General features: G+C 31.3%; 2 protein-coding genes and 2 pseudogenes across 3 annotated transcripts; all 4 read left to right on the top strand.

The window, feature by feature from the left end:
* The first annotated feature begins 14,532 nt into the window (after positions 1-14,532).
* Positions 14,533-23,772, top strand: LOC107635297 (receptor-like protein 49). Of its 2 annotated transcripts, XM_088483885.1 has the most exons (3): positions 14,533-16,453; positions 16,529-16,655; positions 22,398-23,772. In XM_088483885.1, exons 1-3 carry the CDS (start codon positions 14,942-14,944, stop codon positions 23,543-23,545), a joined length of 2,787 nt encoding a protein of 928 aa, XP_088340011.1. In that variant the 5' UTR covers positions 14,533-14,941; the 3' UTR covers positions 23,546-23,772. The 2 variants fall into 2 exon arrangements, with proteins under 2 accessions (XP_088340011.1, XP_088340010.1); XM_088483884.1 differs by having other exon boundaries at positions 14,536-16,655.
* A 4,172-nt stretch (positions 23,773-27,944) lies between these two features.
* Positions 27,945-30,697, top strand: LOC107635304 (receptor-like protein 6). Its single transcript, XM_021122630.2, has one exon. The coding sequence runs from the start codon at positions 27,954-27,956 to the stop codon at positions 30,660-30,662; it is 2,709 nt and encodes a 902-aa protein (XP_020978289.1). The 5' UTR covers positions 27,945-27,953; the 3' UTR covers positions 30,663-30,697.
* A 17,332-nt stretch (positions 30,698-48,029) lies between these two features.
* Positions 48,030-50,952, top strand: LOC148569478 (receptor like protein 27-like; annotated as a pseudogene).
* Positions 50,953-63,574: 12,622 nt separating this feature from the next.
* LOC107637262 (receptor like protein 27-like) lies at positions 63,575-66,452 on the top strand (annotated as a pseudogene).
* Positions 66,453-72,089: the final 5,637 nt, after the last annotated feature.

The following is a 72,089-nucleotide window of genomic DNA, read 5'->3' as shown; positions in this document are numbered from 1 at the left end:
CTGCACTTAGCAGCTGAACCAGGATATATCTGGGTGTACTTTTCTCTCTTTTCTACTCCATTTCTGTATCTATTGCACAGGAGCAAAAACCAAAAATATCTCGTGTCAAGTGATGAGACAAAAAGAAAAGTCTCGTGGCTGGGGACGAGACAAAAGAAAAAGTCTCGTGGCTAGTGACGAGATAAAAGGACAAGAAGTTTTCAAAATTGGTTTCAAAGGTCAGGAAGTACTATCAAGCAAAAAGGGGGCTAAGATTCAACCCCCCTTCTCTTAGCCACTGATAACCATCATACATCAATTCACAAACTGAAGAATTCACAGACTTTTGGGTATTTCATAATTAATAAGTCTCTAAAAAATCAATTCATTTATTTAATTATTTAATTTAACAAATATAAAAAAATTTTAAATAGGACTGATCAACATGAAGAAGTAATGGAGATACCAAGCCAAGACAATGTCAACACAAATCTGAATGATTAGAAATTAATAACTATCAAAGATCTAATGGCCATACAATGGGAATCTGATGATCAGTTATGACAAAAAAAACTCACAACTAATGTAACACCCTACTACACAGAGTTTTACGCTTAAGTCGTAGAACAGAGGTAGTGTGGTGTTACGGACCTCTGAACAGTAAATTAAATACATAATATAGAGAAAAGATAATATACTAGGAGCGTTGAAACAAAACGGGTAAATAAAATCGCAAAATGAAAAGTGCAACGCTCAAAAGAAAGGATTACTTTCGTGCTAAGAAACCTAATAGAAAGAGATAAAGGTAAATCAGAGAGTAAAGGAAAGCCAAGGAAACAGCATGACTAGCCTCTGACTCAGCCTGCGAAGCTAAGGCTGGCTGGAGGATATATATATATAAACATACATAAGTATCCCCAAAATACACCAAAATACCAAAATAAACTCCTATCTCTCCCTCAACCTCTAAGAGGAGCAACATACACAAGTTACTTGGAGAGTAAGCTAAATACATATATACATATATACAAATAGAAATCAAAATACACCCAAGAACTACTTCGCTTCAGGGATCCATACGCCTAGCGAGGAGCCTCTCGACTTGCATCTGAAAACAACAACACAGTATGGAATGAGAACCGTAGGTTTTCAGCATGGTAAAAGTGCCACGTGTATAATAAATAAGGTCCTGAGAATGTCATAGGCAATCATAGAACTCCGTTATTCAGTTATCCAACTTAATTACTAAACAGAAGCCATAAACAGGGAGTAGGTATTCTAAATCTGCCTAACTTACTCAATTTCAAACTTAAGATAACATCAAACCATTTCTCCTTTTCCTCCATCCCTCCATCATCCATAATGCAACAGAAACAAGCAACCAAACAAGTTCACGTACAAGTAATGAGCAGATAGTGCAAGTAGCAAGTATAACAGGTAGCAGGTGGTATATATCAATTAGGCAAACCAAGGAAATGCATAGCAATCAAAACAAATAAATGCATACGATGCATGCCTGTCCTATGGCTGATGGGGCCCATCTGTCAGTTATCCAGCCAACCCGACAAATCCGAAAACCTTAGACTGTCCCCCGTCGCGCATCCCCAAGAGTCTATGCATAGAGTTCACATTCATTCATCATATAATTACTCAATGGGATTATCCATACCCTGGAATTTATACGTGCCTGGTCACCCTTATGATGCAGGGTCAACAGAGTATCGAGATTCAACCTGGAACACGTGGTGGCGAGCCACGGTTCTGTTACCCAGGAAAATTCGTATCTCAGATATCATTCATAAGCCATTCCATATTTATAATCAATATATCATCATTTGTCAAGCCTTGGCATTAAACTTCTTTAATATTCTTATCTTCTTCATATAAGCCATCATTTACCTCTTACTTCACCCTCAAGTTACCATATTTTCCTACCTTCTTTTATCCACTGGACCTAGAACCATACTTTAAGCCTTAAAGAGGAGGAAATGGAGGTTTAGAAGTGGAAAAATTGGTTTAAAACAGTCAAAACCGATTTTTTCAACAGGCAGCAGCCACGCGTACGCGTAGGCCACGCGCACGCGTGGAGCGTACAACAAGTCACGCGTACGCATGCTTCTCGCGCATGCATTGCCAAAATTCCACGCCACGCGTACACGTGGATGGGCGTTTTTTCAAAAAATGGGCAGAATGCCCAGAAAGCTTGCTACAACTAGTTTTAGCCATCCTGAACACAGATTTATACACCAAACTTTTAACGTCCATAACTTCCTCTACAAAGTTCCGTTTTTCACAAAATTGATATCAATCAAAAGCTCATAAAACCATCTTTTATTTGCAACAAATCACAACTCAATCCAAAATTGGAGGAGAAAGTTATGGACCTTCAAAGTTCACCAAAATCACTTTTTACCAAAACACTTCCAAACCTCATTTCACCACATTCATAAATCCTTACCTATAAAACCTGCATATTTCTAACATATCCAATCCCAACTCATCAACAACCACTTCAAGCTACCTTTAACTAATCCAATGAGCCATAACCACAACTTTGCATTAACATATATCATATATACATATATGAGTAACCCTTCACATATACCATTCCATTAATACAATCATCAACCCTTCACACACATTATTCCATTAACACATTTATCAACCCTTCATATATTAATCCATCAACTCATATAACAACTCTTCATTAACAAACACCAATCATAATCCATCAACACATATACCAACATCAACACAACCCATCATAAATAAATCCAAGAGTATACAATTAATAACTTCAACACCTCATAATTTCAATACATATTCACCAACAATTTATTCCAATAATATTACAAGACTAATCATTAAATGCAATTAACCAATTCAACTTATCCTATGGTTCCTCTAACCTAAGTTTTCACAACACCGTAAATATTAAACGTGCGAAACTTAAACCATACCTTGGCCGATCACTATGTTTCACCCAAGACAGCCTCACAACGCAAAATACAACCCCTCTAAGCTCAAATAAAACAGCCACATACCAAGTCTTGTTCACCAATAAGCCTCCAAATACTCCCAATTCCAATCCAATGCATATATACCCACTTAATTTACACCTAATTCATATACATGTTCCAAATTCAGTTTTTCCTCTACAAATGCAAGATTGGGCTAGGGTTAGGGTGTCCTTACCGTACCCATATGCTCAATAGCTCGAACCCATTAAGCCCCAGAAGCTAACTTGAACCTAAAACACAAAATTGGACAAGATTTTACTATAGGATTTCAATTTCACCAAAAAAAGAGAATAGAGATTCTGAATAAAAAATGAGGCTTACTAGTGAAATTGATCCGATAGAAAGGTAGAGCTCGACGCGCTGGACGCGTGACTGCAAACGGTGCAGCAATTGGAGCTTAAACGAGGAAGATACGGTGGTTTGAAAGTTTGATGAGGGTTAGGGATCTCCTCCTCTCCCCAATCTGTTTTCAGAGCTATTGTTGCTGAAATGGGGACGAAGAGCTTCTGTCCTTCTTTTAAGTCATGGTCCGGTTGGACCTACGGGCCCGGTTTGGGCTCTTGTTCAACTGGTTCGGCTCTTTCGGTCCGATTTTGGGACAAATTCTCGAAATTAGTATCAAAATTCTCGTTTTGACGAGCTCTACCCTATTTTGATATTAGTTTTACATTTTTAGCTTTCCTAATTAAAATTCAATTTATTAACTAATTATGTATCGATTTTAGCGGGGTTTACAACATACATCATACATTCATACTTACTCAAATACCATATACCTAATAATAACATAAATTGAATATTGGAATAGAAAAAGATCTTCACAATTTTAGCAACTATAAATAAAATTGATGACAAATTTGGATAGAAGTATGTTGAATGTGAAAAGTGTTAGAAGAAAACATATAAAAAGGAGACAACTACATTTGTGGCACATGTAATCAAACACTACAATATCCAATAATAAGGTAATTCTATATACTTTTCATAATCTCATCTATCAAATTATTCTTTACTAACCAATGAGTTATAGCTCAAATGACATAATCTTCCCATACTCACTTAGAGATTGCGGGTTCGAGTCTCCTTATCTTTAGTAAAAAAAAATTTATTAGTTACTAACCCAATACTTATTTTAGGTTCAAAATTCAATTAAAAGTTTCAAATCAAAGTGTTACAACAACTTTTGTATTACTATTTGATGGCGAAGCAAAAAATTATTGGTCACAACTGCTTCAAATCTAATGACACTCCAGAAAAGTAATGATATTGAAGCACCACCCTAATTTAAAAATTTGTATAACCTCACACTTATATTTGAAGTCAAAGTATATGATTTTAATCTCAAACAAGGTTCTTAACAATACACTGTTACCAAAACATTTGTTCCAACAAAAAATACTGAACTTCAACACTCATTACAACAAATAAAATAGGTAATACTCTAAAAAAAATCACTTATTCAAGACATCATTTTTATTTCTAATTTAAACTATTCGTTGATTGTAGGAACAAATTTCGCCAATATTAATATCATCAGACGAAAATCACATAATCATCAAGAGATTAAGGAGAAAGAAAATCATACAAATTCAAAACACATCTTTGGAAGAAGAATATACATGTAAAGATGGAACAAACAACACAATAGAAAGTGCATACAACTCAATAATTCATAAAGAACATGCCTTCACAAGAACCTACGACAGAAAAAAGAAAGCAACAACTCTAACAACAACCAATAAAAAAAAAGGAGGACGAGCACCGCATAAGAAAACTATGTCCATCAACTAAAACAAATGCAAAAATCAAACCACCAAATAAAACTATTATTTTATACAACTCCAACATTCAAATCTTTTTTACTACAAATTATTTTAAATAAAACACCTTTTAAATATAACTTTAGTTTATGCATATTTAATTTTATTCTACAAAACATAACAATTTTTAATATTTATTATATATTATTATTAATTTACCACCTGCGCATTGCGCGGATCTCATTCTAGTCACTAATAAAGTTTATAACTACCGCAACTACTATAATAAGTCACCGTAGACTTCACTTAATATCTATACCATTAAATAATAAGATATACAAATATTATTTTCCTTGTTAGCAATAGTATGTATGCTTTCGGTTATGGCAGCAGTTACTTTTCCTCTTATGTATACTTGAAAAAGTTACTTTTAAAAGAACTAAAAATTGCACCAAAAAGGAGTGACAAAAATACAGTGAAAGAACTACACTACATATGTATGAAATAGAAAGCAGAGAAAAGAGAGAGTGATTGTGGAGGATAACTAAAGAAAGGCTATTCTTCTGCATAAGGTAAGGTTTGAAATGAAGTTGAACAAATATACCTATACTGCTACACATGATGACTATGAGATAGGGCCGTCAAAATGAGCTAAATTCATCAGGTCAGCCCGTTTACCTATTTAAATGGGCGGACTTTATCTCCAAAATTAAGTCCGTTTAAATTTCGGACTAAACGGGTTAAACCCGATTAACCCGAAAAAAAATGACAGGTTAAACGTGCTAGCCCACGGGCTAAACGGGTGGCCCGTTTAAAATTTTTTTACATTTTTTTTAAAAATAGCACTTTCAGTCTATATTTTCTTCGATTCGACCCATCAACTAAAAAAAATATTAATTTTTAAAGGTTTTTGACCTAAAAATAATATTTTTTGTCAAAATATTTTTTAAAAAATAAAATAAAAAATAAACGGGCTGTCCCGTTTAACCCACGGGCTGACCATAAACGGTCCGGGCTAAAAAATTATGGCTCGCGAATAAAACGGGCTTAAACGGTCTAGCCCATTTAACCCACGAGTTTAATGGGTCGCGCCTAAATGGGCCGGACTAGCCCATTTGACAGCCCTACTATGAGATACCATATATATACGGATGGCCATGTTATGGAAAAATCTTTAAAATGACATGAATTGCCACACTATGCCAATTATTCTAAACCAAAAAGCACGACCGATATTTTTTTTTCTTACCCAAAAAGCACGTCCAATATGATAAGTGACACGTGACGTACTAAGTATCACTGACCTGACACGTCAATCAATTATCATGTGACACGTGGTATTAATCTATCACGTTATCATGTCACATGGCACTTAATGTGACACGTCATCATCTAACTGACAAAAATACCAATTTAACTTACGTTTTATCTTTTAAGGACTAATATGTAACACCCTACCACACAGAACTTTATGCTTAAGTCGTAAAACAGAGATGGTGTGGTATTACGACCTCTAAAATAATATATATATATAGTAGTTGAAAGGATATAATATACGAGGAGCCTTTAAAAATAGGTAAAACAAAATTACAAAATTTAAAAGCGCAACACTCAAAAAATTAAATAATGTAACTTGTGTAAGAAAAAACTACGGTTCTTAAACATATATATATGGCAATAAGAGTAGAGGATCAATATACAAAATATCAAACTCCGAACTCAGCTTGCGAAGCTAAGGCTGACCAGAAAATAGTTACATATATATATATATATATAACCCAAAATACATAAAAGCAACCCTAATTCTCCATAAACCTCTGTGAGGTGCAAAAGTAAAACATATATATATATATATATATATATATATATATATATATATATATATATATAAAAGGTCCTGGGAATGTCAGAGGCAATCCTAGAATGCCGACACTCAGATTATAAAACTTAAAGAGCTAAAACAAAAACCATAAATCAGGGTGGTTCTCTAAGGCTTTCTAAACTTAACAAATTCCTTAAATCTAACTAAAACTTAACTAGAATCCTAATTCTCTCTGCTTTTTCTCTGTTCTTCCATCTCCGGTAAAATTACAAAGACAAACAAATAGACAATGGCAAACACAGGTAGAAACAAGTAATATAAATAGCAAATAAAACACATAGCATATTATAATCACTTAGGTAAATTCCAATTAATGCACAAGCAAGAAATTCAAACAATATGCATACGATGCATACCTGTCCTACGACTGATAAGTCTCATCTGTCAGTTATCAAGCCAACCCGACAAGTTCGGCTGCTAAATCCTGGACTGTCCCTCCGTCGCACATCCCATGTGTCTATGCATAACTTTTTCTCTTCTCATTAATAATTCATATATATATATAAAACTTTACTCAATGGGGGTTAACCTTCCTGGAAATTTATAAGTGTCCAGTCACCCTTACGACGTAGGGTCAACAGAGTATCGAGTCTCAACCTGGAACACGTGGTGGCTAGCCACGGTATTTTATCCAGAGAAACTCGTATCTCAGATAATCATTTCATATTCATTCATAAACATTTCGTAATCATTCATTATGGTCATATCATCACTTATACATCATATAATTGCACTTTTATACATAACTCATCATAACCCGGAGCAAGTGGGGAAAAATCGCAACCCTTGCGTCTACCCAGGAGGTACATTATCATATGCCCAGGAGGAACAAAGGAGGGGATCCTAACCTCCCACCATCTCGCTGGGGGCAATTTTACAATACCAGGTGGAACAAGGAAAGGGATCCTCACCTTCCACCATCTCCTGGGGTCGCACTTTCAAGAAAGAGTACTCAGATGTAACATTTAGCCAGTTTCATAATTTAAGTAGTGTATATATATATATATATATATATATATATATATATATATATATATATATATACATACATACATACATACATACATACATACATACATACATACATACATACATACATACATACATATTCACCGTATCTCCTCATACCTAAATCATCATTTCTCAAACTTTCTTCATCCCAAGTTACCATTGTTTCCTAACTTCATCTCATTGCTAGGCCTATTACTAAGATCTAGGGTTAAAAGGATGAAAATAGAAGTTTAGAGGTTTTGAAATTAAGCTTTAAAACACAAAATACAAGTTTGCTGAAAGAGGGGCCACGTGTACGCGTGGGCGTGCATTTTGCAATGCTCGCGTACGCAAGCACTCTGCTCGCGTACGCAACCCGTCAAAATCATTGCTCGCGTATGCAAGTACCCTGCCCGCGTATGCAAGATGCCAAACCCGAAGAGTTTGGTCATGTCGCGTGTTACGCAAGCTATGCAGAACAGCTAAAATGTTAAATGCTGTAGAATTTTTAGTTTTGCCCTCCGAACTTCCGACGCGTATAACTTTTTTGTTTTAAAATATTTTTCATCTGTTCTTCAAACGGAGTAAACATCACGGATCCAATTTTCATATGAAGTAGGTTTGAAACAATTTGGGAGTCCGGAAGCCATGTTATGGCTCACCGAAGTTCAGCCAAAAATCAGTTTTACACAAAAACTCTCAACCTCTATTTTCATTAAAATTCAAACTCAATATTAACATTCTATACCTATGAACAGCACCGCAACTTACCATTTATAGCACCAAAATCTCCACATCCTACCACACTCAACCATTCCTCAATTTTACATCATCTCATATATAATTCCTCAATTAACTAACAAAATCATCAATAACTCATCACAAATATATATTCACCCTCAATACTTTGTCAAACCTTATCAAATCATTATTTAGTATTCTATTACCAATATCAACAACAAGCTAAAACTCAACCTTGTTGAACAATTAACATCAAAGAACTAAGCAATTAACATACTCATGCATTCATTCCTATCCTATGGTCGTCTAGCCTAAGTTTTCACAAGACATTATATATTAAATACGAGAAACCTAAACCATATCTTATCCTATTTCCTCGTATAACTCATGACAATCCACAAGGCAAGATTACAAGCTTCCAACACCAAAATTCGGCAACCAAGATCCTAATCAAGCTTCCAACTTCACAAATATGCTCAAATTCATATACATATACGATACCACCTAATTCACATTATCACATATATATATACCAAATCTCAATACCCAAACTCACATAATCTAAGAATTTGCAAGGTTTTGAGAGCCCTTACCTTATACGTAACTTGGTTGAACCAAAAACCCACAAATCCCTCAAGCTAATTTGAGGCTAAACATTAAGACATCAAATTTTAACAATCAAACACCCAAAATTTCAAAAACTAAGGGAATTGAGAGGCTGAGATGAGAAATGTGATTTCTTATCAAAATTGGTTACCAGACTTTATAGAGCTCGTCACTGCGGACGCGTGGTTGCAAACGATGCAGCGATCGGAGCTCCGAATCAAAAGTTACGTGAATTTAAATATGGAAGTGAGGGTTGGAGTCTCACCTTCATTCTTCTCCCTTTGGCTAGCTTCCAAGCGTGTTTGCATGCAAGATGGGAAGGGAATGAGCTGAGCTCATTAAGTAGAAGGGGTTGGTTGGGCTCATGGACTCGTTTTGGGTCCGATTCGATCGGTTTGGCCTGTTTGGCTCAATTTTAGGTCAAATTCTTTAAAATTAGTGTCAATTTATATTTTAATTAGCTCTATCTTATTTTGCTATAAAATTTATATTTCTAATTTTTTTATTAAAAATTAATTTATTAGTTAATTATTCGTTAATTTTGCGGAGTTTACATAATATGACTTAAAAATTTATTTAAGGACTAATTTAAAAAATAGGTGATCTTTTAGGAACGAATTTGACTAAGACTCATATGCAGCATAAAACTCTAGCACCACCGTCCAATTGCAATGCATGTTCCAAAAAGTAAGAGAATGAAACTCAAAACACTTCAGTTAGCAAAAAGAACCGTAAAAATAAAAGGAATATATATATATATATATATATATATATATATATATATATATATATATATATATATATATATATATACCTTAAACCAACCCATCCATCTATGTCTGTCTGTTAAATTAGCAGATCAAGCTGAACAACATAAGTTTTGGTGCTTGAGTTCTAATTGGAATTTCATAAACGAATTTTAATTTAATTTCTTTCTAGTCACTTGCTAACTCCACTAATTAATTGTTTATAGTTGTACACTAAGTATTTTAATAATATATTTTTAGTCCATATTTTTAAACATTAATGATTAATTGATGATAAAAAATAATAAATGTTGCTCACCCTCTAACATTCAACCATAAAAATACACGATTTTTTTTCAATAATATATATCATAATATGACTAATTTTAGCATTAACTTTTTCAGTCACATGTATTTGATAAAAAAAAGTAATAAAACAAGTAGTTCTGAAAAATTTTGCGATACTTAAAAGTCCTAAAGGAATAAAAAGTATCAAATAATTTTTTAGACATATATTCAAATAAGTAATGACAGCAAAAAATAACTCATTTTTATATTAATTGCGCGAATGGTCATTTTTTAGTGACTGAAATAAATTAAACAAAGAAAAACAAAACAAACAAAACAAGGAACTGCCTAAATAGAGGGACAGTCCCGTTTAAGACTATTCTTAAACTCCTCCCAAGGTGAAAGAAGCTCCACATGCGAAAGTTGTAACTTCATCACCATCTTTGCCATAGTATCTGCCACCGTGTTTGCATCTCTCATAATCAAACGAAAGTCAACCCGCCAATTCCAATGCATGATATCTCTTATTTTGAGCACCAGTGGATCAATAAACCCAAAACCATCTTGAGTAACAAGATTAAATGCTTCCACATAATCCGTCTCACAAATAACATCTCGTTGACCCACATCCCAAGCTAAGAGATATCCTCTCCAAATAGCAAACAATTCTCCTTGAAGAATACTATTACTCTCAATCATTCCCAAACAACCCCTTTGCCAGCTCCCATTACAATCTCTAATAACACAAGCAAAACCAACACTATCACCCGAACCAAAATAACTAGCATCACAATTAATCTTAAAAGTACCAATGGATGGGGGATTCCAAAAACCATTTAGAGTTTGGGACATACGTTGTAATTCAAAGATATTCCTAAGCTCCTTTTTTGAAGTTAATGCCAGACAAATCACTTTTTCCGGAGGCCAAGTTTCATGGGGATTAAAGATGTCATTATTCCTTGCTCGCCATATCCACCAAAGTCCCGAAAAGAACTTGAACGGATGCTCTCTGCTATGATACAAGAACCAGTTCTTCAAATCCAAAGGATGACAAGAAATATCCAACCTATGCCAGACAAGCTGAGCTTTTGGACAATCCCGAATACAATGTAAAACCGATTCCTGGCTAGAAAGACATCTTGGACACTTATCCGATGACAACATCCCTCTTCTAAAACGAAAACTTGCAGTAGGAAGAGCCTCCTTAAGACACAACCAAGCCAAAAACTTATGCTTTTCCGGAACAAGCTGACGCCAAAGCCAAAGCTAATTCTCCCGCTCCTCCCAACCAAACAGCTGCTTACACAACCACAAGTAACCATTGCGAGAGTCATAGACTTTGGCAGCAGACCCACTCCAATACCAACCCACTTCCGGACCTGCTTGTTCATCTGGATTGTAAGAAAGAATATTATCTTTCAGATTTTGAGATAAAGGAGAATAAAGAGTATCCAAATGCCACCTACCAACCGACCAAATATCCTGTATCCGGAGATTCGAATCAGAAATGTGAACATAATCGATCTCATTAGATAACCGTCCTTCTTTCCTCCAGCTAGAAAACCAAAAATTATGGTTCAAATCTCCAATACACCAAGCAAACTCATCCTTCAACACTTCCCAAGCCTTGCAAAGACACCTCCAAATGGGAGAGTCCTTGTTCTTAGGATAACTAAAACAGTCATATAGAGATGATCGGTATTTGGCATCCAACAATTGGACCCATAGCTTGTTTGGCTGCTGGAAAAAAGTCCAAACTAGCTTCCCAAGAAGAGCAATATTTACACAATAAGGATCTCTAATCCCCAAACCTCCATATTTTTTTGGAGTAACCAGTACCTTCCAACTAACAAGATTCAATCCTCTTCCATCAACTTGTCCTTTCCAAAGAAAATTCCTCATCATTGACTCCAATTTACTAATGATTCCTTTGGGAAAAATAGAGACCTGCATCTGGTACGTGGGAATAGCAGCGACAACAGAATTAACCAAGCAAAGTCTACCAGCCCGATTGAGTAAACTTCCTTTCCAGCTTGCTAGCCTACTCCGAATCTTATCCAGGACACCATTGAAAGCTGAACGAGTCACCCTAGAATGGCTAAGGGTAACTCCAATATACTTGCCCAAGTCCTGGACAAATCTGATAGAGGATACCCCAGTGAAAACCTCTTTCCTTGTTGCAGAGACATTCTTGGAGCAAAGCGCTTTAGACTTCTCCACATTAATCTTCATCCCAGATGCTTTGCAAAAAGTCTCTAAAACCAACATCACATTTTGCACTTGTCTCTTTGTAGCTTTACAGAATAGAAGCAAGTCATCCGCAAACATTAAGTGGGATATTCTTGGTCCCCCTCTAGAAATAGCAACCGATTTCCACAAGCCCAAATCAACCTGATGACTAATAAAGCATGCCAATCGCTCCATACACAACACAAAAAGATAGGGTGACATAGGGTCTCCTTGTCTAAGACCTCGGCTAGGAGTAAAGCTATTCAGACGACTCCCATTCCAAAGAATAGATAAGGAAGAAGCAGTGACACAATTCATAATCAAATTAAGTGTAGGAATAGGAAAACCAAAGCTTTTAAGGGTATGAGCTAAAAACCTCCAATCAACTCTGTCATAAGCTTTCTCCAGATCAATCTTAAATGCCAGTGTGCCTTTCTTTGATTTAGTCTTCTTCATAAAGTGGAGGACTTCTTGGGCAATAATGATGTTGTCAGGAGTTCCTCGTCCCGGAATAAATCCTCCTTGAAGCGGGCCAACAATCTCCGCAAGATGAGGACGAAGCCTATTAACAAGGACCTTCGTGATGATCTTGTAAACTACATTGCAGAGACTAATCGGCCTGAAATCTTTCATAGATACCGGTGATTCAACCTTTGGAATGAGAACTAGTAAAGTCTCCAACATTCTCGGATCAAGAGGAACACCGGAGAATGCCTGCTTAACCATCTTCCAAACATCAAGACCAATGATCTCCCAATATTCTTTGAAGAAGAAAGCTTGAAACCCATTAGGACCCGGAGCTTTAAAAGAGTTCATGTGAAAAACCGCTGCTTTGACTTCCTCCATAGTAACTGGTGCCGTAAGGTTATTGCAAGCTTCCTCATTCAGAGAAGGAAGAGGCACATTACCAAGGCAACCCAAATTAACATCATCCAAATGACAGAATAAGCTTTTATAGAAAGACTCTGCTTCTTGACTCAGAACCTCTGGATCAGTTTCCCACACTCCATCCTTGAGAAAAAGGCCATGAATCTTATTATGCTTCCTTCGCGCAAGAGTTTGAATATGAAAGAATCTTGTATTCCTATCCCCGAACCTTACCCACTGCTCTCTGGACTTTTGGAACCATAGGAGCTCTTCTTGCACTAGAGTATTATTATAATCATCAAGCAACTGTTGCTCTTTCTGACGCAAATAAATACTATCCACCACTTCCAAACGCTTTTGTAAATAATTAATCTGCTGCTCTAATTAAACTATATTACATAAAGATTAAAACTCATTTTGTAATGGACTTGTATCAAATCCCCAAAAAATTGTAACAGTAGACTTTACCTGCTTGATTGAAAACTTTTAATAGTATAGAATTGATAAATTGTGTTTAGCATTGTAATTTTTCTGGGACCTATAAATTTTTTATTTCAATTCTTAAAGAATTTATTTGGTATTTTTTTTTTCAAAATAACGTATATCTGTATAAGTCTACTTCAAAATTTATTAAAGACCTATTTTTCCTATTATTTAAAAAAATTATTTTTTTCTGATAATATGAAATTAAAACACCAAAAAAATCTGAACTCTCTTCTTATATAAGCCAAAGTAAGTTTACTTGATGGAGTCAATGATATGAAACAAATTAAAGAGAGAAGATTAAGTATAACTCTAGAATGCAAGTTTGCAAACTAAAATATTATTAGAGACAAAGATGTCAAAACCTTGAGTGTGACAAAGAGAGAGTTAAGTTTGTGGAGGATAACCAAGCAGAGAGGTTTGTAGATGCAGCAGTTACATTCAATAGCACCATTTTAGAAGCTAAGTATGGAAAAATTACTTGAATATCTCAGACTTCCTGCATGTGCTTTGAACTTTGAAAGGGTCTGCAGAAGCCGCCACAATCAATAGTTTTCTTGTCTTCCCCTAAATGAACGGCAATTCAATATCACACTCGCATGAGTATGATTTATTATCACTATTAGAATTAGGAATAATACATACATGTCGCTTATGCAAGTGCCTTACTTAGAACACCTCAAACAAGGAAGTTTGTGGTGGTAATGAAAGATAAAAGATAACGAGAAAATTAAGCATGAAAGACATCAATGCAAGTTGTTAACAAAGTCAAATAGTAATGACAAAAATATACTATCAAGGAACTTCACTGTGAAGTAGTAACAAGAGACCAAGATAGTTCAGTTTGTGGAATTTATGTAATGAAGCAGAGAGGCTACTCTGCATAACAAAATGCACACAAATCAATATATGCTCGGTTGAAGTTGCAATTTGCAAATACTTATTTTGCATAGTCAGTGTTCTCGAGTTTTAGACTATAGAAACAGCTGGTGCTAGAAGAACCATGCCCCTATGGGATCTCAAATGCTCGAACAGAATTGCCTCTAATAAAAGGATACTCAAAGTAAGTATGAAAAAATGTTAGGATAGTTAAAATGACATGATTTTAGCCATATTATGAAAGTTATTCTAAACCAGTATGTGGTTCGAAAAGGTCCGCAGAACCAGCCATAATAAGGATCACTATCTTTCTTTTTTCTTCCGTGAAATGAGAGGCAATATCACACTCGGAATAATACAAATGCATGTAACGTTACTTGCTGCATGTCTATTAGATAGTATCACCATCACTGCTTCACTATAAAAGCCGATTGAAGTGTTCCAAATATTTCATCCATTGAACCTACTGTGATGCAAATGAGAATAATGGAGTTGTTGTGTTCTCTTGCTTTGTCCATACAGTTTCTTCTCCTTTTGGCATCCTCCCTGTTCACAAACTGTTTAACCATGAATCATTCAACTGCTACTCATCATCATGAGTGCCATCAACATGAAAGCAATGCCTTGCTGAGCTTTAAAAAAACCTTCATCATAAGTAAGTCTGCTTCTTACAATCCTTTGAGTTATCCTAAAACTCTTTCTTGGGTTCCTGCCACAGATTGCTGCTCCTGGGATGGCATTGAATGCAATGAGCTCACAGGTCATGTGATCGGCATTGATCTTGGTAGCAGCCAACTCTATGGTTCCATGGATGCCAATAGCACCCTTTTCTCACTTGTGCATCTTCAAAGCCTTGATCTTTCAGACAATGACTTCAATCACTCTCAAATTCCTGCCAAGATAGGTGAGCTTTCACAGCTAAGACATCTAAATCTTTCTCATGGCAATGAAAACACATTCTCTGGTGAAGTTCCACCTCAAGTTTCACAGTTGTCCAACTTGTTGTCCCTTGATCTTCACAGCTATCCTCTTGAGCCGCTTCCATATGATCTAATCAACAATTTGCAACTCAAGGCATCCACTCTCACAAGCTTAACCCAAAACTCAACTAGACTTGAACACCTTCGTCTTAGTTTTGTGACCATTTCATCATCTTTACCTCATACTCTCACAAACCTTACATCCTTGCAAATACTCACTCTTTGCCAATGTGAACTATATGGTAAATTCCCAATTGGAATATTCCATCTCCCAAACTTAACAGTCTTGAATTTGGGAGGAAACCAAAATCTTAGGGGTATGTTGCCTAATTTTTTCTCAAGCTCATTTGTCAACATAAACCTCGGAGGCACAAGCTTTTATGATACACTTCCAACATCTATTGAAAACCTCACTTCTTTGAATTGTTTTTCGATTTCAAGTTGCAGTTTTTATGGGGCCATTCCTTCTTCGCTTGGCAACCTCACCCAACTTGCCCTCTTAGATCTTAGCAATAATGGCCTTGAAGGTGAGATCCCTCACTCTCTTTTTAGACTCGAGAATCTTGAATACTTGTATCTGCCGTATAATTTCTTTGAAGGGCATCTAGCACTTGACATGTTTTTGAAGCTAACAAGGCTTAATGATCTTGACTTATCTCTCAACAAATTGTCTTTGTTGTCACAAAATAGGGCTGTCAATGTGACAATTCTTCCTCCAATTCAGTGGTTAGGATTGAGTCGGTGCAATTTAAATGGAGAAATTCCAACTTGGCTAATGAATCTAACCACTTTAAATCACTTGGATCTTCATGACAATAATCTTCAAGGTGAAATTCCATATTTCCTCTTCAAGTTAGAGAATCTTACAGTTCTTGATCTATCTGGTAATGTGTTGGAAGGACAGATCGAGCTTGAAATGCTTTCAAAGCTCAAAAAGCTTACTGTACTTGGTTTAGGCGGAGGCAACAAATTGTCTTTTCTTGAAGGGAACAACACTTCCATTGTAACATTTCCTTCTCAAATTCAATTTTTGGATTTAAGGTCATGCAACTTAGTTCATTTTCCCAATTTTATACAGCACTTGCAAGAGTTGACTGATCTTTACCTATCAAACAACAGCATAAAGACAATACCGAGTTGGTTATGGAACAAAACAACTCTTCAGAGTTTGGATATTTCCAACAACCTATTGATGGGAGAAATACCTGTTGGGTTTTTCTCTCCTTTGTGAGGCCCAAGCCCAACATTTTGAGGGTGTCTCTTGCACCCATTGTGCCACAACCCTAGTTCAGATTTTTGGGGTCATTGAGAGTGAGTGAGAGTAGCCACCAAGTGAGAGAGAAGGGGAAAAACAAAATTCCCGTTTTTGCCCAAAGCAGTAAATTTCAAATATCAGTTTCTCAGTTGTTCACCGTTGGATCGGCTTGAAATTTAAACTGCATGTTCTTATCATCTTGTTCTTTATTCTGGTCGGTGGAGATGTTGATTGGAGATTTGCAGTGAGAGAAATTGGCTTCGCAAGAGAGAAATTAGGTTTCCCGTTTTTACACAGAGCAGCAATTTTGGAACGGCAGTTTCTCATTCTTTCACCGTTGGATCGACGTGAAATTTGAACTGTAGATTCTTCACATCTTGTTCTTCATTCTGGACGGTGGAGATTTTAATTGGAGGTCTACAGAGGGAGAAATTGGCTTCGACAGCAGCTCTGTTTTTTGGGTATATTTCATCTTCTTGCTTTTCATTTGTGAGCTTTGGTGCTTTGATGTTTTGGCTGGTTATATGCACATTTTTGTGCTTTGTTTGAGACTCTCTTGTACCTCATTTGATTATAGTGGAGCTATTTCATTGGTCTGGACGACTCGTGGTTTTTACCTCTTACCTTGAGGGGGTTTTCCACGTTAAAATCTCGGTGTGTTCTTATTATTGCTTTACTTGCTATATTTGCTTGTTATAGTTGCTGCCATATTGTGTTGTGAGTGCTTCCATATTGTTTTTGTGTTGGACATTTGTGTCGTTTCCGCTGCTAGGCTCTTTCATACTGGTATCAGAGCTTGTTGGTATTTTTCTGGGCTTGTGAGTTTGTGAACAATGGAAGCTAATACTAATACTAGTAGGATGATCACTCTTAATGGTCCTAATTATGATTTGTGGAAGTCAAAAATGGAAGATTTGCTTTATGTCAAGAATTTTTATCAACCAGTTTTTGGTACAGAGAAGCCTAATGATAAATCTGATGATGATTGGACTTTGTTGCATAGACAAGTCTGTGGATATATTAGGCAGTGGGTTGACGATAATGTGTTGAACCATATTATTGGAGAGACACATGCTCGGACTCTTTGGATTAAGCTTGAACAGTTGTATGCTCGAAAAACTGGGAATAACAAGATGTTTTTGATTAAGCAGTTGTTGGCTTTGAAGTATACAGATGGGACATCAATGACAGATCACTTGAATAATTTCCAAGGAATTATGAATCAGTTATCTTCCATGGGTATCAAGTTTGATGAAGAGGTTCAAGGATTGTTACTTCTTGGCTCCTTACCAGACTCGTGGGAAATTCTCAGAATGTCATTGTCCAATTCTGCTCCTGATGGTGTAATCTCTATGGATCTTGCCAAGAGCAGTGTTTTGAATGAAGAGATGAGAAGAAAGTCACAAGGTACATCGACTACACATTCAGATGTTCTTGTTTCTGAGTCTAGGGGGAGAAGCAAAAGTCGAGGTCCTAAAGGTAGAGATCAAAGTAGAAGCAAGTCTCGAGGAAAGTATAAGAATATTGAGTGTCATCATTGTGGTCAAAAGGGACATGTGAAGAAATTTTGTTGGCAGCTAAAGAAGGAGAAAGCCAAGGCAAGTAAAGACAAGAGCACAAATAAAGATGATGGTAGCAAGGAAGACAAGGTTAATGTAACTCATGATGATTTTCTTGTTGTTGAGGAGTTTGAATCTGTTAACCTTGTTGATAATAGCACTAGTTGGGTGATTGATAGCGGTGCTTCTATTCATGTTACATCTAGGAGGGATTTGTTTACGTCCTATACTCCTGGTGATTTTGGTGATGTAAAAATGGCTCATCAAGGTGTTGCAAAATGTGCCGGTGTTGGACAGGTTTGCTTGGAAACCTCCAACGGTACCAAGTTGACTTTGAAGCGTGTGAAGCATGTTCCAGATATTCGGTTGAACTTACTTTCTGTTGGTAAGTTGTGTGATGAAGACTTGGATAGCTCATTCTCTCGTGATAGTTGGAAGCTCACCAAGGGTTCCATGGTTGTTGCTAGAGGTACTCGACACTCTACTCTTTATTTAACTCAAGCAAAGATTGTGAAAGATGTTGTTAATGCTGCTGAGTTTGTTGATGAAACTGATTTATGGCATAAGAGATTATGTCATATGAGTGAGAAGGGCATGAATATGTTATCCAAGAGGAATCTTTTATCTGGTTGTAAGGTTGCTTTGCAAAAGTGCAACCATTGCTTTGCTGGGAAACAGAACAGGGTTTTTTTTAAGAGCCATCCACCTTCAAGGAAGCCGGAGATACTTGACTTGGTACATTCTGATGTATGTGGGCCGATGAAGACAAGAACACTTGGAGGGTCTATCTATTTTGTAACCTTTATTGATGATCATTCTAGAAAATTATGGGTTTACACTTTGAAGACCAAAGATCAAGTTTTGAATGTGTTCAAGCAATTTCAAGCTTCTGTTGAAAGAGAAACTGGGAAGAAGTTGAAATGCATTCGTACTGACAATGGTGGTGAGTACTCAGGTCCATTTGATGCTTATTGTAAAGAGCATGGTATAAGACATCAGAAGACTCCTCCGAAGACTCCTCAGTTGAATGGCTTGGCTGAAAGAATGAACAGAACACTGGTTGAAAGAGTTAGGTGCTTATTGTCGCAGTCTGGATTGGCAAAATCCTTTTGGGGTGAAGCTTTGAGCACTGTTGTTCATGTCTTGAACCGGACACCATGTGTTCCTTTGCAATTTGAAGTGCCAGAGAAGGTATGGTCAGGTAAAGATGTTTCTTATGATCATTTAAGAGTCTTTGGATGTAAAGCTTTTGTTCATATTCCTAAAGATGAGAGATCTAAGCTTGATGTAAAGACTAGGCAATGTATTTTTATTGGCTATGGCATGGATGAGTTTGGTTACAGGTTTTATGATCCTGTTAACAAGAAGGTGATTCAGAGTAGAGATGTTGTCTTTGTTGAAGACCAAACATTGAAGGATGTTGATAATGCGGAAAAGCCAATGGTTCAGCCTAGTGATGATTTTTCTGACTTGGATATTACTCCCTCTATGCCTATGGTAGAAGATGGTAGAGTTGAAGCTCAAAATAATGAGCATGATACAAGTGCAGGTGAAGATGGAACAGTTGATCCAATACTTGATGAAGTTGGTGATGATGATCAAGATGAAGAACCAGCTTTAGAAATTCCTGCAAATGCACTTAGAAGGTCTACAAGAGAGAGAAAGCCTTCGTCAAGGTATTCTCCACATGAGTTTGTTTTGTTGACTGATGGGGGAGAACCTGAATGCTTTGGAGAGGCTGTTGAAGATGAAAGCAAAGCTCAATGGCTTGAAGCTATGCAAGAAGAAATGAAGTCCTTGCTTGAGAATGATACCTATGAGTTGGTGAAGCTACCGAAGGGTATGCGAGTTTTGAAGAACAAATGGGTATTCAGAATCAAGAATGAAGAACACAATTCTAAGCCTCGGTATAAGGCTAGATTGGTTGTTAGAGGCTTTAGCCAGAGAAAAGGTGTTGATTATGAGGAGATCTTTTCTCCTGTTGTGAGGATGTCATCCATTCGTGCTGTGCTTGGATTAGCAGCGTCTCTTGATTTGGAGATTGAGCAAATAGATGTGAAGACAGCTTTTCTTCATGGTGATTTAGACAAGGAGATCTACATGGAGCAACCGGAGGGCTTTGTTGTTAAAGGAAAGGAAGATTTTGTGTGCAAGCTTAAGAAGAGTCTTTATGGGTTGAAGCAAGCTCCAAGACAGTGGTACAAGAAGTTTGAATCTGTTATGGGGAAGCATGGTTACCGTAAGACAACTTCAGATCATTGTGTATTTGTGCAAAAATTTTCTGATGATGATTTTATCATTCTTTTGCTTTATGTGGATGATATTTTGATTGTGGGCAAGAATGCTTTGAGGATTAATGAGTTGAAGAAACAGTTGAGTAAGTTCTTTGCTATGAAGGACTTGGGTCCTGCCAAACAAATTTTGGGCATGACTATTACTCGTTATAGAGATTCCAAGAAGCTTTATTTGTCACAGGAGAAGTACATAAAGAAGGTGCTTCAAAGGTTTGGCATGAATGATGCCAAATGTGTTGCTAGTTCTTTTGCTCCTCATTTTAAGTTAAGTACCAAGCAGTGTCCAACCACTGATGAGGAGAAACAAGCAATGGATGAAATTCCTTATGCCTCAGCTGTTGGAAGCTTGATGTATGCTATGGTGTGTACTAGACCAGACATTGCTCATGCAGTTGGTACTGTGAGTCGTTTTCTCTCTAATCCAGGTAAAGAACATTGGAATGCTGTTAAATGGATTATGAGATATCTCAAAGGTACAACTAACTTGAGTTTGAGTTTTGGTGGTGAGAAACCTTTGCTAGTTGGCTTTACTGATGCAGACATGGCAGGAGATATTGATTCTCGAAAGTCTACTTCAGGTTATTTGGTCAAGTTTGCAGGGGGAGCTATTTCATGGCAGTCAAGGCTACAAAAGTGTGTTGCACTTTCTACCACAGAGGCAGAGTTTATTGCAGCAACTGAAGCATGTAAAGAGTTGTTGTGGATGAAGAAGTTTCTTGCAGCACTTGGTTTCAAGCAAGACCGTTATGTGTTGTTGTGTGATAGCCAAAGTGCTATTCATCTTGCCAAGAATTCTACTTTTCATCCAAGATCTAAACACATTGATGTTAGGTATCACTGGATACGGGATGTGTTAGATTCAAAGTTGTTGGAACTTGAGAAAGTTCACACTGATGACAATGGTGCTGATATGATGACAAAAGCATTGTCAAGAGAAAAGTTTGAAACATGTTGTTTGATCGCCGGAATGGCGAGAGCCTCCACCTAGTCGAGAAGGGGGAGATTTGTTGGGTTTTTCTCTCCTTTGTGAGGCCCAAGCCCAACATTTTGAGGGTGTCTCTTGCACCCATTGTGCCACAACCCTAGTTCAGATTTTTGGGGTCATTGAGAGTGAGTGAGAGTAGCCACCAAGTGAGAGAGAAGGGGAAAAACAAAATTCCCGTTTTTGCCCAAAGCAGTAAATTTCAAATATCAGTTTCTCAGTTGTTCACCGTTGGATCGGCTTGAAATTTAAACTGCATGTTCTTATCATCTTGTTCTTTATTCTGGTCGGTGGAGATGTTGATTGGAGATTTGCAGTGAGAGAAATTGGCTTCGCAAGAGAGAAATTAGGTTTCCCGTTTTTACACAGAGCAGCAATTTTGGAACGGCAGTTTCTCATTCTTTCACCGTTGGATCGACGTGAAATTTGAACTGTAGATTCTTCACATCTTGTTCTTCATTCTGGACGGTGGAGATTTTAATTGGAGGTCTACAGAGGGAGAAATTGGCTTCGACAGCAGCTCTGTTTTTTGGGTATATTTCATCTTCTTGCTTTTCATTTGTGAGCTTTGGTGCTTTGATGTTTTGGCTGGTTATATGCACATTTTTGTGCTTTGTTTGAGACTCTCTTGTACCTCATTTGATTATAGTGGAGCTATTTCATTGGTCTGGACGACTCGTGGTTTTTACCTCTTACCTTGAGGGGGTTTTCCACGTTAAAATCTCGGTGTGTTCTTATTATTGCTTTACTTGCTATATTTGCTTGTTATAGTTGCTGCCATATTGTGTTGTGAGTGCTTCCATATTGTTTTTGTGTTGGACATTTGTGTCGTTTCCGCTGCTAGGCTCTTTCAATACCCCCCTCCATATGCAACCTGCAGTCACTTGTGGTACTTGATTTATCTTCCAACAATTTAGTTGGCATGATTCCATCATGTTTAGGAAGCTTTAGCCGATCTCTTCACATTTTGAGGCTCGCAGGAAACAAATTGATAGGTAATATTCCTCAAAATTATGCGAAAGAAAATGCACTTCAGTTGATTGATTTTAGCTCAAACAAGTTATATGGTCAATTACCAAGATCATTTATCAATTGCAGAATGCTAGAGCTTCTTGACGTAAGTCATAACCATTTCAATGATTCATTTCCTTCTTGGTTAGGATCTCTCCCTAATTTAAAGGTTATTTTTTTACGTGATAATAAATTTCACGGAGCTATAAAGTGTCCATTAAGATGCACATTTCCTCAGCTTCGTATCATTGATCTTTCTCAAAATGAGTTTTCTGGAGAATTGTCATCAGAAATAATCAAGAATTTCAAATCGATGACACTTTCCAACACAAGCCACCAAGTACAGTTCAAGGACGACGTTTATCAATTGCAACATTCTTGGGTTGACCTTAGTTTGTTTGTATTTCCAATGCATAACAAAGGGGTTGTCATGGAGTATGTTGGGCGTCAATACTTTCATTACATGGTAGCCATTGATCTTTCATGTAACAAAATTTCTGGTGAGATTCCAGATATCATGGGAAGTCTGAATAGGCTTGTCTTGCTTAATTTGTCCAATAACATGTTTACCGGCAGCATCCCATCTTCCTTCGGAAAGCTTTCAAATCTTGAAGTGTTGGACCTTTCTGCCAATAGCCTGTCAGGGGAAATCCCCCAACAACTCACAGAGTTAACATTTTTGGATTTCTTCAATGTGTCTTTCAACAATCTCTCAGGTCCAATCCCAGAAAATAGACAATTTTCCACTTTTCAAGATAATTCATTTGAGGGAAACAAAGGTTTATGCGGGTTTCAATTGTTGAAGAAATGTGAAGATCATCCTAAGCTTCCATTGCAAGAACCTGATGGCGATCAAGATTCTGAGTCGGGATCTTTCTTTGAATTGTATTGGATGGTAATTCTGATTGGATATGGGGGTGGCCTTGTTGCCGGGTTAGCACTGGGAAATGCTTTTGTTGGAGATGTTTTTAGGTTGCTGAAGAGGATCTTTTAAGTCACAATTCTAGATGTTGGTTTTTTCATGTGTGTAATCTTAGACTATTTTCATTTTTGTGTTTGCGTTTGAAGTTATTGTGTTCCTTTTATGTAAGAGTCTGCTATGTGTATACCCAAATAAAAGTAGGCAAGTGAAAAAGATAAAATATAGTCTGTTATATATCTATTTTGTTTTGCTATTTTTTATATAAGAAAAGTCGTACATTGTGTTCTTTGCTTAAATAATCCATTTTCCTTTGCATACTCTCTCTCATGCTTATGCCAAAACAGGAAAACTTGTAAAAGGTAAAGAGAAGCAATTTTTTTTTCTAAAAAAAACAAGTATTCGCTGATATGAATAAAAGTTTAAGTAGGATCAATTTAAATGCTAAATGTGAGAGAAGAAAAAAAAATATTATTATAGAAATACAGATGGATGGAGAATAGTTGGATGGAGAAGTGTTTGAGAATTTAGTAGTACTTGAGTCTCAAGTTTAGGGTGTTGGGAGTATTGGTGTGAAGGCTTCAACCATTTTATGTAATTACTTACATCAAAGTTGGTGACAATATTAATTCCTCTGTACTCAATTGCTGTTATGTCATAGGCTCGTGCTGCTTCCTCTTGTGTGCCTGGTGCCTGCATTAGTTAACAAAATGTTACTTCCATTTTTCCTTTTAGAGGTTGGTTAAACTTGGTTTTCGAAATTGCAAATGTGTTTCTTCTGTAATCCTCAGAATTTTAAATTAACCTTTAAGACCTGAAATTATTTCATAAATAATTTTATTTTATAGTCAGTCAACTTGGTGTTGGCCAGTGATGTGAAATGCTACATTGTATGCTAACATGTTAGCTGATATGGCACATCAACAAAACTGTTGTTGTTAACCGATCAAAGACTAAAATGACTAAGGAAATATAATTTTAGGGATTTAAGTAGTAAATTTGAAAATTAAGAAACTTAAACACGCTTCAAACTTTGAGTGACCAAATTGAGCCTTTGTTGAGTTGTGTTGATTTTAACATACTGTATGTATGTTCCAAGGTAAGGATATTTGTTTCCAAGAACTCTTCCATTCTGACGATGCCTGCAGAACATTGACAAAGCATTAGTGATTCATATCCAACCCCAAAACGCACATTTGTGCTGTGTTCATAAAGACTACCACTACTCTTTGTGCAATAAAACTTTATTGAAAGAAAATCATATAATGTGTTCTTTGCTTTTGTGCATTCCTGCTATTTATGTTTTGTATTGAGAATTATTTCATATAGGTTGCTTTTGGATACTCAATCAGAAATACAAGATAGCTATATATAATTAATTTCCACTATTAATAAATACAAAACGTATGAGTTTTTTCGCCAATGAATAATAGCTCAAATGGCATAGTCTCCCCATACTCAATTAAGAGGTTGCGGGTTTGAGTCTCCTATCTTTGGTAAAAAAAAAAAACACGTATTAATAGGACTGAAAGTGAGTCAAGCCAGCTCATGAGCCAGCTCGAACTCGACTAATTAATAGCTCGATAAGCTGAACTCGTGACTCGTGAGTGGATAAGCTCAGCTCATTAGCTAGTGAGCTGACTCGATTATATATATAATATTAAAAATATAAATTAAATGCATATAGGATATGCGTATTAATAATTTAATATATATATATATATATATAATAGTAATATATAATTTTACATATTTATTAATGTTCTTAATTTTTAAAATTTTATATTCATTTTTTATATATGATTTTAATGTTGGACAAAAATAAAAAATTTATAATTGATAGATGGACAATATATTAAATTTAATTTTTTTAAATATTTTTAATATATATAAATTATAATTTATTAGTATAAAATTATAAATTATGTTCTTATTATTTGAGTCAGCTCGTGAGCTTTCGTTGAGCCAAGCTTAAGCTACGAAATAGGCTCGATTATTAATGAACCAAATCATGAGCCAAGCTTAATCTTCGTGAGCAGCTCGGCTCACTTCTAGCCCTATGTGTATATCTCTGTATTCACAACAAAAGGAATTTAATTTCTGTATTTCTGTATTTGTCTTAAAGATAATATTCAGGTGCAACAATAGTGTTCCTTTTTTCACTTTCGAACAAAATAGAGTTGAAGTTAAGTTTTAGACTTTAGTCTACAGAAAAAAGTAAAAAAAAAAGTTGCTAAGAGAGTTTCTTTTCAAAATGATACAGTATGTTGGTTGATTCTTTTCTGCTTTGTTCCTTCATTCGGTGTTTGGTGCAAGCTAGAAAAAATGGTGGTCATAGTAGAAGCATCCCTTGAGTTGTATGCTTCAAGTACACCTCACTTTCCCTCTCTCTTATATATTCATGGATTTCTTCAATATGTCTTTCAATAATTTCTTATTATATTTGCCTTTTGTAAGTATGTTGTATGTAAAATTAAAGATAAATATAGTATGTTGCTTTCTCTATTCTTGAAATAAGAAAATAATATAGTGTTCTCTGTATTATTATTGTATACTGTTTCTCTTTAAATTTTGTTTTATTATATGCATTAGTTAGTGTTGCTGTCGTCCGAGTTTCTCGTGAAGAGGTGGGGTGGTACTTGCAAGAGACTTCGATACATAAGTTAAGAAGAGTTCTAAGCAAGTTTTTTAGTAGATTAGGTTCTGAATAGATAACTATCTTTTATCGTAGTTCCACTTTTAATGGTGGGCAGTCGTTTCCATTTTTTTGGGAAAGTTGTTGAGATTTCTTTTTTAGATAAATGTAAAATACTTAGAAGTTAGTTATTTATTTGAATAAGTAGAGCTGAACTACCATCGTTAAAATCGAATAAGTTGAATCTCTTGAGTAGACTTCTATTTTAAATCTGGCTATATTTTTGGGCCACAGTATGAACAGGTAGTAAACAGGTGATGATATTTGACTGCTCCACGTTAATTCTTGTGATTTGAGAGTTTTGCTCATTCACAGGTTTATTTAGAATAAAATAAAATAAAAAATGAAAAACGAAAAAAGGTTTGGCAATTTGTTTCAATTTGTATGGTATTGGATTGGTCATGTTAATATGCTTTATTCATTTAGTCGCTCTTAAGTGCAAGCAAGGTCGACAAAACAGTGTTCATAAACGAAGCATCCCTTGAGCTGTATTAGGGATATCCGCCAAGTTAGAGAAAGTTAGTTAGACTAGTTAACGGTTTATCGATGTAAATTAAGTGTACAGAAAAATATATAAAGTTTTTGCAATAATATATATCATAACATGTTGATTTAGAAGTAACTTTCCACTCATGTGTACTTGATAAAAAGTGATAAAACAAATAGTTTTGAAAAATTTTGCAATTGAATTGAAGGTCTTTAAGAAATAAAAAGTATCAAATAAGTTTGAGGAAATTTTATAATTAGAGTTGTACCAAATCTCTTAAGAATTGTAACGGTGGACTTTATTTGTCTCTGACAAATGATAAGCGTGTTTAGTATAATATTTTCACTGACTTAAAAATCCGGTGTTTCAATTCTTGCAGAATTTATTTGATATTTTTTTTTCAAAAGAATGTGTAAGTCTACTACAGAATTTGTTAAAGACCTATTTTATCTGTTATTCTAAAAATAGTTATTTTCTTTTGATAATATTGAAATTAAAGCAACAAAAAAAATGTAAACTCTCTCCCTATATTATAAGCCAAAGTAATTTTACTTTATGGAGTCAATGATACTAAACAAATTAAAGAGAGAAGATTAAGTATAACGATAGAATGCAAGTTAGCAAACTCAAATATTAGAGACTTAAGTTTGAGATCCAAAACCTGGAGTGTGAGAAAGAGAGTTATGTTTGTGGAGGATAACGAATGCAAGCACAGAGGTTTGATGCAGCAATTACATTGAAATAGCACCATTATTTTAGAAGGAATCCAACGTAAGCTAAGTATGGGAAAATAACATGAATGTCTCAGGCTCTCAGCCTTCATGCATGTACTTTGAACTTTGAAAGGGTCTGCAGATGCCGTGTCCCCAAAATGAACGACAACGCAACATCACAATCCCGTGAGGTGAGTATGAGTTATCATCACTTAGAACACCGAAAACAAGCTAAGGAAGTTTGTGGAGGTAATTAAATGAAGTGAAAGACAATTAAGGTTGGAAAGGTACCTGCGGGTGATGACTATACATGAGTAGAGAAGTCATGAAGGTTCACGTATAATTATTACGAGAAATTTAAGCATGAAGGGCGTCAATGCAAGTTATTAACAAAGTCAAATAGTAGTGACAAAAATATACTATCAAGGAACTTCAATATGAAGTTGTAACAAGAGACAAGTTAGTTCAGTTTGTCGAAGGCATTTAATGAAGAGGGGCTACTCTGAATAGTATCACCATAACTGCTTCACTATAAAAACCGATTAGAGTGTCCAAATATTTCATCCATTGAAACTTATTTCGATAAAAATGACAATGATGGGGTTGTTACACTCTGTTGCTTTGTCTACACAGTTTCTTCTCCTCTTCTCATCCTCCCTGTTTACAAACTGTTTAACTTTGAATGATTCAACTAGTACTCATCATCATGGGTGCCATCCACATGAAAACAATGCCTTGCTGAGCTTTAAACAAAGCTTCATCATAAGTAAGTCTGCATCTTACAATACTTTCAGTTATCCTAAAACTGTTTCCTGGATTTCAACCACAGATTGCTGCTCCTGGGATGGCATTGAATGCGATGAGCTCACAGGTCATGTCATTTCCATTGATCTTAGTAGCAGCTTGCTGTATGGTTCCATGGATGCCAATAGCACCCTTTTCTCACTTGTGCATCTTCAATGCCTTGATCTTTCGGACAATGACTTCAATCACTCGCAAATTCCAGCCAGGATAGGTCACTTGTCACAACTGAGGCATTTGAATCTTTCTCAAGTGGGTGAAACCACATTGTCAGGTGAAGTCCCAACTCAAATTTCCCATTTGTCCAACTTGTTGTCCCTTGATCTTCGCAGCTATATTGAACAACTTGATTTTCCATTAATCAACCGTTTACAGCTCAAGGAATCCACTCTGCGAAGCTTAATTCATAACTCAACAAGACTTGAACATCTTCGCCTTAATTTTGTCACCATTTCATCATCTTTACCTCACACGCTCACAAACCTTACATCTCTGCAAAAGCTCTCTTTTTGCCAATGTGAACTTCATGGTGAGTTTCCTATTGGAATATTCTCTCTTGCAAACTTAACATCTTTGAATTTTGCACGAAACCAATATTTGCAGGGCACATTACCTGCATCCATTGGAAACCTGACCAATTTAGCTTACTTGGCTCTTGGATATAATAGCTTTCATGGTGAAATCCCGCAGTCTCTTTTTAGACTTGAAAATCTTGAATTTTTGTCTCTGTCGTATAATTTCTTTGAAGGACAACTAGCACTTGACATGTTTTTGAAGCTAAAGATGCTTAATGTTCTTGGCTTGTCTCTCAACAAATTGTCTTTGTTCTCACAAAATAGGACTGTCAATGTGACAATCCTTCCTCCAATTCAGCTGTTAGAATTGAGTAGGTGCAATTTAAATGGAGAAATTCCAACTTGGATAATGAACTTAACCACTTTAAATCTCTTGAATCTTCATCACAATAATCTTCAAGGTGAAATTCCATATTTCTTCTTCAAGTTAGAAAATCTTACACTTCTTAATCTAGCTGGTAATATGTTGGAAGGACAGATTGAGCTTGACATGCTTTCAAAGCTCCAAAAGCTTACTTATCTTGGTTTAGGCGGAGGCAACAAATTCTATTTTCTTGAAGGGAAGAACACTTCCAATGTAACATTTCCTTCTCAAATTCAATATTTGGATTTATCGTCAAGCAACTTAGTTCATTTTCCCAATTTTATACAACACTTGCAAGAGTTGACTGATCTTTTCGTGTCACACAATAGGATAAAGACAATACCGAGTTGGATATGGAATAAAACAACTCTTCAGACTTTGGATATTTCCAACAACCTATTGATGGGAGAAATATCCCCCTTGATATGCAACCTGCAGTCACTTGGGGGGCTTGATTTATCATCCAACAATTTAGTTGGCATGATTCCATCATGTTTGGGAAGGTTTGGCCGATTCCTTCGAATTTTGAATCTCGCGGGAAACAAATTGACGGGCAATATTCCTCAAATTTATGTGAAAGAAAATGTCCTTCGGTTTATCGATTTTAGTCCTAACAAGTTGTACGGTCAATTACCAAGAGCACTTGTCAATTGCAGAATGCTAGAGTTTCTTGATGTGAGCCATAACCATTTCAATGACTCATTTCCTTTTTGGTTAGGGTCTCTTCCTAAGTTAAAGGTTGTTTCTTTATGTGATAATCAATTTCACGGAGCTATAATGTGTCCATTGAAATACACATTCCCCCAGCTTCGAAACATTGATCTTTCTCAAAATGGTTTCGAAACCAAATTGACATCAGAAATAATCATGTGCTTCAAATCGATGATTGTATCCAACAAAAGACAACTGGATTTCAAGGACATGATTTATACTGGCAATACCTTTATAGATATTAATTTTTTTCCATTTTCAATGTCTAACAAAGGAGTTGTCATGGATTATCTTGGGGGTCAATACCTTCGTCACATGGTAGCCATTGATCTTTCATGTAACAAAATCTATGGTGAGATTCCAGATATCATGGGAAGTTTGAATAGCCTTGTTGTGCTCAATTTGTCCAATAACATGTTGACTGGCAGCATCCCATCTTCTTTGGGAAAGCTTTCAAATCTTGAGGTGCTGGACCTTTCTCTCAATAGTCTGTCAGGGAATATTCCTCAACAACTCACAGAGCTAACATTCTTGAGTTTCTTCAATGTGTCGTTCAACAATCTCTCAGGTCCAATCCCAGAAAATGGCCAACTTTCCACATTTGATAACAATTCATTTGAGGGAAATAAAGATTTGTGTGGGATTCAATTGTTGAAGAAATGTGAAAATCATCCTAAGCTTCCGTTGCAAAAATCTGATGGTGATCAAGATTCTGGGTCAGAATCTTTCTTTGAATTGTATTGGATGGTAATTCTAATTGGATATGGGGGTGGCCTTGTTGCTGGGTTAGCACTGGGAAATGCTTTTTCTGTGGATGTTTATAGGTTGCTGAAAAAGATCTTTTAAATCACAAGTCTAGATGTTGGTCTTTTCATGTGTGTAATCTTACATTATTTTTATTTTTGTGTTGGCATTTGAAGTTATTGTGTTTCTCTTATGTAAGAGTGTGTTATGTATAAATCCAAATAAAGTTTGTAAGGTAAAAAGATAAATATAGTATGTTATATATCTATTTTGCTTTTGCTATTTTTGAAATAAGAAAAACCATACTTTGTGTTCTTTGCATACAATAATCAATTTCCCTTTGTGTTCTTATGCTTAAGCTTATTCAAGACAAGATGTTTTGTAAAATGTTAAAAAGAAGCAATTCTTTTTCAAAAGAACAAGTAGTCATTGATATAAAAAAGATTATAAGTAGATCAACTGAATTGGAGGGGAAAAACAGAAAATGTAATTATATCTTTCTTTCTTTCCTTCAATGTTTGTGCATGTGTTAGTCCATTTTTTTAGAGGAATGGTTTAACATGGTCTTGAAATTGCAAATGTGCTTCTTTTGTAGTTCTTAGAATTTTAATGTTAATTGTTTAGACTTGAAATTTCATTCCGCAAGTATTTTTATTTTGTTGTTGATTAACTGTTAGTCAATTTACACTATTTGTTGATGTGATATTTATCTTAGGTGACACATGCCATTAGCTAATAATGTGAAATTTTTGCACTGACAAAATTGTTGTTGTGAATGCTGGGCGAATCAAAAATTCAAATGACTTAAGAAACATAACTTTACAAATTAAGTAGTAAATTTTAAAATTCAGGAGATTGAAGCAAGGTTGTAATTTTGATTGACATTTGTTGATTTTAACTTGCTGTAGTTCCAATATAGAGATATTTGTTTCCAAAAACTCTTCCTATCCTTTCTTCTCATCTTCCATTCTGGTGATGCCTGCAGAACATTCACCAAGCAAATAGTGATTCATCTTCATCACCAACAACCCTAAAAGCAGTTATATTTTTGTGTTGTGTTCAAAAATGTAAAAGGGTGAGAAAATCAAATCAAAACACATCCATTAGCAAAAAGAACCATATAAAATGAAAGGATTTTTTTAAAAAATAAAAAAGGAAAAGTAAATCATACGGAACCGTCCATCTGTGTTTCTCTGTTGGATTAGCAAATTACACAGAACAACAAAAGTTTTTGGTACTTAAGTAAGTTCTAATGGAAATTTCATAATCAATTTAATTTCTTTTTAATCATCTTCCAAGGCTGCTAATTAATGGTTTATGGTTCTAAATTAAGTATAGGAATATCATTTTTTCTCTTTTGCAATAATATCATAATATGCTGCTGATTTTAACTGTTATATGTCCACTTGTATTTATAAAGAGAGTTATTTATGTTTAAAAGTATTCAAATGTAAGACCCAAAGTCGTGCTATATAAGCCAAAGTAAGTATACTTTATGTAGTCAAGCCTATCAGCTAAAAGTGGAGCTATGCTTGTGTTGGTTACGGAATTGGAGAGAGATTAATTAGTTTAGAAAAATTGATCAATAATTCAATCCGAAATGCACGTATAAGGAGGGAAAGATTATTGGACTTTAGAGACCAAGAAGAATGAAATTTGTGGAGGTAAAGACTCATGAAACAGACCTATGAAAGGTGACAGACTTATAGGTCACTTACATAAATTGTGTCTAACATTGTAAATATTTTAAGGACCTGTAACTCCATTATTTCAATTAACAAGTGTAATAGCCCGTGCCATGCACGTAATAAGATTGAAATTATAATTTTAAATTCTTTTGTTAAGATTAATTTGAATTATAATAATTTGATTAATAAAAATGTAACATATTATGTATTGTTTATTTTTTCTTAATCTAGTATTAAATGTATTAACTCTAAAATAGTTATTAATTAGTTTTAGTAATTTATTTTTTTCAATAAATCAAACATATATACTCAATGTGACCATAAATAACCTAATAATAGTTAGACCCACCAACAATTTTTATATGTTATTTTACTGTCAAGTAAGAACATATCAAAATCAACTCAAAATAAATAATAAATTATTAGAGAATTCTAATGCACAAAATTCTCTAGTAAACAATAAATAATTTAAACCCACTAAAAAATAACTCAACACTTTTTTTTGATACCTGCAAAACATATACCTGAAATAATATTATATCAATGTTAGTATACAGTTTTACAATCATCGACCGTATTTACTATACGTGACTCCTTCTTAAAAGTTATTCTACATACGTGTGCAGTCGAAAGATAAATTACAGGACTTTATTTTATTTTTCTAAATTACTATAATTATGCATTATTTATTAAATGCTACTTGTAATATAATTGTAATATTATAATATAATTATAATAAAGATATTTTTCTAAAATAAATTTAGAAGAGAGAATAGTGCTTTCATTTTGGAGGGAAAATGAATTCATGAGGAATTGACACTTCACTTTTATTAGTTGATAATGTATTAAATATTAATTTTATATAATTATAATAAAGATATTTTTCTAAATTAGTATAATCATGCATTATTCGTTAAATGTTAATTGTAATATAATTATAATAAAGATATTTTTCTAAAATAAATTTAGAAGAGAAAATAGTGATTTCATTTTAGAGGAAAAATGAATTTATGAGAAATTGACACCTCACTTTTATTAGTTGGAGGAAAAATCCAGTTTTAGTATATTTCTCGTTATTATATATTTTTCTCTAATTGTATATCCACTGACACTGTTTTCTTTCCTTCGTTTCAGCATTTTGAATCTGGGTTTAACTTGTCATAGTTCTCACTTCTCAGTCATTCTATTAGACATAGTTAATAACTATCGAAATTCTTTGATTAACATAGGAGAAAAATATATTATTATATGATAGAATTAATATGAGTATATTGTGTTATTAAATACACAAAGTTAATGTAAAATAAAATTACACATAAAAAAAGCAAAGAAAATAAATTTAAAATAGCAAAAACGATAAAAAGATTATTTTTACAATTTTTTTGTCATTTTTATGTATAGAAGATTAGAAAATAATAAACTTTTGACTAAATTAATTTTGTATTTGTTGTATTCAAATTAAATAAGTAATAAGTTATATTATTTTAATTTATTCCTTAAATTTATATATCATAAAAATCAAATCAATATACATAATTTTAAATTGTGTGATACTTAAATATCTAATCAAATCAATTAATTGATATAATTAATGCATCATAATGAATTGTATTTAATGAGTTAAACAAAATAAATTAAGAAACACTATCAGAAACATGCTACATTGACTCTATCATTAAATGTAAAAAAATCAATTTTTATATAATAGAATCGATAATATAATAGACGGCGAGAAAAAGAAAGATAAACATTTTAGATCTTAGGTTGTTTCATTTGGATGTTGTAATGTGGGTATCACATTATTTTACTTATTCTACCCTATGGACCTTTTTGCAACTTTATTTCAGTATCAATAGAATTTCACTACCTTTTAGTAATAAATTAAAATTCAAAATAAAATTGAAAAAAAAATTAAAGAATATAAAATTATTGATTGAAATTTTATTTTATTTTTTGTTATTATAACAGGTATTTTTATTTAATATACCAACACCGTACAAAATTAATCGTAAAAAAAGTATAAAATATAAATAAATATACTGAATTAAGAGATAAAATTATATTTGTTATCTCATTTTTACTTTTAGCAGCACAATAGAATATCATGTACTCAACATAATTTAAGATGCAAATTATAATTAATTATACTTTTTATTTTAAAATATTTAAAATTAATCTTAATATAAATAAAAATAATTTAATATATTAAATAAATTCATAGAATAATATAAGTTAACTATTTTTTTATTAATTTTGTTGTTTTTTTCTGACTACCTTTAAAATTACGACTTTTTTTTTAATTTGACCTGTGAAATAAAATTAGAGTTGTTGGTCTACGCCACTAAAAAAAATAATACTATGCAATTACATTTGTACATATAACATGTTCCTAAATTTTTATATGCTAAACTTAAGATTCTGTATTTCTTTGTTTATGCCATAAATAAGTATTATTTACAATGATTTGTATTGATTTAAAAGTAAAAAAATTTTGTACGTATTAATTTTATATTTAATATTAAAACATGAAAATTTACTATGTTATTTTACTATTAATGTATGTAGTATTACATTATAAAATATAAAAATTAAAATAATTATTATATAGTTTAGGTGGATTGAACTAAATATAAAAATATAAAACAGAATTGTATTATTAAATTTTAGTAATTTTAATTAGTTAATAATATAAAATGAGATAAAAGTGACTATTTATAATTGAATAGTTTTGGTTGATTAGACTAAAAATATCGAAAAATACTTTAAATAAAAAGCCAAATTAATTTTAATATTAAATTCATTAATACGATTTTAATTTTATATAATAGTTAGATAATAAATTAGTAAAAGCAAATGGAAGGATGACTTTAATTAGTATTTGATAAAATATTCATTTAGAATAATTAAAAAAAGTAAAAGTATGATATTATTAAAAATAATACATTTTTATGTTTAAAATGCATTTAAATAAAATATTTGTAAAATATAAAATTTATAATAACATAGCTTAATGAATATTAATCATTAATCAATTATGAACTAATATAAAATTATAATACAATTTATTGACGAAAAATAATCAACAATTAATATTAATAAATATAAAAATCATCCAAACATTTTGATTAAAAGTATGAGTGGTTAATTATCATTTATTATTAATAATATTTTGTTCATAACTAAAACTAAAAATATAATTATTCAGATTTAGATTTTAGAAGAATAAACGTATAAGTAACAAATAATCTATTTTATCATGCATATTATAAATTAATGAATTAAACTAACTAATATAATAAATTATAATTAATTAATTGGTATAAATTATAATAAATTATATGATATTTAAAAAAAATAAAATGAATAAGAAGAAAATAAAAAGAAATAGAAGAGATAAAAGACTACAATAAAATAAATTAAGTGTGAGAGTTTTATTTTTTTTTTACAAATTTTATATCACATCCGTTTCAATAATAATAAATAAAAATACATCAACTTGATATCTAAGAGAAAATGATGAGATAAAATCATAACACAGTTACAAAACAAAAGCTTAAATTAAACCATAATATCATTGCACAACACAAATTGAAAGTAATTTCACACTATAATATACCACACAAACAGGTAAATGACTTAAGCTTAATTACGGAATTTTTTTTATTTATGCATACATGATAACACTATGGTCTATAAATGCTTCATGGATAACATATCATATATTGCTCTGAATGATGAGTACGGGAGTTGAAGAGTGTGTGGTGGTTTGTGTCCACGATAGTTGACTTCTTGCGACGACGCCTCATAGGAAGAAAAAGAATTGTTGTAAAAGCTACCTAACGAAAGAGTAATTGGTAAATGAATGATATTTTCTTCTAGCATATATGGTCTTTTATAGTGGTAAAATAAAAATAGAAGGAATAAATTTTATATTTTTATATTCGGAATAGAATTTGATATTTATCGTAATAAAATTAAATAACTAATCAGTTATAATTTATGTATTTAAATAAATAAAATAAATTAAATAAAAATATTTTTAAGAATTAATCAAATCAGTTAGTTGATACAAATAATTAGTATAATTAATTTTATTTGATTTATTGAATTCAAAAAAATAAATTAAAAAATAATTGATTAAATTAATTAGTTGATATAATTAATTTATTATAATTGATTGGATTTAATAAATTAAAAAAATAAATAGGAAAACATATGAGACAATAATTTTTTTAATTAAATTAATCTGTATTTATTGTATTTAATCATTATAAGTAACAAATCATCTATGCTATTATGTACCTTATAAATTAATAAATTAAAATAATTGATATAATAAATTATAATTATTTGTTTGATATGAATTATAATAAATCGTGTGATATTTAAATATCTAATCAAATTAATTAGTTGATTTAATTAATTTACTATAATAAATTATTTCAATGAATTATAAAAAATAAACTAAGAAACACGCTCAAAAGTAGTGACGGATTCAGAAATTTTAAATAGTAGAGGTAAACATATAGCATATAAAAATAATAAAAAATATTTATAAATATATCAAAATATAAAAAAAATAAATAATATAAAAATATTAAATATTAAATAATTTTTATGTAATCATTATCAATATATTTATACTGATAAATAATAATATGGTTATTAATTTATCTTTCTATAAATTAAATATAATAATAATAATAAATGAAATTAATTAAAATATAAATAAGTTATCTTCTAATCAATAATAAAAGTGAAATATATTTTCTTATGAATTCTTTACAATAAATGATATTTTAAATAAATGATATTTTTTATATTATATTTTTTTCAATAAATGATATCACGATCATATATTATTATTATTATTAAAATAATTAAAAGTATTTTTAATTGATAATTAATAAGTAGTTTAATAATACATTAAATATTGATTTGATATAATTATAATAAAGATATGTTTCTAAATTAGTATAATTATGTATTATTTATTAAATATTAATTATAATATAATTATAATAAAGATATTTTTTATAAAATAATTTAGAATAGAGAATAGGAAAGTTCATTTTGGAGGGAAAACGGAGTCACGAGAGATCGACACCTCACCTTCATTAGTTGGGGAAAAACCTAGTTTTAGTATATTAAGTATATAGATAAGTAGATATTTTGTTCATAACTAAAACTAAAAATATAATTATTCAGATTTAGATTTTAGAAGAATAAACGTATAAGTAACAAATAATATATTTTATCATGCATATTATAAATTAATGAATTAAACTAACTGATATAATGAATTATAATTAATTAATTGGTATAAATTATAATAAATTATATGATATTTAAAAAAATAAAATGAATAAGAAGAAAATAAAAAGAGATAGAAGAGATAAAAGACTACAATAAAATAAATTGAGTATGAGAATTTTGTTTTTTTTTTACAAATTTTATATCACATCCGTTTCAATAATAATAAATAAAAATATATCAACTTGATATTTAAGAGAAAATGATGAGATAAAATCATAACACAATTCTAAAACAAAAGCTTAAATTAAACCATAATATCATTGCACAACACAAATTGAAAGTAATTTCACACTATAAGATACCACACAAACAAGTAAATGACTTAAGTTTAATTACGAAATTTTTTTTATTTATGCATTCATGATAACACCATGGTCTATAAATGCTTCATGAATAACATATCATATATTGCTCTGAATGATGAGCACGGAAGTTGAAGAGTGTGTGGTGGTTTGTGTCAACGATAGTTGACTTCTTGCGACGACACCTCATAGGAAGAAAAATAATTGTTGTAAAAGCTGCCTAATGAAAGAGTAATTGGTAAATTAATGATATTTTCTTCTAGCATATATGGTCTTTTATAGTGGTAAAATAAAAATAGAAGGAATAAAATTTTATATTTTATATTCAGTATAGAATTTGATATTTATCGTAATAAAATTAAATAACTAATCAGTTATAATTCATATATTTAAATAAATAAAATAAATTAAATAAAATATTTTTAAGAATTAATCAAATCAGTTAGTTGATACAAATAATTAGTATAATTGATTTTATTTGATTTATTGAATTCAAAAAATAAATTAGAAAATATTTGATTGAATTAATTAGTTGATATATAATTAATTTATTATAATTGATTGGATTTAATAAATTAAAAAATAATAGAAAAACATATGAGACAATGATTTTTTTAACTAAATTAATCTGTATTTATTGTATTTAATCATTATAAGTAACAAATCATTTATGTTATTATGTACCTTATAAATTAATGAATTAAAATAATTGTATAATAAATTATAATTATTTGATTGATATGAATGATAATAAATCATGTGATATTTAAATATCTAATCAAATTAATTAGTTGATATTATTAATTTACTGTAATAAATTGTATTCAATGAATTATAAAAAATAAATTAAGAAACACGCTCAAAAGTAGTGACGGATCCAGAAATTTTAAATAATGGAGGTAAATATATAGCATATAAAAATAATAAAAAATATTTATAAATATATCAAAATATATAAAAAATAAATAATATAAAATTATTAAATATTAAATAATTTGTATGTAATCATTATCAATATTAATATATTGATAAATAATAATATGGTTATTAATTTATCTTTCTGTAAATTAAATATAATAATAATAATAAATAAAATTAATCAAAATATAAATAGGTTATCTTCTAATCAATAATAAAAGTGAAATATATTTTTTTATGAATTATAGGCAATAAATGTTATTTTAAATAAATGATTTTTTTTATGTTATATTTTTTTCAATAAATGATATCATGGGTAATTATCATTATTATTATTATTATTATTATTATTATTATTATTATTATTATTATTATTATTAAAATGATTAAAAGTATTTTTAATTAATAATTGATAAGTAGTTTAATAATGCATTAAATATTGATTTGATATAATTATAATAAAGATATGTTTCTAAATTAGTATAATTATGTATTATTCATTAAATATTAATTATAATATAATTACAATAAAGATATTTTTTATAAAATAATTTAGAATAGAGAATAGGAAAGTTCATTTTGGAGGGAAAACGGAGTCACGAGAGATCGACACCTCACCTTCATTAGTTGGGGAAAAACCTAGTTTTAGTATATTAAGTATATAGATAAGTAGATATTTTGTTCATAACTAAAACTAAAAATATAATTATTCAGATTTAGATTTTAGAAGAATAAACGTATAAGTAACAAATAATATATTTTATCATGCATATTATAAATTAATGAATTAAACTAACTGATATAATGAATTATAATTAATTAATTGGTATAAATTATAATAAATTATATGATATTTAAAAAAATAAAATGAATAAGAAGAAAATAAAAAGAGATAGAAGAGATAAAAGACTACAATAAAATAAATTGAGTATGAGAATTTTGTTTTTTTTTTACAAATTTTATATCACATCCGTTTCAATAATAATAAATAAAAATATATCAACTTGATATTTAAGAGAAAATGATGAGATAAAATCATAACACAATTCTAAAACAAAAGCTTAAATTAAACCATAATATCATTGCACAACACAAATTGAAAGTAATTTCACACTATAAGATACCACACAAACAAGTAAATGACTTAAGTTTAATTACGAAATTTTTTTTATTTATGCATTCATGATAACACCATGGTCTATAAATGCTTCATGAATAACATATCATATATTGCTCTGAATGATGAGCACGGAAGTTGAAGAGTGTGTGGTGGTTTGTGTCAACGATAGTTGACTTCTTGCGACGACACCTCATAGGAAGAAAAATAATTGTTGTAAAAGCTGCCTAATGAAAGAGTAATTGGTAAATTAATGATATTTTCTTCTAGCATATATGGTCTTTTATAGTGGTAAAATAAAAATAGAAGGAATAAAATTTTATATTTTATATTCAGTATAGAATTTGATATTTATCGTAATAAAATTAAATAACTAATCAGTTATAATTCATATATTTAAATAAATAAAATAAATTAAATAAAATATTTTTAAGAATTAATCAAATCAGTTAGTTGATACAAATAATTAGTATAATTGATTTTATTTGATTTATTGAATTCAAAAAATAAATTAGAAAATATTTGATTGAATTAATTAGTTGATATATAATTAATTTATTATAATTGATTGGATTTAATAAATTAAAAAATAATAGAAAAACATATGAGACAATGATTTTTTTAACTAAATTAATCTGTATTTATTGTATTTAATCATTATAAGTAACAAATCATTTATGTTATTATGTACCTTATAAATTAATGAATTAAAATAATTGTATAATAAATTATAATTATTTGATTGATATGAATGATAATAAATCATGTGATATTTAAATATCTAATCAAATTAATTAGTTGATATTATTAATTTACTGTAATAAATTGTATTCAATGAATTATAAAAAATAAATTAAGAAACACGCTCAAAAGTAGTGACGGATCCAGAAATTTTAAATAGTGGAGGTAAATATATAGCATATAAAAATAATAAAAAATATTTATAAATATATCAAAATATATAAAAAATAAATAATATAAAATTATTAAATATTAAATAATTTGTATGTAATCATTATCAATATTAATATATTGATAAATAATAATATGGTTATTAATTTATCTTTCTGTAAATTAAATATAATAATAATAATAAATAAAATTAATCAAAATATAAATAGGTTATCTTCTAATCAATAATAAAAGTGAAATATATTTTTTTATGAATTATAGGCAATAAATGTTATTTTAAATAAATGATTTTTTTTATGTTATATTTTTTTCAATAAATGATATCATGGGTAATTATCATTATTATTATTATTATTATTATTATTATTATTATTATTAAAATGATTAAAAGTATTTTTAATTAATAATTGATAAGTAGTTTAATAATGCATTAAATATTGATTTGATATAATTATAATAAAGATATGTTTCTAAATTAGTATAATTATGTATTATTCATTAAATATTAATTATAATATAATTACAATAAAGATATTTTTTATAAAATAATTTAGAATAGAGAATAGGAAAGTTCATTTTGGAGGGAAAACGGAGTCACGAGAGATCGACACCTCACCTTCATTAGCTGGGGGAAAACACAGTTTTAGTATATTAAATAGATAATGGTCCCTTTCGGTATTCTTTGACAGCTTTAGCATTGAGTTCTATCTTCTTTTTATCTTTATCATTCCATTCGGTTTCAGTCTTGGGAATAACTACACCATCTGCTCCTGTTTTGGTTGGGACTTAAAGACCATTCATGATGATCTTCTATATGTTGTAATACATTGACTGAACAAAGATTTTCATTCTTTCCTTTCAGTAATTGTAGTTCTTTCCATTGAAAAATGGAAGCTGATGTTGGATTGCCCTTCAGTAAGAGTATAGGCCACCACGTTGGAACAATTATTGCTTGTCATTAAGATCTTTCCTCCAAGCTGTAAAATTTGATCTCTTTGAGACTAAGCTCTGATACTAAATGATGGTTATCAGTGGTAAAGAGAATGGGATTTTGAATCTTGGCCACCCATTTTCAAACTTGTGACTTAGCTTTTCTTTGAAAGAAACTTAGAAGATATTTTGTTTTTGTCTCCTATCACTTTATGAGATAAAGCTGGAAAACTTGTGATGGTTCAAGAGATGAATTATTTTTGTCTTTCATGTTAAGTAGAGCCAGAAACAGAGAAGAGAAGAGAGATTTGCACCACGATGTATCTTGGTTCGACTACTCAATAGTCAATGTAACCTACATCCAGTTTCCATCACAACTATGATGGAATTTCATTATAATTTTCACAAAATTACAGACACCATTTTTTTTTTCTAGGATCTACTCAATCCTATTTGAGACAAATCCAAATTCTAACCTAATCTGAATTTGACTAGGACTCAACCTAGCTAGCTTTCAACAGTCAAGTGCTAACCTAATTTATAAGGAAATTCCCACAGGATTATGACACAAAACAAAAAAATGTTGAAAGTTGTAGAAGGCTTAGAAAAGGGGGTTTGAATCTATGACCTTCTTTTGCTTTAATAAAATAACCATTTAAATACAAACTTTCAGTCTTATTCTATTTGAACTTAGCAGCGAAAAATTTATGAGACAATTTCTTTTTGTCTCAAGAATGTCAGAAAACAGAATAGAGAAGAGAAGAGAGAAGCTGACACCATTATGTATCCTAGTTCAGTTGCCTTGTGCAATGCAACCTACATCCAGTCTCCACTACAACAGTGATAAAATTTTCACTATAGTTAAAGTATTACATACACCAATTCTATAGGATTGACACAATTCTTTCTCTCTCAAGTTCTAACCTAACTTGACTTGGCTATACTAATACCTAACTATTCACTCTTAGTGCTTACCCAACTAAGAATGGGGTACCTCACTGGTACAAGATACAAGACATAATAAACAACCTAAAGAAATCTGAAATCACTCTAGACTTTTCACTCAAGTGTATCACTCAGCCTTTTAACACTTAATGGCTTTTACTTGAGCTCTCTTTTTTTGTCTTTTATCACTCAAGAAATTAAAGAAAGATATACATTAAAAATGAAATTACTATCTGTAAAACATGAAGGAGATTGATGCTTCAATAGCCTCTGTTGCTATGTGTTGAACCGGGTTGAACAAATATTAATCAAGTTCTTCATCTTGGCGAAATACTTCTTTCTCTAGATAGCACTGTCCAAAATGTTGAACCCTCTCAATAAGTTCTCTTTGAAACTCAAACTCTGGTTCTCTCTCCTTGTCTTCCGAAAGAAGAAGAAAATTTCTTTTTGTACCTCTTTCAATATTGCTAATTTACTTTCTTCCAAGTCAACTTTTCGAGCTTTGTGCTTTCCAGAGGTGACAATTCACTTTCTTCCATTAACCCCCAAGTTAGGGATTTCAAATTTGATTCTCTTGCTTGACTGAAGTCAACTGAGCAGCAAGAATAGTTGTTCAGTAATAGGCCCCAAATCCATACCTTTAATATTGTGCTTTGACTCCAAGTAACTTTGTGAACCATTGATTTACAGCAACATAGATTAGAAATACCTTTTGCCATTTATCCAAAAATAGTGTCGCAGAGAGTTGGAGATGGAGTGAAGAAAATAAAGTGCATGCAAATGAAAATAAATCACCTTTATCTTTTGACTTAACTTAACACGGTTTGATTTTAGCGATTAGACATTTGCTTTTTGCTTAACCCTTCTCTTTCTTTCTTTTTTGATGAAATGAGCAAGAAGAAGCTCTCTCTCTCTCTCTCACTAGTTCTGACCGAAGCTGTAAAATCTCTACAATACCTTTATTCCTCTTTTTTTCAAACCAAATCCTAACCCTTTTTCTAACACACTCACACACACGGCTGAGAATGGAAGAAGAAAAAAGAGAGAGGGAAAATGGAGAGGAAGAAGAAAGGAAGAAGAGGGAGGAAGGAGGACGACGCCAGTTAGGGACAGGCTGTCGTCGTGGTGGCTGCACATGGAAGACCATCACCGTCGCTGAGGGAAGCCCGAGGAGAGAGAACCGTACGTGCGGCAAAAAGAGGCATGATGAACGTCGGAGGGAGGCTCTGTCACGCGCCGTCACTGCTGGAGCCCTAGCTGCCGGCGTTGAAGCCAGCCTCGCCGTCATCGAACTACTGTGCCGCCAAAGAGGTCGAAGAGAAAGAGAGAGGCTTCATGAAAGGAAAAGGAGAACGCGACAGAGCTCGTCGCCGAGAAGAGGGGTACCGGTGGCGTGCTGTTGCTGCTGCTGCCATTGCTGGGGAAGGAGGTCACTGTTGAGCTGCGCGCCACCGTCAGAGCCGTTCGTTGCTAGCGCCGCTGCTGGTAGTTGCCTCTGCTTCCAGTTTAAGTATCCTACCAGAGCTTTTGTCACCGTCACTATTGCGGTTTCTGAAAAAATGCCGGTGAAGTGCCTCTATTCTGGTCTAGGTCATTCCCTTTAACTTGCCTCGTTTCCACTTTTGCTCTGCTGCTATTCCATTTATGCTACATCGTTTCTGTTCTGTTATGTTTCAGCCACCATAACTGCGATTATCACAATGTTGTTGCTGCGGGATTAGTCAAAGCTGTTGCCACTGCCTAATTCTGTGTTCTTTTGATCCACTCTATTTCAACCATCCTCACCCTTTAATTTGGCACTATGGGTTTAGTCTTTTTAGTCTTTGAGGACCAATTTGTGAGTGGACTTTACATTTATAATTGTTTGACTTTACATCTATAATTATTTTGATATGCGGCTCTTTAAACTTATAATTATACTTACAAAGATTATTATCAAAGGATTTTAAATTAGATTGAATAATTGATTTATTAGAACTAAATATTTATCCTCGTTAAGCTAATTTTAATATGCACATGAGACTATATGTTTTTATGAGATTATAAGCATGTTTGATGAAGCTTTATATTATTGTAAAACATTATTCAATTTTACTCAAATATGTATTTTGTGAAGTATTGAAGTATTTGTTAGTACTTACTTATTTTAAAATTGTGAAATGTTTGAAATGCCTTAAAATTAAGAAAATATGATCGAGAAGGATTTGAATGAAAAAGTATTATTTGATTTGATTGGATACTTGATATGTTTGAAACACTGAAGAATTTGTTATATTTAAAAATTATATGTTTTGAATTGGTTTGGGAGGCTCGTATTAGAAAACCGTAGTTAACGGCGGTTATGACGTTAACCTAGATGCATCTGGCTCAGACCTCAGTTAGCAGGGGCGTTGCTAGCCTAATGTGTAGGCCACACGTTGGATCTGTTATTCTGTACGGACACACTAGAGGAAAGGGCTACCCATCGGTGGAGTCGCCCAAGTGTGGACTTTTGATTTGATTTCTGAATGAGAACTCCCTTATTGATTCATTTATTCATATGAATTATTATTTTCTAACTAAAATTATTTTTATAATAATGTTTATATGGTCTCATGTGAATTGTAGATGTATTGTTCTAGTTACTGGGTTGCAAAACTCATTCTGTTATTTTAAAAATATTTTTTAAGAATAAATATTTGATTATGAGAGCATTTCTGATCAAGAGTAATGATATGCAATCGATACATATTCTTTATTGGGTTCTTAGATGTCATCTACTCTATATGTCACAGACATGATCCATCTATATTTATTTATTTTATCTCTTATTAAAAATATATAATTATTCATTCTAGCAACTGCAAATTTATTCAAAATATTTGTAACCTTTTTCTTTAGCTTATATTCGAATATGTTAGACTTACTAGGGGACTATTTCATTGAGCATCAGTCGTGACTCATTTTGGGCTATGACAGAAGCAAAGGTGAACGTTGGCTTTGGCGGATCAACTGGGTGAGAGGCTTCGACTTGAGTTTGTTTTATTCTATTCGGCCTAAGTGATTTCTTTGCATGATGACTTTGGGTTGTGTCACCAATATTCATGTATTTGTTCCTTCCAATTGGGCTTCGGAATCTTTTATTTTTTGGCATGCAACACTTGACCAAACATAATCAAAACTAATCGGGTGTTTAACCCAATAAAAAATAATGTTTGTTGGCTTTTTCTCAAAGTTTATCTCACTGCCTTTTACTTCTCATTAGCTTTTTCTTACAAACCTCACTATGTTTGTCTTTTTCATTTAGACTCAGACAGACTAATTGAAAAAAAAATATACAACATAAAAAATCACAAAGAAAAAGAACTTAGAACAGTTTAGATAGCTATGATAACTGAATTCTGTGTTTTGTTTTTCTCTCTTAAGATTATTTTTTCTTTATATGTTTGCTTTTGAAATTATTATATTTGCCTTTTGTAAGTATGTTGTATGTAAAATTAAAGATAAATATAGTATGCTGCTTTCTCTATTATTGAAATATGAAAATAATATATCAAATTTGTCTATGAAAGATTATTCGCTCTTAAAATTGGTTCTCAAAAGATTTTTTTTAATCAAATTTATTTTTTAAAGATTTTAAATTAGTTATATTAATTCTTTATAACTTCTATTGCTAACTTAAAATATTTGAAAGACGAATTTGATAATTTACTCATATTATTATTACCATTTACTCGTATTATTATTGTATACTTATCTTTCTTTAAGTTTTGTTTCATTATAGGCATTAGTCAGTAGACAGGTGATGATATTTGAGTGCTCCACTTTAATTGTTGTGACTTGAGACTTTTGCTCATTCACATGTTTATTTAGAAAAAAATTAAAAAATGAAAAAAGAAAAAGGATTGGCAATATGTTTCAAGTTGTATGGTATTACACTATTACTCATGTTAATTCCATGGAATGATTTGGTAATTTAGTATCAATCATGATTTTCTGCTTTATTCATTTATCATTGTTAAGGGCAAGGTCGACAAAATGGCGTTCATAAAAGAAGCATCCCTTGATGAGTTATTGAGTTGTGTTAGAGAAAGTTAGTTAGAAAATATGACAGCTGTTATTATAATGTTAGGATGTAGTTATGCTATTCTTAAGTTAGTTATCAGCTGTAAGTGAGGAACATCCTTCACCTCTTCAACTAACTTTTAGAGTGAATGAGTCACTCAATTTTAATTGTATCTTTGAAGTACACCTCCGTTTCCTTCTGCTTTTCTCACTCTCTTATACGTGCTTATGCAAAACAGGACAAGTACTTTTCATGAAAGAAGCAATTTGATGCTTTTTGGAAAGCAAGTTTGCATGATTTATTCTAAGATACTGTTCCTATGATCTATCTTGTGTCACATTTCCCATAACGTTGGTGGTCATAGCCTGTATGTTGCTGGATACGTGATTATTCACCTTTGATTTCTTCATTCTACTCTTTGATTATTAACAAGTATCATTAATAAAACAGAGCAAATCTTTTATTTAGCTCCAATAGCATCTAAGAATTTCTCCTTCATTATTACAAGCTTACTTGTATAGTTTATGTTATTAGTATCTATGTCATTATTACAAATTCTACATCTATCAAGAATAAAGTCTATAAAATTTATAAGTGTGAAGCATCTCTTGGAGTTGAAAAAAGTAAAAGGATGAATTATTTCAAAAAAAAAAAAAAAAAAGAATAAATAATAGACCTCAAAGCATCTTGTACCATCTTCCTAAAGAATTAGGATGAGGGTTTTTAGGTTTCAAACGTGGCAGACTTGTTGATCCCATAAATCGTGTCTCACATTGTAAAATTTTTATGGACCTATAACACCATTATTTCAATTGAAAAATTTGTTTGACCATTTTTTCTTGTCTTCACTAAAATAAACGGCAATGCAATTTAACACTCTCATGAGTATGATTTATCATCACTATCGGAATTAGAAAAAATCGACTATGCTACATGTACACTAAAATCAGCCACTAAAGTTAGCTACCAATATAAAATACATGTTAAAATATAAATACATATTAAAAATAAATTAAACTACACATGTATTTATACACAAATATATTGGTAGTTAATTTTAGTGGCTGATTTTAGTGTACAAATAGCATTTTTGAGGAAAAATACATATCCATATCACTTTTGCAAGTGCGTTACTTAGAACACCAATAGCAAGGAAGTTTGTTGAGGTAAAGAAAGATGAAGATAAGGTTTGAAAGGTACCTTGTCCCCTGTGACTTGTGAGCGATGACTATATATAAGTAGAGAAGTCATGAAGTTGCATGTACAGTTAAGTATGAACGACGACGTCAAATGCAAAGTTGTTAGCAAAGTGAAATAGTAGTGGAAAAAAGATGGTTGTTAGAGTCTCCACCCAGTATACACTCCATTTTAGAGAACGCGGACACTTTATACTTGCCTATGAAACCTATTTAACTTTGAAACCTATTTCAATTCAACTGATAATAATGGGGTTCTTGTGTTCTCTTGCTTTCTCCATACAGTTTCTTCTCCTCTTCTCATCCTCCATGTTCACAAACTGTTTAACTTTGAATGATTCAACTACTACTCATCATCATGAATGCCATCAACATGAAAGCAATGCCTTGCTCAGCTTTAAACAAAGCTTCTTCATAAGTAAGTATGCTTCCTACAATCCTTTCAGTTATCCTAAAACTCTTTCTTGGAATCCGTCCACAGATATGGTTCCATGGATCCCAATATTACCCTTTTCTCACTTGTGCATCTTCAAAGCCTTGATCTTTCAGACAATCACTTCAATCACTCGCAAATTCCAGCCAGGATAGGTGACTTGTCACAACTGAGGCATTTGAATGTTTCTCACTTTGGTGAAACCACATTTTCGGGTGAAGTCCCAACTCAAATTTCCCATTTGTCCAACTTGTTATCCCTTGATTTTCGCAGCTATATTGTGGCACCCCTTGATAATTTATTGATCAACCATTTACAACTCAAGGTATCCACTCTAAAAAGCTTAATTCAAAACTCAACAAGACTGGAACAACTTCGTCTTAATTTTGTCACCATTTCATCATCATTACCTCACACACTCACAAACCTTACATCTCTGCAAACACTCTCTTTTCGCCAATGTGAACTATATGGTGAGTTTCCTATTGGAATATTCTCTCTTGTAAACTTAACATCTTTGAATTTTGCAAGAAACCAAAATTTGCAGGGCACATTACCTGCATCCATTGGAAACCTGACCAATTTAGCTTACTTGGCTCTTGGAGGTAATAGCTTTCATGGTGAAATCCCGCAGTCTCTTTTTAGACTCGAAAATCTTGTAGCTTTAGATCTAACTTCTAATTTTTTCAAAGGCCGCCTAGCACTTGACATGTTTTTGAAGCTAAGGATGCTTAAGGATCTTGACTTGTCTCTCAACAAATTGACTTTGTTCTCACAAAATAGGACTGTCAATGTGACAAACCTTCCTCCAATTCAGTGGTTAGAATTGAGTAGGTGCAATTTAAATGGAGAAATTCCAACTTGGATAATGAACTTGACCACTTTAAATCTCTTGAATCTTCATAACAATAATCTTCAAGGTGAAATTCCATATTTCCTCTTCAAGTTAGAGAATCTTACAGGTCTTGATCTAGGTGCTAATATGTTGGAAGGACAGATTGAGCTTGGCATGCTTTCCCAGCTCCAAAAGCTTACTTATCTTGGTTTAGGCGGAGGCAACAAATTGTCTTTTGTTGAAGGGAAGAACACTACCAACGTAACATTTCCTCCTCAAATTCAATCATTGGAATTAGGGTCATGCAACTTAGTTCATTTTCCCAATTTTATACCGCACTTGCAAGAGTTGACTGATCTTTTCATACCACTGAATAGCATAAAGACTATACCGAGTTGGATATGGAATAAAACAAACTCTTCAGAGTTTGGAAATTTCCAACAACCTGTTAATAGGAGAAATATCCCCCTTGATATGCAATCTACAATCCCTTATATATCTTGATTTATTTTCCAACTACTTAGTTGGCATGATTCCATCATGTTTGGGAAGCTTTAGTCAATCTCTTCAATATTTGTCGCTTGCAGGAAACAAACTGACCGGCAATATTCCTCAAACTTATGTGAAACGAAATGCCCTTCACTGGATTGATTTTAGTTCTAACAAGTTGTATGGTCAATTACCAAGAGCACTTGTCAATTGCAGAATGCTAGAGTTTCTTGATGTGAGACATAACCATTTCAATGACTCATTTCCTTTCTGGTTAGGATCTCTTCCCCAGTTAAAGGTTGTTTCTTTACGTGATAATCAATTTCACGGAGCTATAATGTGTCCATTGAAATACACATTTCCCCAACTTCGAATCATTGATCTCTCTCAAAATGGTTTCTCAACAAAATTAACATCGGAAATAATCATGTGCTTCAAATCGATGATCATATCCAACAAAAGACAACTGGATTTCAAGAACGTGATTTTTAGTAAGAATATGTTGATAGATATTGATTTGTCTTCATTTTCATTGTCCAACAAAGGAGTTATAATGGATTATCTTGGGGGTCAATACCTTCATCACATGGTAGCCATTGATCTTTCAAGTAACAAAATTTATGGTGAGATTCCGGATTTCATGGGAAGTTTGAATAGCCTTGTCGTACTCAATTTGTCCAATAACATGTTTACTGGCAGCATCCCATCTTCCTTCGGAAAGCTTTCAAGTCTTGAAGTGTTGGACCTTTCTCTCAATAGCCTGTCAGGAAATATTCCTCAACAACTCACAGAACTAACCTTCTTGGATTTTTTCAATGTGTTTTTCAACAATCTCTCAGGTCCAATCCCAGAAAATGGACAACTTTCCACATTTGATAATAATTCATTTGAGGGAAACAAGGATTTGTGCGGGATTCAATTGATGAAGAAATGTGAAGATCATCCTAAGCCTCCATTGCAAAAACCTGATGGTGATCAAGATTCTGAGTCAGGATCTTTCTTTGAATTGTATTGGATGGTAATTCTAATTGGATATGGGGGTGGCCTTGTTGCTGGGTTAGCACTGGGAAATGCTTTCGCTGTAGATGTTTTTAGGTTGCTGCAAAAGATCTTTTAAGTCACAAGTCTAGGTGTTGGTCTTTTCATGTGTGTAATTATTGTGCTTGCATTTAAAATTATTGTGTTTCTCTTATGTAAGAGTCAGCTATATGTAAACCCAAATAAAATTAGGCAAGGTAAAAAGATAAATATAATATGTTATATATCTATTTTGTTTCCTTTTTTTTTTAATAAGAAAAGTCATACTTTGTATTCTATGATATAAAAAAGATTATAAGGTGATCAATTGAGCCAACAATAATAACAAAAATCAGGTTTTTCAATAAACTAAAATTACATTCGACATCGAAATCCTAAATGTGTGAGAAGGAAAAAAAATATTTAGAAATATAGAAAACAAAAATCTTTTTATAAAAAATGTTGCTAACGAAAACAGGAAATTTCTTATGCTTTTCTTTTTTTTTTTTTTCAAGATTAAAAGTCAACAACACCATAGAAGAAAGAAGAAGCAATAATGATCAATCTCTCTTTTTTATAGTAAGAGAACTAATTTTTTTCATAGAAATTGAAGGATAATAGAAAATAAAATTACAACACCCCCTGTAAATAGGGACAATAACCTTGTAGAGAACATAGAAGTTTCGGGTATTATTTAGTGTATAAATACTAAATAGAATTAAAGATATGTGTATGGACCAATAAGGCATATCTCAATAATAATAGAATAACTAAGTGTTTACTTTTACTGCACAATTTTTTTTTCTCTCTGTACCTTATACATTATGGTTCTGTTGTTTATCTTCTCCTCAAAAGAGCGTTGTTCGATCATGGCCTTAGCAATTAATTCCGGGAATTCAAAGAATCCTCTCTTCTCAATTCTAGACAATTAATTACAATTTTAGCTCTTGGATTCTTGCTTCGGTGGATTCATCATGCAAGAATTGAGTTGCACATTGTGCATCAGCATTAGAAATCTGGTAGACTCTTCAATTGCAATTTGCTGAAATAACAAAATCCAAGATCAAGCAATTAAAGAATCAACTTAAAGCGGTAAAGAAAAAGAATCTTGGAATTATAGAATACCTTTCTCAGATCAAAAAATTGGTAGACTCTTTAATTGCTATTGGATATCAGATTACTAATGAGGATTAAATTGAAGCTATTTGCAAAGGGATTCCTGAAGATTATTCAAGCTGCATCACCTTTGTTCAAGCAAAACCTGAACTATTTAGCATAGGAGAAGTAAAAAATCTGCTACTCTCTCATGAGGATACTCTTGAGAATTTTCGATCAATATCTCTCTCTTTGGTTCAAGCCAATTTTGCTCAGAATTTTTCATCCACACAAAGAAGTTATGCTAGAGGATTTGGTGGAAGAAGAGGAGGCAATCATGGAGGTAGGTTCTTTAGAGGTGGAAGAAGTTCTTGGCAACTCAACAATAGGCAAATCTGTCAAGTCTGTAATAGACCAGGTCACATTGCTATAAATTGCTATTTTTGATTTGATCATAGCTATCAAGGCTCTCTTCAATCATGCCAACCACCTCCACCCTCTACATCTTTTCATCAACCACAAACCTTTCTTGCTACACCATCAATGAATTCAGACTCAGGTGCAAGCTATCATCTCACAAATGACAGCTTTAACCTGGTATTGAGAATTTCCTTATTGATTCACTTATTTGTATAAATTACTATCTTTTAAATAAAATATATTTTGGATAATATGATTTATATGGTCTCATGTGAATTATAGAAATATTGTCTAGTCACTGAGTTACAAATTCATTCCGTTTTTTTAAAAATATTTTTCAAGAATGAATATTTGAACATGAGACTTTCTATTCAAGAATAATGATCTGCAATGGATATCTAGTTCTTGTCGAGTTCCTAGATGTTATATCCAACCATATTGATCTATTTTATGCTTTTGCTAAAAATAATATGTAACTATTCATTTTACTAATTGTAAATTTATTAAAAATATTTCTTACTTTTTTATTCAACTTATATTTAAACTTGTTAGGCTTGTTAGGAGACAATTTTCCTGAGTGTCAGTCATGACTCATTTTGGGCCGTGACACTCCTTTTTAAAAGCTGTTTTATCACTTCCATTTATTAAAAAAAGTTTAATTAAGTTGTTTATCCAAATACAAAATAACTTATTTATGAGCTGTTTTAAATACAAGTCCTTATATTTTAAGTTCTTTTTTTAAAATAGTTTAATTAAGTTGTTTATTCAAATTGTGCCTAAATCATTTTCATGATGTTAAAAATATTAAAATTAACAGAATATTTCTTTTAAAATATATGCAGCCAAAAATCTAATTAGGTTTTTAACTATCAATTTCTTTAATTTGCGAAAAAATATTCAATTAATTCTGATATTTTTATATTAAAAATTATTAAATTATAAAATTAAAAATAGTATAAAATTTTAATTAAAAAAATAAAAATATAAAAATCTAATTATAAATTTAATAAAAAAAATAAGAACTAATATAATTAAACCTTTATTCTAAAATACTGTTCTTACGATGTATCTTGTGTCACTTTTCCCATAAAGTTGGTGATCATGGCCTATATGTTGCCGGATACGTGATTATTCACCTTTGATTTCTTCATTCTATTCTTTTGATTATTAACAAGTAGTCAAGTATCATTAATAAAACCGAGCAAATCTTTTATTTAGCTCCAATAGCATCAAGAATTCCTTGTTCATTATTACATGCCATGCTTACTTGTATAGTTTATGTTATTAGTATTTATGACATTATTACAAGTTTTACATCTATTAAAAATAAAGTCTCTATAGAATTTATAGTCTCTATAGAATTTATAATTGTGAAGCATCTCTTGCACCACGAATTTAGTTTTGGAGTTGAAAAAACTAAAAAGTAAAAGGATGAAAATCAAAACACTACTGTTAGCAAAAAGAAGGATACAAATTAAATGAATTATTTAAAAAAAAAGGAATAAATAAATAGACCTCAAAGCAATTTGTCAATTATATCTATCTAATCAAACAGAATAACACAAGTTTTTTGTTGCTTAAGTTATAATTGAAATAAATTTCATAGAAAGATTATTTAATTTAATTTAATTTAATTTCTTTCTAATCACATGTCAACCCTGCTATTTAATGATTTTTGGTTGTAAATTAAGTGTAAAAAAATTATAATTTTGTTGGCAATAATATTAAACATGCTACTACTATAACAACAAAGTCTTGTCCCACTAGATGAAGTCGACTATATGGATCAAATGATGTCATTGAGCTCTATCATATATCATTGAGCTCTATCATATATCATGTCTACAGAAAGACCGTTTACATGTAGATCTCGTTTGACCACCTCATAGATAATCTTTCTAGGTCATCCTCTACCTTTCACCCCTTGTCCATCTTCTATCTCACTCACTTTCCTGACTGGGTGCTTTGTCAGTCTTCTTCTCACATGTCCAAACCACCTGAGACGCAATTCTACCATCTTTTCCAGAATAAGTGTTACTCCAATTCTCTCTCTTATATCTTCGTTCCTTATTCTATCCAATGTGTATGACCATTTATCCATCTCAACATCTTCGTCTCTGCCACACTTAATTTATGTTAATGCTCTCCTTTGACCGCCCAATACTCTGTACTATAAAGCATAACCAGTCTGATAGCAGTACGATAGAATTTACCTTTAAATTTTAAAGTCACTTTTTTGTCATATATTAAACCAGACGCACTCCGCTTTTTGACCAACCTGCTTAGATCCTATGATTTACATCTTGTTCAATCTCTCTATTATACTGTATGATAGATCCAAGATACTTAAAACTTTTAACTTTTCGTAAGATGTTTTCTCCAATCTTCACATCTATATTAGGATTTTCCCTTCGGCGGCCAAATTTACATTCTATATATTCCGTCTTGTTACGGCTTATACGCAGACAATACACTTTTAGAGCCTCTCTCCATAAATCCAACTTCTTATTCAGATCTTCCATTGACTCTCTCATAAGGACGATATCATCGGCAAAAAAGTATGCACCATAGTACAGGCTCTTCGATATACTCTGTGAGTACTTCCAAGACTAATGTAAAAAGGTATGGACTTAAAGATGATCCCTGGTGTAATCCTATACCGATAGAAAATTCCTCTGTCACACCACCTTGAGTCTTCACTCTAATTGTAACCCCATCATACATGTTTTTAATTGCACGAATATATGCGATTCTTACTCTTTTCCTTTCCAAAACCTTCCATATATAGATCCCTTTTATTACTAGGATACCGCTCCATCATGTGCATCTTAACAGTATGTAGTTTCAGTGGTGGATCTGCTTGGTATAAAGTAAAATTGATTTTCTGTTACTTGTGTCTCTTGTCTCAACCTTCGTTCTATCATCTTTTTCCATAACTTCATGGTATAACTCATGAGTTTGATCCTCTATAATTTTCGCAACTTTGTATATCCCCTTTATTCTTGTAAATAGGTACCAATGTGCTATTTTTTCACTCATCTGACTTTTTCATTAAACATGCTACTGATTTTAGATATTACTAGATTTTAACCCGCGCGATACGCGGAGAATTTAAATTATAAATTTTACATAATATTTTTTTTATTAGCTTTTATAAATTTGTGTAAATAAAATAGTATATATTTATATGAAGAATTTAATCAAATAATTGTAATAAATAATATAGTTGTGTATTTTTTTTATGTAATCATGCATTAATACATTTGAAATTGTCAAAGATTAAAATGTATTAAGTAGTAAATTTAAAAAAGTTTCTCAATATAGTTTTCTACTTCATTTTTTTTTTTTTTTTGCTTTTGGTATCTTCCTTTTTGTTGTGTTGCTACTTGTTGGTGAAGCTTGTTTTGTTTTCCGCCGGTTGACTGTTTGGACTAAAATATTTGTTTGATAATGTTAGAAGTTATCTAATACGTTAACTATTTATTGTGTTATTATTCAATTTTTTTTTATATATTATAAATAAATTGATAGATAGATATAGATTAGATAAATAAAAAAATTATCATAAAATAAAATCTTTCTCCAAATAAAATATGCAATATTAGAATTAAATCATTAATATAAATATTTTTTATACTATAACTTTTTTTGTAGAATTAGATCATTTAATGTGTGAAATTATAACTTATAAGATTAATGCTAAATTGATTATATAGATGTTATTTTTTATGGTAGTATAAACATTCTATGTTGTTGCAATGGATGACATAGAGTAACTTTTTTATTGCATAATAAATATAAGAATAGTAACGGATCTTTTTATTTTATAAAAAAATTTAAAAATATTTTAAATAGAAAATAGAAGGACTACAAGGTAATTTAATTAGATAATATGTATTAATTAATCACTTAAATTGACGTAGCATAACAGTAGAAAGTTAAAAGACTAATAATATATGTAGAGACTATTTTAGATTCTGTTTTAATATATTACTAATAGATAAATAAATTTACATTTCACTACCTTATTCTTGAGTTGGTATTCATGAGAGTTAGAAACCAAATTATGAGTGATTTATTTTAAAATTTTTATTTTTTATAAGACAGCTTTCTTGCACCATCAATTCTATTGATTGAATACTATTAAAATGCTATTATTAATATTATTAATAATATTATTAAATACTATAATACAACAATAAACTATTAGATAAAATACAAATATAAATATTATTAATATTTTAATAATTAAAAAGATATTCAATTTTTTAATTTTAATTTTCATGAATCATAACATGTATTTTTAATAATATTATTATAACTAAAAGATATTTAAAAAAATATAAATTGTTGAAAAAAAGAAAAGTAATATATAGACGACAAATACACTATATAACTTTTTATGAATACAATTATACAAAGAAGTAGAAAAATTAATGAATACAATCATACAATTATCTAATACACATGTTTAGCAATTTTTTTTTAAAAAAAACTATGCTCATCAACCAAATTTTAGTTGTACAAAAAATTAGTAAGAATGGAGAGAGAGGAGGAGGAAGAGAAAGAGGTATGAATTTATGTGAGAAATTAAAAAAAATGTGTGAAGTGAATATTGATTTATATAGTAAATATAATAATGAGGGATAAATATGAAAGGAGAAGAGAAGAAATTAGATTTTAATCAAATTTATACCTATTAAAAAGAATTAGCATTAACATTAAAAATAATATGTAACCTACATAAAAATAAGAGAAAATGACACTCCCCTCCCCTGCGAGATGCTAAATTGACACTCCCCTCCCCTCTATTTATAAAATGTACACTCTCCTCCCTTATAACTTTTAGAAAACCTCCTCTTTAATCCATTTTAATTTTTTTGTGTTAACTAATGTTAACTTTATCTATTTTTCAAAAAAAATAAATTATTTTTAACAAAATACTCTTTAGCAAAAAATTTATTTTTTGTCATTAAATTTTACTTACCAAAATACCTTTTAATAAATTATTTTTTATTGATTAAATTATATTTTTACCAAAATATTTTTTAAAAAATTTAATAATTAAATTATTTTTTTCTAAGATATCCTTTCATAATTTTTTAATTATTAAATTATAATTTTACCAAATTTTTTGTTAATATTTTTTTATATTTTACTATTAATTTTTTAATATCAATATATATTATTTTAACATTAAATAAAAAATCATACCATTGTTAATATGTATAACAATTAATATATATTGATATTAATATTGAAAAATAATCTTACTAAGATTTTTTAATATTAAAATAATATATATTGATATTGAAAAATTAATAGTAAAATATTAAAAAAATATTAACAAAAATTTTGATAAAATCATAATTTAATAATTAAAAAATTATTAAAAGGTATCTTAGAAAAAAATTATTTAATTATTAATTTTTTTAAAAATATTTTGAGAAAAATACAATTTAATCAATAAAAAAAATTTATTAAAGGGTATTTTGGTAAACAAAATTTAATGACAAAAAAATAAAATTTTTGTTAAAAGGTATTTTTGTAAAAAATAATTTATTTTTTTTTGAAAAATAGATAAAATTAACATTAGTTAACACAAAAAAATTTTTGTGTTAAAAAAATGTTTTAATATTAAAAAAATCTTAGTAAGATTATTTTTCAATATTAATATCAATATCTATTAATTGTTATACATATTAACAATGGTATGATTTTTTATTTAATGTTAAAATAATATATATTGATATTAAAAATTAATAGTAAAATATAAAAAAATATTAACAAAAAGTTTGGTAAAATTATAATTTAATAATTAAAAAAATTATGAAAGGATATCTTAAAAAAAAATAATTTAATTATTAATTTTTTTAAAAAATATTTTGGTAAAAATATAATTTAATCAATAAAAAATAATTTATTAAAGGGTATTTTGGTAAGTAAAATTTAATGACAAAAAAATAAATTTTTTGCTAAAGAGTATTTTGTTAAAAATAATTTATTTTTCTTGAAAAATAGATAAAGTTAACATTAGTTAACACAAAAAAATTAAAATGGATTAAAGATGAGGTTTTCTAAAAGTTATAAGGGAGAAGAGTGTACATTTTATAAATAGAGGGGAGGGGAATGTCATTTTAGTATCTCGCAGGGGAGGGGAGTGTTATTTTCTCTAAAAATAAAGTAAAAGAGCATATAAAAAGGCTATAATAAGAATCCTAGGATATAATATAAAGATAGAAGATAGAAGATAAAAACTTAGTAAGATAAAAATGAATTTGGAGCCACTTAAATTGACATGACATTATGTTAGAAACCTAAATTTCTAATTTTTGTGAAATCTTAAAAGAATTTGTACATTTAATTTTGGTTTTGTGTAACATTTGATAATTTTAGTAGCATCTTAAAAATTATTTTTTTTTCTTATAATCTGACCTTAGGATCAATGTAAGATATAGTAATTGTACATTGAATTTTTAAAATAGTGTAACATTTCAAAAATTTAATTAAAGTGAAATTATTACATTGATTTACATTGAATTTTATTTCTCGTTACGTTTCATAATTTTAATAAGAGGTTTTATAATGATTTTCGTAATTTTTTTTTGTTTTTTATTGTAATTGAAGAAAAAAGAGTAAAAATCTAAGAATAAATTTAGAGCCACCAAATCCTATGTGGCATCATGATAAAAACTAAGGAGGTTAAGAATGAATATGCAGAATATTTTGTATTCTGTTTCTGTTTTAATATATTATTAATAGATGTTTTTACTCATATGTTCATAAAAAAATAATAAAATAAGTAGGTTTTGAAAAGTTTTACGGTAACCTTATAGATTCTAAAAAATAAAAAGAACTAAATAAACTCTTGAGAAAAAATTGAATAATATTCTAAATCAGTCCAAAAAAATTTTAGTCGAACAATTTAATTTTTAAAATATTTTAAGCACTAAATTAGTCCGTAACCCCATTTTTAGACATATTAATTTCTACGCCAAATTTAAGTAAAAAGTTAGACAAATCAATTTCTAATATTATTTATTAAAAGACATAATAATTCTTAAAATTTTTTATAAGTTTCAGATAAGTCCTTCATATAGATAGACAATCTCACATGGGATTGATTTGCCGGCAAAATAAAAATTAAGACACTAATTTGATGATTAAAATTTATTAATGATTAAACTATTCCATTAAAAATTTCTTAAGAACTAATTTAAAATATTATTCAAAAAAATTTGTGATAAATTTGTACCATGTTGCTAAAGAATTAGGGTTTAGGATTTTTAAGTTTAAAAGGTGATAGATTTATTGGTCCATAAATCATGTCTTACATTGTAAAATTTTTATCAGGTCTACTACATATACAAGTCTTTTTGGTATATAAGTTGGCTCAAATCTAACAAAAATAACCTTTAGTTTAGATTGCGTATAAACACGCACTTCTTCCCAACTCTTGAATAGGGCAAATGGTTCTTTTTCTTCAATCAAAACCGCAACGCTCAAAATCCAAACAACGATAAAAATCTCTCAAAATCGTCACGAAAAGTGAAGGAAGTTTCAAAGTTGAATTCGAAAAGAATTATGCGAAAATGAAATAAGAAGATGAAGAAGAAGAAGAAGCAGCAGAAGATGAGGAGGAGGAAGATGAAGAGTTATGAATTATGCAGAATTTATTAGTGCAAATCCACCAAAAATTCTTAAACAATACACATAAATGTCTTAGTTTTACACCGAAATTTGCTACAACTACATAGAAATATTTTATTTAATGCTGCATTTTTCTTCTTCTTTTTTTTTTCTTATTTCTTTCTTTCTTTTAGTTGAATGAATGTAAGTTCATCATCTTCCAAGTAATTTTACAACATTATGTGTTTCTTCTTCTTCTTCTTTATTTGATCTTTTTATTTTTATTCTTGTTAAGAGAGTAAAACAAAAAGAAATTTGAGAAGATAAAATAAGAAAGAAAAGATGAATAAGAAAAAGAAGATGGTGATGATGATAATGAAAAAAAAAAAGAAGAAGAAACAGCAGAAGATGAGGAAGGAGGAAGAGGAAGAGTTTTAAATTATACAGAATTTATCAGTACAATTCCACCAAAAATTCTTAAACAATACACATAAATATCTTAGTTTTACACTAAAATTTGTTGTAAATACACAAAAATATTTTCTCTAATGCTGTATTTTTTTTTTCTTATTTGTTTCTTTCTTTTAGTTGAATGAATGTAAGGTCATCATCTTCTAAGTAATTTTCCAATATTATGTGTTTCTTCTTCTTCTATGTTTGATTTTTTTTTTGTTTTTATTCTTGTTAAGAGAGTAAAACAAGAAGAGAGTTGAGAAGGTAAAACAAGAAAGGAAAGACGATGAATAAGAAAAAAAAAAAAGAAGATGATGATGATGATGATGATGATGATGATGAAAAAGAAGAAGAAGAAGAAGCAGCAGAAGATAGGAGGAGGAAGATGAAGAGTTTTGAATTATGCAGAATTTATCAGTACAAATCCACAAAAAATTCTTAAACAATACACATAAATGTCTTAGTTTTATACCGAAATTTGTTGCAACTACACGAAAAAATTTTCTCTAATGCTGCATTTTTTTTTCTTTTTTTTCTTTTAGTTGAATGAATGTAAGTTCATCATCTTCCAAGTAATTTTGCAATATTATATGTTTCTTCTTCTTTGTTTGATTTTTTTGTTTTTATTCTTGTTAAGAGAGTAAAACAAAAAGAAACTTGAGAAGGTAAAACAAAAAAAGGAAAGATGAATAAGAAAAAAATAGAAGAAGATGGTGATAATGATGGAAAAAAAAAAGAAACAGCAGCAGAAGATGAGGGAGGAGGAAGAGGAAGAGTTTTGAATTATTTAGAACTTATAAGTACAAATCCACCAAAAATTCTTAAACAATACACATCAATGTCTTAGTTTTACACTGAAATTTGCTGTAAATACACAAAAATATTTTTTTTGATCCAAAACTCCTACATTACATTCAATTCAAATTATCAACGATTAACAACAACTTTCACAAACAAAAACAACATTATTCACCTACCGAATCATAAACTATTAACAAAAACATTAACTATAATCGAACCACACCTCAGCCACTTAATTGGATTCATAATAATAATCCACTCTGCTCTGATCCAATTGACAATTTAAACTTGAATCATTCATTATCTTCAACAATAAGATAACTATTCAAATCTGATTTCAAAACTTGATTTCAAAAATGTAGAAAACGAAAGAAATTGCGAAAAACAAAGAAAGAGAATTGTAACGTCCTGAAATATTTTGTTTTACCACCGTTCGAACCTGGTTAGTGGTTGCTTGTTCTGTTTTGTTTTTGCTACTGTTTTACCACAGTTGTTGATGTTGTCATCGTTGCTCTACCTTTAGCCGTCGTCGCTTCTGTTCTGTTGTGCCCCTGTTTGCTGTTCTGCTTGCCTATCAGAGCTGCCGCTGCCTCCGTCCAAATTTTGCGTTTTTTTGTACCTTTTAGTTTGGTACTCTGGGTTTGGTCTCTTCGGTCCCTTGGGATAAAATTGTGAGTAGACTTTACATTTATAATTATAATGTTTTGGCTTTATGTCTATAATTATTTCAATATACGTGCTTTGAACTTAGTTATACTTACAAAGATCTAAATTAAAGGATTTTAAATTGGTTTTAAAATCCTTTGAACTTGTTAAGCTCATTTTAATATGCACATGAGATTATATGTTTTTATGAGACTATATATATGTTTTGAAAAGTTTTATATTATTCTAAAGCATTTGATTTTCTCGAATATGTATTTTTGAAACATTAATGTATTTGTTAGTACTCACTAATTTTAAAATTGTGAAATACGTTTGAAATGTCTTAAAATTGAGAAAATATGATTGAATATGATTTGGATGAGAAAGTATTATTTGATTTGAATTGATACCTCATGTTTGAAAAACCGAAGAATTTGTTATATTCGAAATTATATGTTTGAATTGGTTTGGGAGGTCCGTATAAGAAAATCGTAGTTAACAGCGGTTATGACGTTAATTTAGATGCATCTGCCTCAGACCTCAGCTAGCAGAGGCGTTGCTAGCCTAACGTGTAGGCCACACGTTGGATCTGTTATTCCGTACATATACACGAGAAGAAAGGGTTACCGTTAGAGGTGGAGCCGCCCAAGTGTGGACTTTTGATTTGATTTCTGTATGAGAACTCCCTTATTGATTCACTTATTACTATCAACTACTATTTTCTAATTAAAAATTACTTTGATAATAATGTTTATATGATCTCATATGGATTATAGATGTATTGTCTAGTCACTGAGTTGCAAAATTCACCCTATTTTTTTAAAAATATTTTTCAAAATCAAATACTTGACTATGTAAGATTTTCTATTCAAGAGAAACGATCCACAATGAGTACCTATTTTTTGTCGAGTTCCTAGAAGTATATACTCCATATGTTACAGGTAGGATCCATCCATATTTATTTATTTTACCTTTTGTTAAAAATAGGTAATTATATATTTTAGACACTGTAAATTTATTTAAAATATTTGTAACTTTCTTATTCAACTTATATTTGAGTCAGTTAGGCTTGCTTGGAGATTATTTTCCTGAGCGCCGGTCATGGCTCATTTTCGGCCATGACAAGAATGCAGAGAACAAACGAAAAGAAACGCAGAGATGGAAGAGAACGTAAATCGAAAATACTAAAGAAATACGAAAAAAAACGAATTCTTTTCGAAAAAGACAATTATATATTTGCGCATTAATTGAAAAGTTGGTTAGATAGTGACGCGTAAGGTGAATTAGGTTAAAGAGACTTGTATGGACTTATAGGTGTAAATGATATGGAAAATATTTGAATTTTTATGGACCTATAACTCCATTATTTCAATTAAAAAATTTGTATGACCATTTTTTCTTGTTTTCACCAAAACAAACGGAAATGCAATTTCACACTCTATTGAGTATGAATGTATGATCTATCGTCACTACAGCGGAATTAAGAAAAATACATATACATATCACTTTTTACAAGTGCATAACTTAGAACGCCAAAAGCAAGGAAGTTTGTGGCGGTAAAGAAAGATATAGATAAGGCTTGAAAGATACATTGTCCCCTGTGACTTGTGAGAGATGACTATATATGAGTAGAGAAGTCATGAAGTTGCATGTACAGTTAAGTATGAACGACGACGTCAAATGCAAAGTTGTTAGCAAAGTGAAATAGTAGTGGAAAAAAGATGGTTGTTAGAGTCTCCACCCAGTATACACTCCATTTTAGAGAACGCGGACACTTTATACTTGCCTATAAAAACCGATTCAAGTGTCCCAAACATTTCATCCATTGAAACCTATTCAATTCAACTGACAATAATGGAATTCTTGTGTTCTCTTGCTTTCTCCTTACAGTTTCTTCTCCTCTTCTCATCCTCCCTGTTCACAAACTGTTTAACTTTGAATGATTCAACTAGTACTCATCATCATGAATGCCATCAACATGAAAGCAATGCCTTGCTCAGCTTTAAACAAAGCTTCTTCATAAGTAAGTATGCTTCCTACAATCCTTTCAGTTATCCTAAAACTCTTTCTTGGAATCCGTCCACAGATTGCTGCTTGTGGGATGGCATTGAATGTGATGAGCTCACAGGTCATGTCATTTCCATTGATCTCAGTAGCAGCCAACTCTATGGTTCCATGGATCCCAATAGCACCCTTTTCTCACTTGTGCATCTTCAAAGCCTTGATCTTTCTGACAATGACTTCAATCACTCGCAAATTCCAGCCAGGATAGGTCATTTGTCACAACTGAGGCATTTGCATATTTCTCAATTTAGAGAAAGTACATTGTCAGGTGAAGTCCCAACTCAAATTTCCCATTTGTCCAACTTGTTGTCCCTTGATCTAAACAGCTATGTTGACCAGCTTGATTTTCCATTTATCAACCGTTTACAACTCAAGGAATCCACTCTGCGAAGCTTAATTCAAAACTCAACAAGACTTGAACAACTTGGCCTTAATTTTGTCACCATTTCACACGCTCACAAACCTTACATCTCTGCAAAAACTCTCTTTTCGCCAATGTGAACTACATGGTGAGTTTCCTATCGGAATATTCTCTCTTGCAAACTTAACATATTTGAATTTTGCGGAAAACCAAAATCTGCAGGGCACATTACCTGCATCCATTGGAAACCTGACCAATTTAGCTCACTTGATTCTTGAAGATAATAGCTTTCATGGTGAAATCCCTCGCTCTCTTTTTGGATTAGAGAATCTTGTAAATTTAGATCTATTTTCTAATTTTTTCGAAGGCCGCCTAGTACTTGACATGTTTTTGAAGCTAAAGATACTTAATATTCTTGACTTGTCTGCCAACAAATTGTCCTTGATCTCACAAAATAGGGATGCCAATGTGACAATCCTTCCTCCAATTCGATGGTTAGGATTGAGTGGGTGCAATTTAAATGGAGAAATTCCAACTTGGATAATGAATCTAACAACTTTAAATTACCTGGTCCTTTCCCGTAATGATCTTCAAGGTGAAATTCCATATTTCCTCTTCAAGTGACATGCTTTCAAAGCTCCAAAAGCTTACTGTTCTTGGTTTAGGCGGAGGCAACAAATTGTCTTTTCTTGAAGGGAAGAACACTTCCAAAGTAACATTTCTTTCTCAAGTTCGAGCTTTGGATTTAACTTCATGCAATTTTGTTCATTTTCCCAATTTTATACAACACTTGCAAGAGTTGACTACTCTTTCCATATCAAACAACAACATAAAGACAATACCGAGTTGGTTATGGAACAAAACAACTCTTGAGAGTTTGGAAGTTTCCAACAACCTATTGATGGGAGATATATCCCCCTCCATATGCAACCTGCAGTCACTTGTGGAACTTGATTTATCTTCCAACAATTTAGTTGGCATGATTCCATCATGTTTGGGAAGCTTTAGCCAATCCCTTCAACTTTTGAATGTCTCAGGAAACAAATTGACAGGCAATATTCCTCAAATTTATGTGAAAGGAAATCTCCTTCAGTTGATCGATTTTAGTTCTAACAAGTTGTACGGTCAATTACCAAGAGCACTTGTCAATTGCAGAATGCTTGAGTTTCTTGATGTGAGCCGTAACCATTTCAATGACTCATTTCCTTTCTGGTTGGGATCTCTTCCTAAGTTAAAGGTTCTTTCTTTACGTGATAATCAATTTCACGGAGCTATAATGTGTCCATTGAAATACACATTTCCCCAACTTCGAATCATTGATCTTTCTCAAAATCGTTTCTCAACGAAATTAACATCAGAAATAATCATGTGCTTCAAATCGATGATCATATCCAACAAAAGGCAACTGGATTTCAAGGACGTGATTCATAGTGACAATGCGGAAATAGATATTGATTCGCATCCATTTTCAATGTCCAACAAAGGAGTTGTCATGGATTATCTTGGGAGTCAATACCTTCATCACATGGTGGCCATTGATCTTTCATGTAACAAAATTTCGGGAGAGATTCCAGATATCATGGGAAGTTTGAATGGTCTTGTTGTGCTCAATTTGTCCAATAACATGTTTACTGGCAGCATCCCATCTTCTTTCGGAAAGCTTTCAAGTCTTGAAGTGCTGGACCTTTCTCTCAATAGCCTGTCAGGAAATATTCCTCAACAACTCACAGAACTAACCTTCTTGGATTTTTTCAATGTGTCTTTCAACAATCTCTCAGGTCCAGTACCAGAAAATGGCCAACTTTCTACCTTTGATAATAATTCATTTGAGGGAAATAAAGATTTGTGCGGGATTCAATTGTTGAAGAAATGTGAAGATCATCCTAAGCCTCCATTGCAAAAACCTGATGGTGATCAAGATTCTGAGTCAGGATATTTCTTTGAATTTTATTGGATGGTAATTCTAATTGGATATGGGGGTGGCCTTGTTGTTGGGTTAGCAGTGGGAGATGCTTTTTCTGTGGATGTTTATAGGTTGCTGAAAAAGATCTTTTAAGTCACAAGTCTAGATGTTGGTCTTTTCATGTGTGTAATCTTAGATTATTTTTATTTTTCTGTTTGCATTTAAAGTTATTGTGTTTCTCTTACGTAAGAGTTAGCTATCTGTAAACTCAAATAAAAGTAGACATGATAAAAACAAAAATATAGTGTGTAATATATTTATTTTACTTTTTCTATTTTTGGAATAAGAAAAGCCATACTTTGTGTTCTTTGCATACAATAATCAATTTCCTTTTGCAGTAGTTATGCTTATGCTTATTCAAGACAGGATGTTAAAATGTAAAAAGAAGCAATTGTTTTTTTCAAAAAAACAAGTATTCATTGATATGAAAAAGATTATAAGCAGATCAATTGGGCCAACACTAACAGTACTAAATAAATGAGATTTTTTAACAAAACTAATATTACAACCAATATCCATATTCTAAATAAGAGAAGGGAAAAAAAACTAAAATCTTTTCATTAAAAAAGTTACTAACAAAAACAGGAATTTTCTTCTGCTTTTCTTTCTCTTCTTTTTCAATATTTAAAGTCAACAACACCATAGAAGGAAGGAGAAGCAATGATGATCAATCTCTCTCTTTTTCACAGTAAGAGCACTAATTTTTCTCATAGGAATCGAATGGAGAGTAAAAAATAAAATTACAACAGCACCTGTAAATAGGGACAATAACCTCTATCAAAGGGAGCACAGAACAACCCATTAAGGGAACAAAACCATAGCCTTGAAAAAAAGAGAGCAATTACCAATGAGTATGAAAGGTTAACATATCCATCTATACAGTATTCATAAACATGTTTTTCGGTAGAAGTATGTGAAGTTTAGCATAGTATGGAAAGGAATCTGTAGAATTCTGGTTCTTTTGATTGTAAAAGAAGTTTGCATCAGATGATTTTAAGAATGCACAATTAACTACAGTTAGATATGTTGAAGTAATTGGTATATTGATTTCCTCCGTTCTATATATGTTGATGGTTCACATATGACTACAAATAGGATCTTATTAACTGTAAATTATTGCATAGTCATATACTCTTGTCAACAATGCTATTAAATTTCTTTTAGCAATTATGATTAACATCTGTTGTAAAATTTGAAGCTATTGAGATATGGAAACATGCATAGAACAAAATTGATATGTCCCATCATATTTTACATTATTGTCGATACAACTACACATCTCTGTTCAAAGAAATGAGTAGAGGTCGCTTTCTTGCAGTTCTGAGGCGTATTTGTTTGGATCATAGAAGAACAAAATGCTGTCACTGCCATCACAGAAGATCCCACCCAATTCATCATCACTGGCTATGTTTTGTTGTTGATCCTTTGTGACTTCCTCATCAAGTTCATATCCACATGCATTGTTTGAGTTCTTTTCAACCAATTCCCTAAACAGCACAGAAGCCACTAGTCTTCCTGCAATAATTATTAAAAGAAAACCGTATAATGTGTTCTTCGTTTTTCTGCATTCCTCTCAATTATGTTTTATGTTGAGAATTTAATTCATATAAGTTGCGTTTGGATACTCAAACATAAATACAAGATAGCTTATATGTATATATTTTTTCCCTTTTGAATAAAATAGAGTTGAAGTTAAGAGTTAGACTTTAGTCTACATTAAGAAAAACCTTAGCCTTGTTTTCGGAATGGTGCATCATATTGATTGATTCATAATTAAATGATCGTTCAACAAAATGGTAAAAATGATTGCTAAGAGAGTTTAGTTTTCAGTAATTATTATCAATGATTTTTTTTGCTTTATAGGTCATTGCAAGCTAGAAAAAGTGGTATTCACAGTAAAAGCATCTCTTGAGTTGTATGTTTTTTATTGAAACATTGATATATGACTCAAAAACTGCTCAATTCTTGTGATCTTGAACAAGTATTAATGTTATTTTTATTGCTAAAATTAAAGTAATATTTTTTAATATTAAAAAAAATTAAAGGTAAAAGGTGTCACAAAAAACATAAAGAAGTGTGATATTAAGTTATTAACTTTAGCAACAGGTTTTAGTTACTGGTAAAATTTATAACTACCGCAGCTACTATAATAAGTCACCTTAGACTTCACTTAATATCTATACCATTAAATAATAAGATATACAAATATTATTTTCCTTGTTAGCAATAGTATTTAACTATTTATGCTTTGGGTTCTGGCAGCAGTTACTTTTCCTCTTATGTATACTTGAAAAAGTTACTTTTATAAGAACAAAAAATTGCACCAAAAAGTAGTGACAAAAATATAGTGAAAGAACTACACTACATATATATTAAATAGAAAGCAGAGAAAAGAGAGTGATGCTTGTGGAGGATAACTAAAGAATGGCTATTCTTCGGCATAAGATAAAGTTTGAAACAAGGGTTAATAGTCAAATTCGTCCTTAAAAGATTACTCATTTTTTAAATTGATTCTCAAAGAATTTTTTTAGTCATATTAGTCTCTAAAAGATAAAACATAAGTTAAATTGATACTTCCGTTAGTTAGATGATGACGTGTCATGTTAAGTACCGCGTGGCATGATAACGTGGTAGGTTAATGCCACATGTCACAAGATAATTGGTTGACGTATCAAGTTAGTAATATCTGACATGCCACGTGTCATTTAATATGTCATAAATTTATTTATAATCAAATTAGTCCTTAAAAATACAAATGTAAGTCATTTTGATAGTTAAAATTTTAAAATTGATCAAATTAATGCTTATATAATTTTTTAATAATATTAAATTTTTAATATTTTTAATCCTACCCATTTTAATCTTATTTTTGACACCTTAATAAAAAAAATTTTCAAATAAAATAATAAAAATAATTAAATTGTTACAAAATTATTTTCTCATATGTATTTTTAGATTTTTTATTTTCAAATTCTAGTTTTTTTAGTGAAATTGTTTTATATAAATAATTTTATCAAACTATTATTAATTATATATTAAAATTTTTAATATTTTAGATCTCACTAAATAAATATAAAAGTTATTTTAAAGGTTAAGTACGATTTTGATCCTTAAGGTAGAGGGTTTAAAATTTTTTTCGTCCCCAACTTTTTTTTGCTTACAAAATCATCCTTAAAGTTTAATTTAGTTTTAAAATCATTTTTTTTACCAAAATTTTAATTTTTATTACCAAATTAATCCTAATTAAAAAAATATAAAATAAAAAAAAAGAAAAAAATGGGTTAAAATGCTGGGGAACAGGGGAAGGGAACCATGCTGGGGTGTTTTCAGGGAAGAAGTGTAAAATTTGTAAAATTAATAAATAATTAGTTAATAAATTAATTATTATTTAAAGAAATTAAAAACTTAAATTTTATAATTTAATAAAGTAGAAAAAATTAAAATATGAATTTCGACACTAATTTTAAAAAAATTGAGCCAAAATTAAGCCGAACAGACCGAACCAAACCCATAATGAACCCAAGACCCAACCCAACATTGATTTAATGAAGGGCACATCTCCTCTTCCTCCTATTTAACACACACACACACGCTGGGCAAGGGCAGAAGACACCACCCTCACTCCTAAATTTCAATTCCTTATAACTTTTGATTCGGAGCTCCAATTGACGAATCATTTGCGGCCACGCAATCACAGCGTCGAGCTCTACAAAGTCCAATACTCAATTAGGTAAGAGAGTCACTTTTCAGTTTCAATTTCTTCCTTCCCTAATTTCGAAAATCCTATAAATTGAGTGTTGAGATTTTGTTGGTTTTGATGTTTAGGATCAAACTAACTTAGTGGGTGTGCTGGATTTTGGCTCAATTCTTCTGTTGGTAAGGTGAGGAACGTCTAATCCTTGTTAAGTTATCTAATTAGTGAACTCTATGATAATTTTAGTGTTATTTTGTGAAATTAGTTTGGATTGTGTATTTTGGAAACAAATTGGTGGGGTTGGAGACTTGGTATGGTGTGACTGTGGAAGCTTGGGTATTGTGGAACGGTGACAAATTATGACGTTCCGGGTTTTACGAGAAATCGGTCAAGGTATGATTTTGGTGTCTTGTATATAATATATAATGTCTTGTAAAAACATAGGCTAGACAACCTAGGATAAGTTGAATTATGAGATTAAATGAATATGATAAACGAGGCATGATTGTGGTTAATTGATGATGAGTATGTCTATGTTTTCTCTCTGGTTATAAGGATGACAGGACACCTATTCCCTCTAATGGTGACAGGCCACAGATTCTCTCTAATGGTGACAGGGCACGTACTCTCTCTAATGATATTAATGCGCAACAGAGAGACTGTGCCCGGATTAGCTATCGGACATATCGGATTGGCTGTATAGCTGACAAATGAGCTTATTCGCTATATGGTAGATATACATCATATGCATATGCTTGTTTTGTGTGATTGTACATTATTTGGGCTTGCTTATGTGATTATTATGCTTAATTGCTAAATTTGCTACCTGCTGTATCTGTATTCTAGTTGTGTTTGCTTTGTCTATACTGCTTGTTTGTGCAACTGAGAGGCCCCTTGTCTGGCGAAGGAGTGACGAGGGCAGTTCCACCAGGATTTCAGAGGGTTGGAGGAAGTAGGAATTGAAGGGTTAAGTTAGAATTAGAGTTATCATTCGAGATACAAAAAGGATAAGTTAGGACTTTAAGATCCTTAGACAACCTACGATACTTATGGATTAAAACTATAATTTTAAGATTTAAATCTGAGTGTTGGAGTTATAGGATTGCCTTTGCCTTTTCCAGGACCTTATATCTTATGTATGCGGCACCATTACCATGCTGAGAACCTCCGGTTCTCATTCCATACAAATATTGTGGTTTTCATATGCAGGATATGAGACACCTCGCTGAGGCATTCTGGGAGCTTCTGAAAGAGAAGATCTTTTGTGTTTTGGGACTCTATTTTAATTTTGATGTATATATAGATACTTTTATATCTCCACTATATATATATATATATCCTTCTTAGAGGTTGATTTGAAGAAACAGGTTCTGTAAACGGTCTTTTGGGCCTTTGGGGTTTTTCTTGTATATATGTATATGCTCTTGCCAGTTTTTATTTCGCGAGCCCAGTCAGAAGCTTTGTTATTTGTATCTTTGAAACTCTTTTCCTGTGTGTGTGTGTTGCTTTGCTCTTATGTCGTCTGGTTTACGTTTAACGCTTTCGAGAGTGATGCGCTTTTCTGTTCAGAGGGTTTAGAGGTCGTAATACCTCGCTACTTTTATTTTATGACTTAAGCATAAGACTATGTGTGGTAGGGTGTTACAAAAAGAGGGGGAAGTGAAGGTGGGGAAGGGAATCCGCCACCGCTACTCATTGTTCGGTCTTTGGATTTCGCCGATGTTCCTCGTCATTCGGTCCTTGCCACTGTTCCTTGACGTCGACGCCAGCAGATTCGCGAGGGTGGACGTTGCGCGCCACTCGCTGTTTCTGCTTCTCCTTCTCGCTCAGTCGCTGCTCCTCGCCGATCACTCGCTGCTGTAGTTGTTCTTCTGCTTCTGTTTCTATTATGTTGTTGATTTCTGATTATGATTCTTTTATATTTTTTTCTTCTAGTTGTTTTTGCTTCTGGTTGATTACATTGTTTCATTGTTGTTGTTGTTGTTCTGCTTCTGCTTCTGGTTGATTACATCGTTTCATTGTTTCATTATACAGATTTGTTGATCCATTATCCATTTTTTTAATGTTTATTACATTGTTTCATTGTTGTTGCTTCTGATTCTGCTTCTACTTCTGGTTCTGGTTCTGCTTGATTTTGGGAAAGAAGGAGAAGGGATACTTTGGTCTGAAGGATGATTTTAAAATTACCTTAGGAACGATTTTGTAAGCAAAAAAGGTTGGGAACGAAAAAAATTTTCAGCCCCTACCTTAGAGACCAAAAT

Source organism: Arachis ipaensis, chromosome B4 (genome assembly GCF_059453495.1).
Source record: "Arachis ipaensis isolate K30076 ecotype BB chromosome B4, ASM5945349v1, whole genome shotgun sequence".
Classification (NCBI taxonomy): Eukaryota; Viridiplantae; Streptophyta; class Magnoliopsida; order Fabales; family Fabaceae; genus Arachis; species Arachis ipaensis.
Note: the sequence above shows the minus strand (reverse complement) of the source record. Positions and strands in the feature narration are given on the sequence as shown.

What these genes read in the sequence shown, in the direction of transcription:
- LOC107635304 (XM_021122630.2), top strand. Translation starts at nt 27,954, where the DNA reads ATGACAATGATGGGGTTGTTACACTCTGTTGCTTTGTCTACACAGTTT.
- LOC107635297 (XM_088483884.1), top strand. Translation starts at nt 14,942, where the DNA reads ATGCAAATGAGAATAATGGAGTTGTTGTGTTCTCTTGCTTTGTCCATA. An exon ending in CCTATTGATGGGAGAAATAC is followed by an intron (nt 16,656 to 22,397) that starts CTGTTGGGTTTT and finishes CTCTTTCAATAC; the next exon opens with CCCCCTCCATATGCAACCTG.